The following is a 72089-nucleotide window of genomic DNA, read 5'->3' as shown; positions in this document are numbered from 1 at the left end:
TAAATTTCTGAGGGGGGATTCAAATCTTTGTTGTTTAAATCTCTATAAATCGAGGGTCAAGACTCAAGACACCTTGATAGACACCTCGACCATTTAGAATTAAAATGCCAGCTATTAACCAGTCTAAACTCTTCATTTTCCATCTCCCTCTTTCTGCCCCTCCATCTACCCTCGCTCAAGTGGATTTCATTTTTGCAAAGGAAGCTGATCAATTTCTATAATTTGAGCGTGGTTGTTTCACTCATCTCCTTACTTTGCTCATTGACATTGTCAGTAGTGGACTTCACACTCTCAACAAGTACTAACTCGGTAACTTTGGTTGTCTCTCTTTGAAACTCTCAGTGTTGTTCGTCAACCCTATGGTTTCTCCCCTATAACGGTGTTTTGTCGTTCGTCTAACCAAAGCGTGGTTTTAAACTGTGTTAATTGATTTTTCATTGAGTTTCTGTTCTGTTTCAAAAGTTTGTCATGGGAAGCATTCTTATTTTTCTCTTAGCAGTTTTTGGTGCCTTTAAATTCGCTTTGAGTTCAAACGGGCATGGTGATTGAGGCCAAGGTATGCGTTTAATTGTATGATCAGTAACCACATTCTTTATCCCTTCTTGAATTTTTAAAGGTTGTCATTCCATCTAACTGTGCAGAGAAAAGTTCGGTCTCATATGATCAAAGAAGTTGAGGTATGCACACTATTCTAATCTCAGAATTTGTGTTGTCCAATGCTACTTATCACCTTTACTGTCACCTTCACAAGTTCATCGATCCAACTTAAGGGATCTGTAAATTTTGAACAGTAAAGGAAGGTTTCTTTTTACGTGGTGGAAGGTTTCGTTTTTACCACGACAGCCAACTTTTCCAGCAATGGTGAGGGAGGATCTTCGCCCTCTAACTATTAGTGAAACAGCCATGGTGCATTTATCTTCTACCACATATATCTTCTTATTTATATAAGACTCCATGAGCATGTTGTTGTCATAGTATACATATATAGATAATTGTATTTTGCTAGCATCTATCTATAGTTTGCCAGCTACTTTCGCTCTCTCTTTTTGCTCAAGCCACTTCATTCCTGATAACAGTGATTTTACGTATTCTAACTATCTATGCGTAAACACAAATAATCAATTTACGTAAATACGTGTTTATATCAATATTCCTACTCTCAAACATCTTCATGCAATATAATGAGTAAGGATTTCGTTCCACTCTTAATTCTCAAGACTTAAACAAATTCAATTGATCCAACACAAGGAACAATGGTGAGAGTGATGTGTTTGGTGTGAAATTTCTATACTACCATTCTCAACACAAGAACAATAATAACAATAAGACATAATTAAATTAAACTGAATTTAAAACTAAGATTGTGAATAAAGATAATTAACTTTATTGATCTAATAAAACAATAAGAACAAGTCATGATTGAATGAATAACAACTATTTTATTTATCTAATGAATGATATTCAATGATTTAAATAACTAATCTAAAACAAAGAATGAAACTAATTAATGGAATGAATGTAAAAACTAGATCTAGATCTAAAAACTAATCTAGATCTATCTTTTTCTAACCCTAAACTCCATTAACATTAGCTTCCTAACCTAACTGCCATTAACAAAGAGTCAAGCTTTTGTTTTTATCCTTCCAGATCCAAAAATCGTGCATGGGCTTGGAGCCATGTTTTGGGCTGGAAAATCGGGCCCAAAACCCAATTTCTTTAGTCCAAAATGGGCTCCTCAGCTGCAGTTGGCTTCGACAGATGTTTCGTCCACTTCTGCTCCTCTGATTGGGTCAAGGCTTGGTCCATTGGAAAGCTCTTTCCGAGCCGGTCGTTTTGACATAAGGTAGGCCCAATTCCAAGGTCCGAGTCCAAAGATATGGTCTTCGGAAGTTCTCATTGTCTTTGTGCACTCAAGCCTCACTGCGTGGACTTTGACTTTTCATCTTTTGACCAGGGCTTTACAAAGGCTTTGTCTTCTTGAATCTTGGCCTTTAATCACCGAACTCCTTAGTAACCAACCATTGCTCCTTTATCTCGCTAAAGTGGCACATTTCTGCACATAATAGACTTTGAAGCCCTAAATGCATAAAAACACGAATCGTATTAACTCTTTAATTATTACTCACATAATTGGTCTAACAAGATGATGATTGTTAAGTGGTTAAAACTACAGTTTTGGGCTCTTATCAAACCACCCCAAACAGCATTTTGCTTGTCCTCAAGCAAAGATGAGAAATTAGAATAAGTGACCAAAAATGAGTTCTATCTACTCTCAAGTTACTGAGTCGCGATTGCATTGACCATATGCAACAAGGCCTTAAACCACTAGGAATTCCCTAGTGGACGAAGTTATAGCCTCGTGAGAGTTTTCCAAAGAAGGTACTCACAAACTTCATCTATACTACAACGACTAAGAAATAAAACTATTGTTTCCTCATTCATGTCTCAACTATCTATACATCTCACTAGCAATTGAATACGTAATAATCATGTCGAAACCTAAGCTAATATATGCATAATAATCAATCATCTACTAATAAACATATATATACAATGAGTAATGCTATGAAATGCTTAGCAGGTCCGTTTCAAAAACTTCGAATAAGCCCCTTAAGTAGGTCCTCACATAAAAGTCAAGACAAAAATCACTCTGATTTTTCCGCTCAAGTTTCGCTACTCCAGTGTGCAGTGGGCACACTTTACCTTACAATCTCAATGACAACAAGGAAGCCGGGGTCGATCAAACACATCTGCCACTTACTATCACACTAACCTATTCCTAATTGAGCTAGAGGTCTTTATTAGGTGTTGCGGGGATTAGGAGATGGTTTAAGAAGGAAGGAAATGGATATTCTAGAGGACAAGTCTGAGATAATAGAGTCTTCATATTATGTAACTAGAGAAAACCTTGTTATTTACTTTTGCTTCTACACTTTGTTTCCATCCTTAGCCATATTTTTCTTTTCTTTGGCCTTTGACTCCCTTTTATTCTATTTTTTTGGAGTTTTTATTTATTTCTATTTTTTTTTTTTCTTTTTTTTTTTTTTTTTTTTTCTCTTTGGATGGAAACTTCTTTTCTTTATTTTCCTCAAGCAACTAACTAATTTTTGTTTACACGTGTTTTCTCTTTCTTCTTTCTTCCTCATTCTATTCTCGGACTTATTCTAAATTGGGTAGGTTGATTTTTTATTTTGTTTTGTTTTTGTAACAGGGTAAAGGAATTGTGGTTTATGGAAGGCTAAAGAAAGGCTCGGAGGGGCTTAATTAGCGGAAAATAATTCATAGGTTTGAATTTCTGGCTATATCGATCCAAAGAGGGCCTAAATTCTCGCTTTTAGGATATGGTTTAGTGATCAAGCAAGTGGACGTGTGATTTCTCTATCCGGATTTTACTTCTCCCTTGTGTCATTTCTCAAATGTTTATCGCATATAAGGCTTTAGGCTATATTCTCACAGGATTTGTAGAATAAGTACTCTAGCCTAGATTTCAAAACTTCATCGCTAACAATCATAGATACTCATGTAATAAATTTATAGATAGATGCAAAGATTATTACCTACATATTAACCTAAGTTTCTAACAATTATTCCGATGCAAATGCTTCACGGAGACTTCTAGATTGTTAAGAGCATGGAGAAAGAAAACAATACCAATATTCCTAAGTGTATAACATACTTTTTATTTATATTTTTGAATTTTTGAAATTTTAACTAGAAAACAAGTGCATATTATACATATCTATATCCTAACAGATGTATTAATTACACGTGTTTCTATGCCCCCCAAACAAGAAGCATGCTTTGTCCTCAAAGCATTTAAATAAAGAGGGTAGAAAAATACCATGGAAATGCGTGAAATTCTGAACATCCGCAAAACAAGGTTAGAATATACTAATATAGGAAATAAAAAAGCTGACGCGAACTCTATAAGAGTTCCACCCATTATGGGGTTAATGTAATTAAATTGCTTGGGACATAAGCGCACACTAACCTGAAACTAAAAACTTACCTCCACTCCAAATAAGCATTACGCATCCTCCTCTTCTATAAAGAAGTGAGGTTCCTTCGCCCCGCCATGCCATTATAATTTGCCAAGCTTGCCGCCATTTATCATCTACGGATGCTAACCTCATAAAAGCCACTTGGTCGGATGGGGTGTAAGGTGCAACCCGATGAGGTTGTATCCTCCATCCTTGCCAAGTCATTGCACGGAAAGATCTGATAATATAATTGGTGGGTCTCACAATGTCGACCCCAACCCAAATTGCGGAAGCGGGCACAAAAAATGTGGAAGAAACATAGTATAATACGGCAAACTAATATAGGCATAAGAAGATACTTATGCCTCATGCTATGGGCTCGTGCTAAACTAGACATTAAGGTCTTAGGAAGGTCATATAGCAGGCGCCTCGCTAAAAGCAAGGAAAACATCGCAAAGTGGCATTATTCGCGAAGAAAAATGTCACTCCCCTAATATGTTTAGCATGATAAAGAACATTACCGTATCACATTAAGGGACAAGTTACCAAGGGCTACATTATATGTCCTTTGGTCCTCTACACGAAATTGTCGGACCCATAAGCCTCATGCAAAAAGTCATAAGTGTAGACATGAATATTATCTACCCAATAGCATCATGGGTTTTGTATTTCAGCCGGGCATGGCAAGTCCAAGAACAAATGCTTGCAAGAACCATAAGCAGTCCCAAAATTTCCACGTGTGTGATCACCTCAAAACCAAGCACCATAAGTAGTGCTTTGAAACAAATCTTCGAAAGATTGTTCCGTATCAATGTAGGAGATGTCATCTCAAAATTACGCCTGGAATAGCCGTGAATGATCCGAAACTACCCGAAAACTGGAATTTTTCTGGTCCACGGAAGTCGGCGCTGGCGCTGCCAGATAGAAGCGAAGTCGCCTCCGAATTTTTTAGAATTCCAGTGTTTGAGCTGGTCGCTTGCTTCTGCTGGCGGCCTCGAAATTTTAGAATTTCCAATGTTTGAGCTGGTCAACTCAACTAACTCTGGCGCTTTAGGTCCGATAGATGAGGGTCGCGGTCGCCTTGAAGCGTAGCGCTCTCACTAAATTTTCCAAAAATGTGAAGCAGCGCCATTCACGATGAAGCGCTTTCAAAGGCTGAAACCGAGTTTAGATGAAAAAGAAAGTAAAACTTGGAGTGGATGGCGGGATGATGGTGGAATGTATTGTGGTTTGTTAGTGTAGAAAGAAGGAAGTTTATATAGGTTTTGAATTGTTAAAACGAATCGGTAGGTTGCCAAAAAAAACTTTAAGGCAATTTCCTGAAACAATAAAATTTCCGAACCCGAAAACGGAAATAACTCATATTCTTGATTCTATAACAACCCTAATATCTTTCATCTTTGGATTTAGACTAGTAACTTCTAAACTCTCTTAGATTTCATCCTACCACCACATCTAATCATAGGTATGCCAATTACGACAATATTCTCAACCTTCACTCCAAAACAAACTCTAAAATGGAGGATCTTCTACAAATCATGATATAATAAATAATACCACCCCCAAACAATTCGGGAAGGTGAGATTAACAATAAAATCTATGCACAATTTGAAAAGAACCACATTATATTAAAATTGAAATTCAAACAACATTTAACTACCAAATTCAAAGTTAACTACGAATTTAACAACGTAACATCCTATCTACTAAAAATAATAAAAACAACATCAAAACAACAAACAAGAAGAAATCTAGCTACTCTTCAAGGGAGTGAGGTGGGGGTAAGAATAGGAATTTGAGTGATCAAGAATGGAAAAACCAAACACTTATCCCCCAAACAAATTTTTGAAAACAGTTTGTAAAAATTTGTTTTAAAAACGGGTCTTTTAAAGTCGATTCCTAGACTTAAAGTGATATATATGTATTTACATGCAGTTTCCCATATATCAATAATCTAAACAATTGTGGATCTTTCCATAAATAGTTAACATGGAATGCACCACCAAACAGAATCAAGCTCCAAAACTTTCTACTGACTTGACTTAGTTGAATAAGAAGGTGTCCAAATGAATGATCGTGGAGTAAATGAATGGTTTTGGAAAATACTTGGAATGTGGATAAGTGTGAGAAGGAAAAATGGGAAAAATGGAAAAAATGAAAAAGTGTCGGTGGCTTATCCTTGGGTGTTACTTCTTCACCGCTTGGTTTTAGATAGTTATGAAGCCTAGGAGAAACACCAAGGTCAAGTACAAACTCAATGGTTCTTTGAAAAGGTAGAGGGCTGAGGGACATGCGTGATGGAAGGTGAATGAGTGACATGAGGATGTGAGGTGGGTGAATGGTGTTCAACTAGTGTTCTTAGGTCTATATCATCGAGGCCTTGAGATATGCAAGACATTCCTCAATAGGTGGGTAAGAAGAATCACCGGGATAAAGGGCAAAAAATCTTCTTCCGTCCATGGCGTCAAGAGATGAATGGATGTCAATAGGAGAGAACTTCGCGAGGTGGCAAAGAAGGGTTGCAAAAGAGTCGAAGGAAATTCTCCTTGATGTTATCTACGCCTAGGGAGTAGAAATTGTGATCCTTGTCTTCTTCCATAAGAGGGGTATCTACTAGTGTGGGGACTAAAGTGTCGGCCGACTAATGTGAGGTACAAAAAAACTCTCAATGGACTTCACTTCTCCTTCTATAGGCAAACCTAGTTGTCCCTGTTTTTGTCTAAACATGTTAACCTCTACAGAAAGATTTCCAAAAGAAAGAGTCATTGAGCCATCCCGACAATTGATTTGGGCATTGGCGGTTGCCAAGAAAGGACGCCCTAAGATGATGGGAACGGAATCATGAGCAACTTCGTGTCAAGAATAACAAAGTCGGCCGGATAGTAAAAATCCTGAACTTTAACGAGAATATTTTCAACTACACCCTTGGGATACTTAATAGAACGATCGGCTAACCGCAAAAGTCATTTTGGTTGGTTGAAGTTTTGTTAGACCTAATTGTTTATATAAATAAAAAGGGAGTAAGTTAACACTCGCCCCGTGTCTAATAAAAAGCAAATTGTTATGAAGGTATCACCTAAGGTGCATTGTATAGTAGGACGACCGTGGTCCTTGTAGATTTAACAATTCCGTTATGTTCGGATAAAGAGGGATATTGTTCGGTTAAGAAGGCTTCGTGGGGTATGTTGGTTTTCCTCTTCTTGGTGCACAACTCTTTTAGAAACTTAAGCGTGTCCAGGTAGACTTTTTATAGCTTCTAGAAAAGGTAGGTTTATAGTCAAATTTTTAAACACTTCCCTAATCTCATCAAAATTCTCGGCCCTTTTAAACACAACTAGTCTTTGGGGATATGGTGCTTTATCGCTATTTTTTAGCGAGAAAGGATAAATGTTTTATTAGTCTTTGCTTTATCTCTAGCCGCTTTTCCAACTAGGTGTCCATATTGGAACCTCTACAGGTGTAGGGTCTTCACTTTCTATTATTGGGTCTTGTAATATTTTCCCTTTTGGTTGTGGTTTAACCGGTACTTCTACAAATTGTAGGGTCTTCATTTCTATTATAGTATTTGGTATGGTATCATTTTTAGTTTCGCGGGTAATCTTTAGGCATAGTCACTTGGTTATCAACTACTCTCCCTCGAACGAAGCGGTAGTGGATCACATGGTCCCCTTGGTTTATATTACCATTACAATCAATACTTTTTATTTCGGCGGTGTTTGTTGACTTAGGATTAGGCATTGCTTGACTTGGAAACACGCCCGGTTTGGTTATTATTTTGGTTAGAAGACATGTCAATAACCTTTTTGGCACAAAAGACTGCATCATTTGCATCGTTTGTTTCATCATATTAGAGTTTTGATCATCTTTGATCTTTCATCAAGTTGGAGTTTTGTTGCATAATTTGATTTTGTTTCTCCAACAAGGTCACTACTACTTTGTCCGTAGATGGTTGTATTGAATTAAAGCTTGTTGGCGTTCATGTCTTGATGTTGATAGTTCTCGGTTATAGGTACTAAACCTCTATTCCCCGTCACCTAAGTTCCCTTGTCCTTGATGTTGAGTTAACCGATTGAAGTGTGATGGTTGTGGTGGTGTTTGTGCATAGACAAGAGGACAATAGAAGTCGGAATGCTCAAGACTACAAATGCATTACAACGAAAGTAGAGTTAATGTTCATGACCGAGTGGATTGTTGTTGAACGAGATGGCATCTACCTTTTAGTGAGGGCATCGATAAGAGTTTTAAGCTCGGGATCATGTTTAACCTCACGAGAAGAAGGAGAGGAGCCGGGGAGGAATCGTTACCTCCCCAATTGTTGTTCCTCTTAGATTGATCTTCTAAGAATGTATAAGCCTCCGCTCCTTTACTAAGAAAAACTACCCCGCACATGATATCTAGAACCTCTTTATGACGATGTGAAAGCCCTTGAAGAAAGCACGAACAAACGTGTCTTTCGCAAGATTATGATCTGCGGGCATTCAATGAGAAGATCGCTGAAACGATTCCGTGCCTTTGAAAAGGATTCATGAGGATTCCGGGTCAAGAAATGAATCTTGTGAAGCATTTCATCCGGTCTTTAGTGGTGGGTAAAATTGTTCCATGAACAATTGAACAAGTTGAGCCCATGAGTCCACAGAGTTTGGCGCTTGGGCAGTTAACCAAGACGCTTGTCGGCTAGGGTGAAAGGAAACACCCTAAGTTTAACTTGATCCGGACTTACGCTAGGATGATGGAATGTAGTGAGAACTTGGTCTATCCTACGATATGTCTTTGGTAAGGCTTCTCGTGGTCTAAACCATGAAAAACCGGTAACAAGTTAAATATATTAGGGGATTCAAAATCCCCCACTAGGTTTGCAAGAACGATGCACCCACTTAGGGCCATCGTTTAGGGCTTTATAAAAATCGAGAGAGATGAGTCTCTTGTTCTTTAGCCATTGATGCAAGTGTAGTGTGTGAAATTCTAGATAGGCGTGTTGTATTTATTTCTATGAAAAACAAGCCCTGATTATACTAGAATTAAAACTCCTCCCTGTAAGAGGCGAGGAGTGGAAGAAGGAGTACTGAATGCCTCCTTGCTACGCTGCGTTTGAATAAGCGTCTTGTATCACGCAATTTAAGTGTATTTAACAAGTTAGAAACACTTAATAACTTTAAGGAATAAAAAAATATGCATTTACCTATGAAAATTGGGCTGTTCGGATGAATTTTCCTTGTTGGGCGCGGGTAGGGCGCGGGCGCGCTCAAGGTAAGTTGAAATTACAGTGTTTAAGGGCGGGTCGCGCTCAACATGGGCGCGGGCGCGCTCCAGGGTTTTCAAGTTTTAGGCCTTTTATCGTACTCCAAAAAATCTGAAATTTTTACAGTAATTTGCTAAGACGTCTATCAAGTTGCCTGTAAAATTTCAGATCGATCGGAGCAGTGAAAGTCCCTCTACAGCCCTCCAAAGTTTGCGAAACCGTTTTCGGACACAATACAAACAAACGAATGGTTAACCCATCAAAACAAATCCAAAAATTTCCAAATTTTTACTGGAGACTCCTGACAGATTCTAGTTGTTCCTGTAAAAAATTTAGAGCAATTGGATGTCCAAAACCTCTCCTTATTGGATGGTGTTCCAGATATTAAGTGTTTGCAACACTGCAGAAACACACTGGAAACACTCTACTATTTAGGAGGTCAAAACAAATCAAAAACTCATCAAAATTTTACTACAAACTCCTGGATTATGATAGATACTCCTGTAAAAATTATAGAATTTTTAGAACTCCCTAAGTAACCTTATTCGTCTGTTTTTCAAGAACATACGGTGTGAAAACTGAAATGCAGCACTGTAAAGATCGTATTTGTTTTACAAGGTAAACCAACTCTGAAAAATCTGAAAATATTCTAGTAAATCAACAACACAGTAAATATTATGTATGAATATTTTCAGAATTTTCGAAAATTTAGAAATACCTTCACCGCAGTGTTTTCTCTGTGAATCCAGCAGCCCCTATGCCCGAAAACAATTGAACGGTTCGAAAATTCAAGAAACAAGAATGAAAAATTAAAAGGGTGGGTGGGTAGAGAATGGGGGATTGCCCTTGATTCAAGCAATTGAATTCTTGTCTTGAACGAGATTAAGATGGCAGCGGGCCATTTGATAACAAAAAAGATTTACGTATTCTAACTATCTATCGTAAAACACAAATAATCAATTTATTAAATACGTGTTTATATCAATATTCCTACTCTCAAACATCTTCATGCAATATAATGAGTAAGGATTTCGTTCCACTCTTAATTCTCAAGACTTAAACAAATTCAATTGATCCAACACAAGGAACAATGGTGAGAGTGGTGTGTTTGGTGTGAAATTTCTATACTACCATTCTCAACACAAGAACAATAATAACAATAAGACATAATTAAATTAAACCAATTTAAAACTAAGATTGTGAATAAAGATAATTAACTTTATTGATCTAATAAAACAATAAGAACAAGTCATGATTGAATGAATAACAACTATTTTATTTATCTAATGAATGATATTCAATGATTTAAATAACTAATCTAAAACAAAGAATGAAACTAATTAATGGAATGAATGTAAAAACTAGATCTAGATCTAAAACTAATCTAGATCTATCTTTTTCTAACCCTAAACTCCATTAACATTAGCTTCCTAACCTAACTGCCATTAACAAAGAGTCAAGCTTTTGTTTTATCCTTCCAGATCCAAAAATCGTGCATGGGCTTGGAGCCATGTTTTTTCGGAAAATCGGGCCCAAACCCAATTTTTTTAGTCCAAAATGGGCTCCTCACCAAGCAGTTGGCTTCGACAGATGTTTCGTCCACTTCTGCTCCTCTGATTGGGTCAAGGCTTGGTCCATTGGAAAGCTCTTTCCGAGCGGTCGTTTTGACATAAGGTAGGCCCAATTCCAGGTCCGAGTCCAAAGATATGGTCTTCTAAGTTCTCACGCCTTTGTGCATTTGTTTTTTACGCGTGGACTTTGACTTTTCATCTTTTGACCAGGCTTTACAAAGGCTTTGTCTTCTTGAATCTTGGCCTTTAATCACCGAACTCCTTAGTAACCAACCATTGCTCCTTTATCTCGCTAAAGTGGCACATTTCTGCACATAATAGACTTTGAAGCCTGAAATGCATAAAAACACGTAATCAGTATTAACTCTTAATTATTACTCACATAATTGGTCTAAAAGTATGATTGTTAAGTGGTTAAAACTACAGTTTTGGGCTCTTATCAATTCCAATGATATATTTTTTTAGGGCCTAACAGTTGGATTCCCACATTGATAGAGTATTGCATCTGTTTAAACTTTGTAAGCTACTTTCGATTCTTACTTGCTAGACACACTTTGTGTTCTTTTCAAGTCTTATTCTAGTTATATCGTGCCCTTTTAACTGTTATTTTAAAAATTATGTTGCATGTTCATAGATCAGAGTACAACTTCAACGCCAACTTACTACAAGTTCTGCTCCTCCGCCGCTTTTCTCGCCGAACGATTGCACAAGGTGCTCGAAGGGATAACCGGGTGCTCACATCCATGTCATTTTATTGAAGAAATATTTTGAGGATTTTGGACATTTAGTTAAGGATGATGTGCTAAAATAAGGAAATATCTACGCTATGGAAAAATTCGATGTATGGTTTGCAAAAGATTATCGGCCAGTTGAGAATGATCACAAATTTTTTATTAATACTGGCATAGTGATCATATCAATTGATGGAGAAGGTATCCACATTGCAAGGCACAAATTCAACTTCTCCCAGTTCGGTACCCTTTTAAGTAGAGTACAAGACAAGACTCACCTTATACGTAATAGTTTGCTTAAAGTTTCACTTTCACCTCTGAATAGATTCTTAACGAATGTATTCTAACATTTATGTAAAAAAAATGAAGATGTTATTGGTCTGCTAAAGCGAATCGGTGAAATAACACACAAGTTTGGAACGATTTTCCGAGAGATTGTACTCATGGATAAGAGGTAATTTGCCAACAATACATCTCAGGTAAGCACTATGTATTTCGTTTCTAACATATAAGTGATCCTATAATCAGTGCCACAAAATTGACAATAGCTTTATGGGGTGCTTTAACCGAAAAGTTTCCAGATAATCTTTTGACACAAGAAAATGTGATTGTCATTGCAACTTCACTTGATGCAAAAGATTTCCAAGGTATATATTTATTCCACCTTTATCCAATTCGTATATTATTTTTTGCTTTGTGAAAACAAAATAATGCATATTTCATGTCTAAATACTATGTTGTAGGAAAATTTTCTCTGTCATCGCTTAGTGGAACAAAGGTTTACATAGATTTAGACACCCAGGATGTTATCGACTATAAAAACAGGTCAGTATATCATCTTATTATTCATTTTTATCATATTACCTCCTTATCATGTCATGCATCACAATATTTGTCGTCCTTAATTATATAGTTTGGGGGGTATCAAACTGCAAATAGAAAAGCAGCATTCATCTACACAAGAGGGCTTTTCTAAGGATGAACTGCTTACCAACCGTAGGGTTTCAATAGACAATTTAAAGGAAATGGGACTAGATGAAACCAATAAGGTAACATTCAATCCATTTAAGACAGTTGTGTTTCGTTGCTTTATTTTCTACTAATGGTCATTACTACCGTAAATAGGGAGCAACATACACTTGCAGATCAACCATAGGATATGTCTTCGACACAAATTGGTGTTATAATTCATGCACCAACAACAATTGTAACAAGAAGGTTGTTGACTGTGTGTGCCCGGACTATAACCTTGAAATCCGAAGCCGGAATGAGAGGTAAGTTATAAATCCCTTATCGATTTTTTTTTTTACAAAATTAACTTTTTAAGTATTTTATTTGGAGTGTACAGGTACAAGCTAAGAATGGATGTAGAAGATTCGTCAAAGGTTACTCAAGTTGTTGCATTTGATCGAGAAGGTGAATGCCTAATTCAAAAGCCAGTTAAAGAATTGGTGGACTCCTACAAAAAGGTAACAACCTATAACTTTTCATATCACAGTGTCTGCTTTTAAACAAAGAAAACATTCTTCTCGCCAATTTTTAAAAGTTTCTTAAAATTTCAGGAAAAAAGGCCCACATATTGTTCAGGATGCATTGCAACAAGTTGTTGGAAAAGTGTACATCTTCCAAGTGAAAATAGTTTTTTCAGTCGAAATAAGAAGGAAAACCAGTTGTTTCGGCAGTAACCTGCTTCAACACAACGAGAGCAATGGTAAAGAACACACTAAGAAACAGAGAAATTTGATATTGGGGGAGATAAAACTGAACCAAATAATGGCTGCCTACGTACCCAAGATCTATTCTCTAAGGATCAAGTTTCAACGTAGTTCACATTATTAGAATAAGTAGTTTTTATATGAATGAAGAGATTGAGTCCTACGAGGACTGTGTTTGTTTTTGTCTAAAGAATTCTTATCTCTTTGAACCTCTATCCTTATATTCTAGAATAATAAACCTGGACATATTCATAAATAGACCAGTTATTAGGTGTAGCTAGGATTAAGCCCTTGGCCTTAATTGAACTGGGCTGGATCCGTGGGCTTAATTGAACTGGGCTAGATCTGTGGGCTTAATGAGCCACAAAGTGGGGGTTTATACATCGCCCTCTTTTTGTAGATGGGCAAAGCCCATGTGACAAAAAAATTAATATTGAAAAAAGAATGGAAGAACATCTATTTAAAAGAAAAAAAAATAAAATAGAAAAAAAATGTGACCAAGTATTGGCGTGCGTAAAGTCATTGTCAAAGGCGATAACAGTAGGCGAAAATTATTAGCGACAAAAGACGAAAATAATTGACGGAAATAATTAGCAAAAATTACTGGCAGAAGAGCGAAAGTTAGTGGCGGAAATAATTGGCAAAAATTATTGGTGGAAGGGCGGAAGGTATTGGTGAAAATTATTAGCGAAAAGGCGAAAATAATTGGCAAAAGGGCGGAAGGGCGAAAGTTATTGGCAGAAATAATTGACAAAAATTATTGGCGGAAATAATGTCTTAACTTAAGAAATTGTGTGAGGTCGGCTAAAAAGCTAAATAATAGAGTTGTAAAAATAATAATATGGGTTTGGAACTTGTTTGGTTATAAGAAGAAACAAATGAAATAGGTAAAAGAGTAGTAAAACCGGCCTAGTTGATTTGTTCATGTACTCTTGTTTGACCGGCCTTGATAAGTAAAAGTGAGTAGAATAGGAATAGGACTATTGAAAAAGTTAAAGTGCTAAACTACTCATAAAACAAAAAGGAATTGGTATTGGTAAGATCGGCTTTATGACAAAATATTGGTATTGATAGGACCGGCTTTATGACAAAATATTTGTTGGAAGAGGACTTATATTAGGTATGACTGGCTTTATATTATGTATGTAAGAAGGGCTAAGGAAAAGATTGGCCATGTGAAAAGAGCATGACTGGGACCATGTGAAAAGAGAATGAAAAGAGCAATTGGACCCATGTGAAAGTGTAGGGCCGACTTATTAGGTGAATTTTTTACTGAAGTTGACGTAGAAGTTGGTGTTTTGCAAAATATTTGGATTGGCAATAAAAACAAAGAAGCTAATGTATGAGAGGGCGGGTTCCACGGTCAGGAGTCCTGATTCACAAAGGAATAGTACTAAGAATTGTTGTTTAATTAAACTATCAGAACCAACTATAAATACAACGCACCATATGGGGTTGTAGAAACAAATTAAATAGAAAGAAAGATAATAAATTGAGAACGAAACCGGTAAGAAAGATTATTATTATTATTTGTTTGTAGATTTGCTAACTCGAAGCGAAAATTTGAAACGGTAATGGTGAGAATTCAACTTCAACAAAGATGGACCAAGACAAAGGGTACTCTATACATACGAGGTTAACCAAAGAAGACTCCAATAACGGAGATAAAAAAACATTTTGCATTACAAGAATTCAATATGGACAGTGTGAAAAGTGTTTTACAAAAAACCAAAGAAGATGAAGTAGTAACAACATGACACCAATTATCATATGGGTTGAAATTTTCCTTGGATAATACCGTTGCAAGGATCTTAGAATGGTGGCATGTTACACCTGCACATATGTCAGTTCCGTTTTGGTTAATAGTTTCAAGGATGCGAAGATTACAACTACGATATACGGTACAAGCGAAGATTTGGGTGTCAAGAGCTTTACTCAATTGCAAGGCCTCGTGTCACTCTAAAAGACAATTTCATAATGCTCGGCGTGCACTTTTAAAAAAGAAGGGAGAGGTTTAGTGGTCTTCCTGATAGCTACAAGCATTGGGAAGATTATCCGTATTGCATACGAGGGAAGTGAAACACGACAGGAAGGAACGTTCCAAACAATTTTACTGGTAAGAAACTGTATTGTGTTTACGCATAGGTCGATACTATGTTTCTGTTAGGAAAGGAAGATTTTGTAATAACTTAATTACTAATTGTGTTTTTGCTGGTGGTTGTATTTGTAGATGAAATTTCGCCGATTGATATGGTAGACATGGATAGCAAAACACAGGATAACTTAAAATTTTACTTCCATGGGAAAATACCAGCTGAAGTATTTGACTTAAGTTTCCCATATGATATTGTGGACTTCCTATGTGAGGTGGAGGAAAAGGCGGAAAAAGAAGATGAGAGTGAAGGGCAAGAGAGTGAAGAAGAAAGTGATGAGGGAGAAGAAGAAGGAAGCGTTGAAAGAGAGGATGCAGATGAGAGTTGTAAAGTTATAGGAAAGAAAAATAATAAAAGAGGTGTGAAGAAAAAGCGAACTAAAGAATTTGAAGTTATGAGTGGACAATTAATTAGACAAAATAAGATCAAAGATCAAAACAATATTATAAGGAATAAGCGAATAATCGTAGAAGATGAAGATAGTAATAGTGATACAAAGGAAGAAGGGAATACTTCAAAAAAGAGGAGAACGTTAAGAAGAAAAGATTATGAGTTACCGTTGAAGGACGACGGTGAAACTTATAAATTTTTAGAAGATGGTTATGGGAGATAAGATAGCGTAAAAGAAAAGGAGAAAACTGCTGCTAAAAATTTAGAGAAGAAAGACGATACTGTACAGGTTGGATTTGGCATTGTAGCACTGAAGGAAAATCACAAAACGCAAGGTGAATCCAACAATCTAATCCATGTGACAACTAGCATGCAACGAGAGAAAAGGAACGAGATAAATTATGTTTCTATTTGTTTATTACTTATCTGTAACATGTGTTTTAAGGTTACGTTAATGTTTCAGGTAGTGAGAATAATGGAAGAATTAAATGAGATGGAAGAACAAGAGCGGAACGCCGCTGTAAGGACTAAAGAATTAGAAGATTTGAAATCCCGGGTGAAAACTCAGGAAGAAGAAAACGAAAAGATGACTACAAAAGTGTTGGGGTTAGAAAAAGAATTAAGTGTTGCTAAGAAAGAGAATGTGGAAAACAAGAAATTGTTAACACAAACTTCTCTAGAGATAGGAAATAAGGAGATGGAAAGGATGCAAGCAGTTATGCAAAAGGCAGATGTTCTGGAAGAGAATGAAGAGAGAAAGAAGACCTATAATTAATTATATCTAATGTATATGGAGATTGTTAAAGTTGCTCCGAAAGGTGTGTCTTTCCCAGAGGGAACTTAATAGACTGTTGATTTTGAAATAAATGTAGTAAAAATGCTACCAACCTTGAATGAACATGCATTGGCGACAATAATTTGATAATAATATACCATCTTGCTTTTGATCTTGTGTTCTTTGGTGCATGTCGATACGTAGTATGGATAGAAAAATATGATAGCAATATAACGAGGGGAAAGCGGACGCCCCCAATATAAAATCCATTGGAGAAAGTGTGATTGAAAGGCAAAAGGGCCATGATCGTCCTCAATGAACCTAGCTATGCAGGTGTCAAAATATTTGTACCGAACGTTAGGCAAGGCCTGACAACTGTTGGAGTTGTCACAGGTGCAAGGTCATCACCCGTGCACTGGGACCAAACTAAAACACAACGTCGTTGCCTTAGTAGTGGAATTTGCATGGATATTGTAATTTGAGAGTATTGCAATAATTGTACCGAGCAAGAATAACCATCTTATTGACTCGGATTTCTTTCAAGTAGGCATGAATGCGACTTACTCAGACCAAAGAAGGCATAATATGGATGACCTCTCTGGAATTAACGTTAATGAATAACATTGTTGAAAGGAAGAGTACAAAAGAATAGAGTAATGTAAAATGACAGCCAAACATATGAGAATGGAATTTGAATGCCTTTATTGATGGATAAAATAGAACGAACTACATAGATGGATAGATTTGTTATTGATGGAGTAATGTAAAAATGCAAAAGATTTCCTAACGGTAAAACTTGCGAAGGTGGTAAGCATTCCATGGTTTCTCTATCATTCTTCCAGAAACAATACGGAGGAAATATGACCCCTTAGATGCTGGACGATCTATAATGTAGGGTCCTTGCCAATTTTCTCCAAACTTTCCAGATTCTATAAGCTTTGGGTTTCTATAGAGAACCCAGTCCTCAGGAGCAAAAGACTTAGGACGGATCTTCTTGTCGTAGTTCCGTTTCATGTCAGCTTGATACTTAATAAGCTGTTGTAGTCCATCAGAGCGAACCTCATCAATAAGAGCTTTTAACTGAGCCAAAGTATTGTCATTGGAACCTATTTCAACAACAACTGACCGAGATGTATTGAAAATCAGCTCTGTAGGTAAGACTGCTTCAGCACCATATGCAAGGTTAAAAGGTGATAATGCAGTTGAAGATTTTGGCATTGTCCTATAAGCCCACAAGACAGCTGGTAACTCCTTGACCCAATTTCCTTTGGCGCCAGTCAAACGTCTCTTTAGGTTGGCCAAAATCACCTTATTGGTGGCTTCGGCCTGCCCATTGGCTTGAGGATGATAAAGTGCGGAGAAGTTATACTGTATCTTCAAATTAGCACGTAATCATTTAATTTCTTCAAAGATCAAATTGTTTACCATTATCTGATACAAGTGCCACAGGGATGCCAAAACGACAGACAATATCTCTTCATAAAAACATTTTGACGTTGGAAGCATGTATTTGGACCAAAGGCTTTGCTTCTACCCATTTGGTAAAGTAATCGGTTGCCACAAGTAGGAATCGTATACTACCTAGAGTTTTAGGTAAAGGGCCAATAATGTCTAAGCCCTATTTGGCAAATGGTCATAGGCTAAGCATGGGATGTAACTCAGTAACAGGGAGTTTACATATATTGTCGTGCTTTTGGCATGGCTCACACCTCTCAGATAGGTGTTTTGCATCCTTTTGCATCTCTGGCCACCCATAGCCTTGTGTCATAGCCTTATGAGCTAAACTTCGTCCCTTGGAGTGGCTTCCGCATAAGCCAGAGTGAATGTCTTCAAAAACTTGAACTCCTTCCTGTTTTGATAAGCATCGCAACATAGGGTTTAAGTCAGAGCCTTTGCAATAATTGCAAACCTCCGTCAGTAGCAGATATCACCAAAAATTTCCATGAATCGCGTTTGATTCTTTCAGCGAGTTTTGGTTCTGGCAGAAGTGAAGAAACTTGCAAGTATTAGATATAAGGGAGACGCTAATCATACTCATCGGAGATCATCACTGGCTCTGAAAGTATCATAACAGGAACTTCAGGACTATCATCTGCTTCATGTACCAACTCACTATCTATTTCTGGAGCGAACTCAGGAGGAACAAATGAATCTATGGACTCTGATGGAAGATCCAAAGTATGGTCATGTTGTGAGTTTTCCATCTCCCTTTTCCGCTTTGGAGTCATGATTGGTGTGATTATACGTGGGTCATATTTCGATATTGCGTACAAGCAAAAGAGGTAATTGCTTTCATGTACATACAAGTCATGCAACTCTTTTTCAATAAAGGCAATGCTTGGCTCTTTCTAGAACTCCACAGTGATGTGTCTTGACTCTTCGCTTCTAACTGCAGTAGAGAGATAAGCCAACAAATATGCATGACGTATGTCATTTCGGGGTCTTTGAGTGATAGAGATGCTATCAAATTGTTGGGCAAGGCTATGTATCAAACGAAGATAAGCCGCCATACGCTCATCTCTTGCTTCAAAAGACCCACCAAACTGATTGGCCACAAGGCGAGAATCCGTGTATATCTGGAGCTTTCGCGCCCCCAGGTTCAAAGCTGTTCTCAAGGCACAAATGGCAGCCTCATATTCGACTTCGTTATTGGAAGCGGCGAAGCCAAGCCGAACAGATTTCTCAATCTTCTCTCTGTCGGGTTTAACAAAAACGCATCCAATTCCAGACCCATATTTATTATGAGAGCCATCTGAGTAAACAATCCATAGGTCAATGGTATTAGGAATTGTGTTTTCAAGTTGGTCTTCGTCGCCCCCAATTATTGGCGGCAGAATGTCTTCCATAGATTCTTTCTGGAGCAAGAAATCATCAATAGGAGAATCATCAATCGGAAAATCAGCTATCAAAGAAGCCAGAGCATGTCCTTTTGCAGCAGTACGACCTTCAAAGACAATGCTATATGTACTAAGATAACTTTCCCATTCGGCTAATCTGCTTGATTCCTGTGCGTTACGAAAGATCTTGCGTAAGGGATACTCAGTATAAACTCTGACCAACCTCCCCTAGAAGTATGGTTTCAATCGGCGAGCGGCATGAACCAATGCAAGTGCAATTTTTTCCATCTTTGAATAATGAGACTCAGCTCCAGCTAAAGTCTTACTGATAAAAAAGACGGGTCTACCATCATCAACTAAAAGAACAGCACTAACAGCTTGAGTTGTAGCTGCTAGGTATATGCCAATAGGTTGACCCATTGAAGGACTTGCCAATATAGGAGGACTGACCAAGTATTTCTTCAGTTGTTGCAATGCCATCTCACAATCAACGTTCCAAGTTGCCACCCCCTTTAAAGTCTAAGAAGGGATGACAACGATCAGAATATTTAGAAATAAACCTATGAAGAGCTGCAAGCCGACCAGTAAGTTGTTGAATTTCCTTCTTATTTTTTGGTGATGGCATATCAATAATGGCGCGTATCTTATCAGGATTAGCCTCAATATCTCTACGAGTCATGAGGTATCCCAAAAAAATTCCAGAAGAGAGGCCAAAAGAACATTTGGCAGGATTGAGTCTCATGTTATACTTGTTAAGCCTATCAAATACAAGTTGAAGATCGGAAAGATGATCACCAGTAAGCTTCGATTTAACGACTATATCATCGATATAAGCCTCCATTATTTTTCCCAGTAGATCGGAAAAAATTGTATTGACAAGCTTTTGGTAAGTTGCACCAGCATTTTTCAGACCAAAAGGTATAACAGTGTAGCAGAAAATGCCTTGGTCGGTGATGAAGGTGGTGAACTCTTGGTCATCCACATTCAAAGATATCTAGTAGTACCCTGAAGAAGCATCATGAAAGATAGGCGTTGGAAGCCCGAAGTGGCGTCCACCAGTTCGGAAATTCGTGGCAATGAATACGGATGAATCGGACAAGCTTCATTAAGGTTTGTAAAGTCAATACAAATTCTGATTTGTTCATTCTTTTTCGGCACTGTGACGACATTAGCAAGCCATTTTGGGTAAGTAACTCGTCGGATAAAGTTAACCGCAAGTAGCTTATCAATCTCCTCCTTGATTTTGAGCTTCCGATCAGGTGCCATTTTTCTCGGTTTTTGGTGAACTGACCTGAAACTTGGATCAATGTCAAGTTTATGATAGGCAACAGAAAGGTCTATTCCCGGCATTTCTTTAATTTTCCAAGCGAAGATACGCTTATTTCGCTGTAAAAGGGAAACCAACTCTTTTTGCTCTACGCTCGAAAGTTCGGCGGAAATAAAAGTGGTTTCTTCTGTTGAATCTCCTACTTGCACTTCCAAAAGGCGATCCACTGTAGGCGGCCCTTTCACATGAGCCTCAATATTATAGATGGAGGGCACGCCACTTGGTAATTGCAACTTGGGTGGGACACTTGCAAGGATTATATTACCACGAACTTCAGATTTTTTATAGTCATCCATTGTTTTGTCATGATAGGCATGGGCAGATACTTGTTCACTACGAACCTTGCAAATATGCCTAGAGAATGGGAACTTGACACACTGATGAAATGTGGAGACTACAGCCCCCATGGAATGTATCCAATCTCTGCCCAAAATTGGGTTATAGTGGGAACGACAATCCATCAATAAGAAATCGAGCTCAACTTCTTTGTTCATTAATTTGATTGGTAAGGTAATTCTTCCAACCGCTGAAGATGTTGTCCCGTCAAAACCGATGATAGGATTGTCTTCGACAATGATCATACCCTCGCGAAGTTGCATCTGAGAATAACATCCACTGAAAATGACGCTAGAAGTGGCCCCTGTGTCGATCATTACCCATTGAACACAAGAAGCACCTATAGACACAGTAATTATGACTGCATCATAGTGAGGGTGATATACACCAAGGAGATCGTCATCAGTGAATCGGAGGGCTCTTCTTCAGAAGTTTCGGTTTGGATTCCTTTGACAAAATCGACTTTGTTGACATGGTTAAACTCACCACCATAATTCATTTTCAAACGCTTTTGATTCTTACTCTGACTTTTGGAAAAGGAGACTCAACATGAGAATGGGAAACATTAATGACATGCTCAAAAGTTGCAACAACTGTCTGTTGAGAGTTTTTAGTAAGATATTCCTTTAAAAGTCATTTCTCCACTAATTTCTGAATCCGACCCCAGAGAGAGCGACAAAGTTCTGTCTCATGGTCATAGTCATTATGGAATTTACACCGCAAGGATTTGTCCCTTGTACCTTTGGTATCTTCTGAAAGCGGATAAGGCAGGGAAAGAAGATTCCCACTTTTCAACTTCTCATATATAACAGAGTACTTGGCATTGAGCGGGGTCAGTTTTAGCTCAGGTAGAGTCTTTCCATCACGATTGAAATTGACTTGCTTCTGATTGTCATTCTTTCCATCGTTATGTTGTTGATCTGACTATCCTTGCTTCGGCTTAGAATTCTTGATGTTTAAAAAATCTTTACTTCGAATATCTTTATCTCTTGCTGCTTTCGCCGATAGGTTCTCCTCGATACGGATGTGTTGTTTAGCCCTAACATACATATCATACCGAGTTTTAGGGACATCTTTAATTAGAGAGTGGTAAAGATCCCTTACAATGAAATTCGAACTTCTGTCTCTTTCATAATATAATGCTTCTTTAAAGGTGAAAAGAAGCATTCCATCAGAAACTTCTGGAACATCTACTGCTACCTTTCGGAACCTAGTAACAAAAGTACGTAACTTTTCGTCTCGTTGTTGCTTGATGTTCAGAAGTGAGTCGACATCTTTTGGCGTCTTGCAATTGTGGTGGAAACGATTAACAAACTGAGTTTTTAGTTCATTGTATAGGTGAATTGATCTTGAATGCAACTCACTAAACCAGCGTAATGCTTCTCCCTTTAGAGTTGATGGAAAGAGCTTACACATGAGCGGATCATCTCCACCCCATAACACTAACTTATTTTTGAACAATAGAACATGCAAGCCAGGATCTCTTTCCGACTCATCATAAAGTTCAAAATCAGGTTGTTTGAAGTCGGGATGGTGGTAAGCTTCCTGAATGTCGAGCGAAAACTTATCAAGTACGCCATCATTGACTGTCAAGTTTTTCATTCTGACATCCCTTGACTCTCTATCGTTAAGTTCTTTTGCAATCAACTCTTTCAACTGTTGTTCTGTTAGAGTTAAAGTATTGGCTTAAACAACTGGGCGCCCCCGGTCATGCCCATGTGGAGAAGGATACCTTCCATTATCTCTTATTGGAGTTAGAGATCTTTGGAGGTACGCACGATCAACTCCGACCGGTGATTATCTTTGTCTATCCCTGTAACCAGCCTGTCTAGGCCGGTAGACACCCTTGCCAGGGTGGTCGGTATAATTATACCGCTTCTCCATGTTTTGTTGCTCTTGTCTGGGATGCTGATAAGTGCTCAAAAAGTGCTATTTAACCTTCGATTATGCCTCTTGTTTAGCCATCTTAGTGGACTAATAGTGTTTATAAGTTGTGTTTTAAGATTCTACAGGTGAAAAAGAGAGTTTTGTAGAATATTAGAGAAAATGGGGTAAAACGAAGCAATTCGGAGCATTAAGGATCACATGGGAGGCCCGTGGACAATCATGGAGAAGGCCAAGGAATTGGAGTTGTTAAAGATGCGACTTGGACCTATTTTAAAGTCTATTTGAAAGCCCAAGGCCAAAGGATTCGTTGTTTGGACCAAAGCCCGCAAAAGAGGATAGAAGGATAGAGCAGAAGAGAGAAAATCGGCTTATGCGTCTGGGACGCATGTATCGAGCATCCAGACGCATTGAGTGCGACTGGGACGCATAAATCGAGCGTCCAGATGCATTGATTAAGTCTGGGACGCATGAATAATGCGTCCAGACGCATGAATCGACATTGTAGCCAATTCCTTCTCAGTTTTGAAGACGAAGTCGGACTCTAGAAGAAGTCTATTTGTATTAGGAAACAAATGACGGTTTGGAATGCTTCTAGAGCTCATTGTAACCCCTATAAATAGAGGACCTAAGTGCCTCATGTAATTGGCCAATTCACTTATATTCTTGTCTCCAAAACTTGAGGCAGAGAGAGATTAATAATAAAAGATCGGTTTTAACTAGCTGAGTCTTAATAAATTAGTCTTTCTAGTCTTATGTTCTTCAACTCTTCTTCTTCTTGTTCTTCCTTCTTTATGGAAGGCTAATCTTCTCCTTCAAGGGAGAAGATGAAGCCCGATGTAAGGTTTAATGATTCTTCCGGTTCATGGTGTTCTTCAATCGGGTTAGTTATTTATGTTTGTAGTTATTAGTTACATTGCCCACACCGGGGGATGGAAGTATAGAATAGGGTTTATGTTTTGCAATATTAATATCATGCTAGTGTTCTTTACTTTTCTTCTAGTAGTATAGTTCTTTAGAGTTAGGAAGTATTCTTTGTGTTGCCTTAGAAGGGGTAGCTCGGGAGTGGCTGCCTAGGGAAGTATTCTTTGTGTTTGCCTTAAGTGGTGATTCATTGAATGGCCCTATTAGGAAGTACTCCTTGATGTTGCTCTTGGTAATACATTGAATGGCTGCCCGAGCTTACATAAAAGGAAAGAAGATATTAATAGCATAAACATAGGAACAACCTTAAGTAGAGTTAATTGTTAACGATGTTTCATCCAAGAGGGCATCGGCACTTCGCTCGATTGCCTAATTGTAGTCTATTTGTAAGAACAACCATGAAGCGTAGGTCATAGATCAAAAGTATTGGTGGATTCTAATCTCTTGAATTCCCTCTATAAATTCTCAACAGTTTAGTTAGTTTAGCTTAGTTTAGCATTAGAATCTACAATCTCTACAATATTAGTTTTAATCCCTCAAACCCCTTTCCAAATCCTCGTCCTTCACATAACATACACTTAAAAGTGGAACGATACCCTACTCATCCTTTACTTATTGAGGGATAATTAGGTTTTGATACGCTTCTATTTGTTCAACGATCATCATCTATCTACATCACCCATCATCTCATCTACACACACAAAAAGAGGAAGTGTCAGATGCCTGCCTTCCCAATCATGTTGGACATATCTCGGATGGCGGTCTTCCCTGAAATTGCTTCTCAGAGGTAAATCTTCCCTTTGAGATCGAACATGTCTAGGGTAGTAGTTATCCCTGCCAATCCGATTATCCCCATAAGTACGGGTAATAGGGTCATTACTCTTAGAGCGTGCACTTTTTGATTGTGCTTGAGAAGTAGCACATTGCTGAGGACAATGAAGTGGATCTTCGAGATGGTCCCATACACTAGAATGGCTTGCGTCCCTGCGTGGTCGCCTTGATGTAGTTGAATTGGCAACATCGTCCACCGACCTTTGCCTCTTTGCCAGCTTCCTTCTAAAGTTCCTATTTAAATTTTTAACTCATCTTAACTCACGCTCAACCGTATTAGGGGTGTATTGGCTGTTACTATCCCCTTTTTCATTAGTTGGTGTGAGTAATGTCCACGTCCATATCCATGTCAACTGAAGGATTGACACGGACGGACGGCGGACCACGTGAGGGATTACCGACTTGCAAGTTTTCTTGTTGCAAGACTGTTAGGGGTGGCGGCGGCGGCGTTTGTACTTCCGTTTGCGGTGGCGGTGGTGCTGCTGCAGTTGGATGTTGAGAATTGATCCTACCACTAGGAGCAACTCGATTGTTCAACGGTTTTTGCATTGACCGATTTGAATTTCGAGGGTTGCAATTCCTATTAGCAGGAGGAATATGTTGACTATTTGGTCTGCTTCTTGTGCTTACCATCTTGATTGTTTCACGTGATAATGGATTCTAAAATCCCCACAGACGGCGCCAATTATGTTTCGGCAGTAACCTGCTTCAACACAACGAGAGCAATGGTAAAGAACGCACTAAGAAATAGAGGAATTTGATGTTGGGGGAGATGAAACTGAACCAAATAATGGCTGCCTACGTACCCAAGATCTATTCTCTAGGGATCAAGTTTCAACGTAGTTCACATTATTAGAATAAGTAGTTTTTATATGAATGAAGAGATTGAGTCCTACGAGGGCTGTGTTTGATTTTGTCAAAAGAATTTTTATCTCTTTGAACCTCTATCCTTATATTCTAGAATAATGAACTTGGACATATTCATAAATAGACCAGTTATTAGGTGTAGCTAGGATTAAGCCCTTGGGCTTAATTGAATTGGGCTGGATCCGTGGGCTTAATGAGCCACAAAGTGGGGGTATATACACCAGTCATTTGTTATCTACAAAATTTTCCCAGCTACTATGGATGTTGATGACACACTGACGAAAGAAATTATTGATGAGGTATTCCTCTGTTCTCTTTGTTTAAATATCAGTATTACTTCAAGTTCATTAAACTTATTGTGGTTAAATACAGGTTAAAAAAGGTGGAACCACCAATTTAGATGCTGCAATTACTGGATAAGAGGTTTCAAGTCAAAATATAGAATCTGAACTCCACCGAGCAAAAAAATCAAGGGTTCAGTAGTGGGTGCCTTATTCAACCATTTGGTCCAATCCAGTTTTACAGATTTTATCGATTTGCCGTTTAAAAAAGAATCACCAAAATATCAAATGACTGTCTTCTCCCTGATACAAGACATGTGTGCTAGGCAACTACCCAATCATATCATTTCGTTCCTACTTCACGGTTTGGGATTTTGTGCTTCGAAGTTGGAACTCCTTTTGCTTGAGTCGTCTACTTTTTAGTTTTCTATTTGCTCGAGTCGTCTACATTTTCAGTTTACTGTGTGTTTAGAACTTTCTGATTATGACATGATAAAGCAGAATGTGGTGTTGGAGTTATTCATTTGACTTAAACACGGGGATGACTGATTGCTTAAATATTTATTTCTAGCGAAGGGTTCTCTATGTGTACTTTAATTTGATGTGCAAATGGGTCTTGCTAATTGATTCCACCCACCCCCACCCACTATATATATATATATATATATATATAGCTTATTTCATACCATAAACTATTTTATCCCATTATTGCAGGCAAGTATGGTTCCACCTGTGATTACAACTTAAAAAATTCGCAATGTCTTTTAAATTTTATCGTTGGCCCTTAAAGTTGCTGAAGTGTCTTTTACTCAAAAACGAAGCAAATAGTCACGTTTTACCAAAGGTATTGCAAACAAATTTAATCACGAAGTTAAATACATACGGATTTTTTCACTTCCAACCTACTGCGTAACTGTAACAAACGTACACTACTCCAACTTCAAAAAAAAAACTTCAAAGTTGTTAGAATTCTTCCATCCAAATTCTCCAACACCAAATATTCATTTGCACAAATGAAACTCATTTGTAATGATGGATAGTAACTCATTTAACATGGTTACACTCAGGCTCGGCTCATCCATGTAGCAAAATAAGCAACGACTTAGGGCCCCGCATCTCAAGGGGCCCCCAATATATTCCAGTCCAGTCCACTCCACTATTGGTAAGAGAGAAAAAAAAACGTTTTTACATTGAAAAAGAAAAAAAAAATGGTATACAGAGAACAGACCCTTCGTTTCTCTCGCCTTCAGCTTCTCCACCGTTTCCCACGCCTTCAATTCTCAAGCAAAATAATGCACGCCTCCATAACTAATCAACGTTCTTCTTCATCTCTTTATAAAACCAACAATACACTCTTACCTCTATCATCTTCTTTTTGCCTTTTTTGGTTTTATAATCCCTCATTCTCTCTGACTCTCTATATTCTTCTTCTTCTCTCTATTTTCAAGAAAGATAAAAGAAAAGAAAAGGTTGGTGTTTTTTTTTACTTTAATTGTTAAATTGTTATATTCTAAATTCTAATTTAATTCCACTTAAACTCATTCTTTTCTTTTTTGGATAGTGGATAGTGGTTTTAACAGGTATAATTAGACTAGTTGCTTACTTACTTAGCCAAAGTGATTGTCGTGGTCTCGTGGATTGTCTACTTTTTTACCCTATACTTCAAACGCGACTTCGCCTATCAATTAAGCTTCATCTCACGGTGATTGTTTCCATTTTATTTTATTTTTTGGTATGTTATGTGACTATGTGAGGACTTACTGCTTATTGCTTGCTGCTTGCATATTATTTTACTATTTTGACATGAACCCATAAATCCGGTAATCAAAAACGTCAAGAAAAGAGAAAAGTAGATGAGGCGATTGAATCTCAAAGAGGAGCTATTTTTAAATTTATAAAAAACTATAAACAAAGTGAATCGGTTAGTTCAAGTGATAATTTAGTAAATGAACAACCTGACCAACTAATAGAAGTGGATAATAATGAAAATATATAACACATTGATACTGATCCTAATGTAAATTTTGCTCCTAGTGTTTCTATTCAAGATAACATTGAAGAAAATCAAACAAATGAAAGAAATGATAACTCAACAGAAGATTTGCTTGTTAGTATTGATGAGAACCTCAATGAATAATCCAACTCTTTAGTTCAAGATATTTATGACCCTGGACGATGGGGTAAAATTGATACAAAACTAAGAGATTTGTTAGTTAAGAAGGGTCCAATTAGAGTTAGTGACGTAGAATTTCCTATTGATATGAAGACAAAAAGAAAATTTTCAGCTAAATTTTATACCCAAGTAGCACCAAATGGATAGAAGTTTGATAGAAATTGATTAGTATATTCAAAATATTGCAATAAGGTCTTTTGTTTCTATTGCAAGTTATTTAACTCAAGTTGCACCCAATTTCAATTAAACGGTGAAGGGACTGATGATTGGCAAAATATTGGTACCAAACTTAAAAAAACATGAACTTTCTACTGGTCACATTGATAATTTGACACTTTGGGATGAGTTAACCGAAAGATTAAATAGCAAAACAACAATTGATAAGCATATCCAAGAGCAAATTGATAGGGAAAAAGAACATTTGAGTAATGCACTACTAAGAATTATTGTTGTTGTTAAGACAATTTCTAAAAACAATATGGCATTTCGTGGAAAGAATGAGAAAATTTATGAAGCTAACAATGGTCTGTTTTTTAGCTTAATTGAAATGATTGCAGAGTTTGACCCAATTATGCAAGAACATCTTCGGCATATCAAACATGATAAATTAAAGGTTCATTATCTTAGTCACAATATACAAAATGAATTGATACAATTGTTGGCATCTGAAATAAAAAATAAAATTATTCTGAAAATTAAGGAAGCAAAATAATATTTTGTTATACTTGATTGCACTCCTGATATTAGTCACCAAGAACAAATGACTGTCATATTACATTGTGTAGATGTTTCCTCAAGTCTCATAAGAATCGAAGGGTATTTTCTAGACTTTATAATAGTAGAAGACACGTCGGGTAAAGGACTTTTTAATGAGCTATTACGTGTTTTAGAAGAATATAAATTAGATTTTAACGACATAAGAGGTCAAGGGTATGATAATGGATCAAATATGAAATGTAAAAAATCAAAGGCCCAAAAAAATATTGTTAGATATAAATCCTAGAGCATTTTACTCTCCATGTGGATGTCATAGTCTTAACTTAGTATTATGTGATATGGCGAATTCTTGTTCAAAGGCAATATCATTTTTTGGAATTTTGCAACGTATTTATTGTTTGTTTTCTTCCTCTACAAAACGATGGGATGTTTTATGTAAGTATTTAACTAAATATACGGTGAAGACTTTGTCACCAACACGTTGGGAAAGTCGAGTTGAGAGTGTTAAAGCATTGATTACTCAAGCGCCAGAAATTAGGGATGCTCTACTTGAGCTAGCAAAAATTAGTAAGGATCCAAAAACAAAGAGTGAAGCCGAAAGTCTAGCATTGCATGATTTAGAAAATTATGAGTTTTTGTTTGGAATGGTTATTTGGTATGATATATTAGCTACTGTGAATTTGGTTAGTAAGGATTTACAATCTAAAGATATGCCCATTGACATGGCTATAAATCAAATAAAAAGTCTAATCACATTTTTTTTAAAAGTACAAAGAAGAAGGATTTGAAAAGGCTAAAATAGCATCCATAGATATTGCACGTCAAATGGATATAGAACCGGTATTTCGTGAAAAACGTGTAATTCGGAGAAAGAGACAATTTGATGAGAATGTTGACAATGAAGTAACTCAAACACCTGAAGAATCATTTAGAACTAATTTTTTCTTATATATAATTGATCAAGCGATATCATCTTTTAATAATAGATTTGAACATTTAAAAAATTTTGAAGAAACGTTCGGATTTTTATTTGACGTGAAAAAATTGAAATCAATAGATGATGATAGGTTTAAAGAATATTGTCTTAATCTTGAAAGTTTTCTGAAACATGGAGAGAGTTGTGATATTGATGGTACAGATTTGTTTTTAGAATTAAGACTACTAAGAGAAATTTTAGATACCAAAAATGAATCCTCAATTAAAATATTGAACTATCTAAAAAGAATACAACCTTTTCCAAATGCTTATATAGCTTATAGAATATTGTTGACAGTACCTGCAACCGTTGCTTCAGCAGAAAGGAGTTTTTCAAAACTAAAGTTAATTAAACCTTACTTAAGATCAACCATGTCACAAGAAAGATTGAGTGGATTAGCTACATTATCTATAGAAAGAGATTTTCTAGAAGAACTTAAATACAAAGATTTAATTAGTGATTTTGCAGCTCAAAAAGGTAAGAAAAATGAAATTTAATTGAAGTTTGTAACATGTAAAAATTTCTTCGCAAAAAAAAAAAAAAAAAAAAAAAAAAACTTTTAAATCCGCCAAAGTATTTTTGATAATACATTGCCGGTCCCAAGCCAGGATAAAGGATGAGGGTTTGCACTCATATGATGAAATAACGTAAATAAAGCAATAAGTTGTAAACAATTTTTATTGGTATTTATTGTAGAAGGCCCCCTATTCAAACTTCACTTAGGGCCCTGAATAGCCTTGAGCCGCCCCTGGTTAAACTTTTAAATATAACGGTACATTTTGCCCACCTCTATAAATTGCATGGCCCACAAAACCCAAATGAATTGGTCTTAAAGGTATGGTTTTCTATTAAATTTCTTTTTCTACTACTGTAAAGCATCTTCCCTTCAATTTAGCTTTTCTTTTTTTATTTATGTACTGTTGTACAAAATTTAAATGCATTTCATTACAATTCCAACATAATCAATTCAAAAACTTCCTTCATCCTAACAAAGACATGGTTTCCCATTTTCTTATATATATTTTTTTCTTTATCATTCATGTGTTGCGCACAATTATAGATTCCTTATCAATTTAAAGAACATTACTCAATATTATTATTTTTTCTTTAATTCAAATAATTCATACCATATTTAATAACAATGTTCATGTTTGTACAACATTTACTTCATTTGCATATTGTATTAAATCCTTCCTTCTATCGGCATGACATTCATAATAACTACTACTCATGTGTAATTCTATTTTTTTTGGAATAATATCTACGTCATTTCTCTATGTAACTATGTTGCTTCTACTATAGTTAATATTGTTTATTTATTTATTTCTTCATTTAATTTTTTTTTTTTTTTTTTTGCATAAATGGATAATCTGTCAGACACCGCTGTCAACCGTATGGTATATGCTAACAGCGACAATAGCTCTCTTTCTATGCTGCTAGTAGATTTTCAGAATGCTTTTAACATGGTTGATCGGACTATCATGTTGAAAGAGGTTCGTATCCGATGCCCAGCTATTGCCCCTTGGGTCAAGTACTTGTATGGTCAGCCTGCGAGGTTATACGTGGGGGATGTCTACATATGGTCCACTCTTCATCGGGTCAAAGAAGGTGACCCTCTAGGTCCCTTCTATTTGCACCGTGTTGCATCCTCTTATTCTCTAATGGATCCATCCGGTTGTCGGGGATTATTGCTCTACAGCGTGGTACCTAGATGATGGGACTCTGGTCGGGGATGATACATAACAGGTGGCGACAGCTTTGGGTATGATTCAGAAAGAAGGACCTTCTTATGGGTTGGTTCTTAATGTGGCCAAAACTGAGATATTTTGGCCAACACTAGATCCACGTCGCTCTACTCCTGGTCTCTTTCCTTCAGATTTGTCCCATCCTCAGCAGGGGGTCAGGTTGCCTGGAGGTGCAGTTAGCATTGATGCATCTTTTGTCATGGGCCTTGCTCGCAAGCACATTGACAAGGCTATGACTCTGATGGACCATTTGGTTGTATTAGAAGATCCACAGTGTGAGTTAGCGCTCTTACGAGCTTGTGTTGGGCTCTCTAAGTTGGTCTTCGCGATTCGTACTTGTCCACCATCCTTTTTCGAGAGGCTCGGACTTTTGATCGCATCTCCGCAGTGTTCTCCAGGGTATTGTGGTTTCTGATGGTCCTGGCTTCGGTGATTTACAGTGACGTTTATCAACACTCCCATTACGTCTAGGCGGTTTAGGTATTTATTGTATCACTGATGTCTCTACATTTGCTTTTGTGGCTTCCCGCTCCGCTGTCAAACTTCTGAGCTTCAGAACCACATTCTTAGGAGTTGTGGCACAGTACCTTTGGATGAGATTCTTGATGTTGATAGCAGTGCATTGAGTCTCTGTCTACCCGATTTTGACCTCGCCTATGGTCGTGTAGTGCTACCATCCCCTTAAAACCACAAAAAGTTTTGGCGGAAGCACTCTATGGTAAGATTGTTGCTGGTCTTGAGAGGGAGTTTGTGTTATCTGCTCGTCAGAAAGCAATCATTGGATGCTTACAGTCAGAACATGCAAAGGATTTCCTACTTGCTATTCCGATGGAGGGACTTGGACAGCGTATGTCGCCGATAGAGTATCGTTCTATTCTCCGGTACCGTCTTATGATTCCTTTGTACTCTGATGGTGGTCTATGCCCTGTTTGCAAAAAGAGCATACTAGATGCTTTTGGGGACCATGCAAAGATATTGTAGATATTTCCTGTGTTTCAAATATCGACATGATCATGTCGAGATATTTTTATGTGATGCATTTTGGAGAGGGGTACAGTGAAGAAGGAGGCTCTTGTGAATTTTCTCACCGATCCGAATGAGGGAGATCGACACTTCGCCCGCGGATGTATTGATCTACATTGGTCCGAGGGGAGGCATCGTGTGTTGATGTAACCGGAGCCTCCATTGGTAGGGCTTGGGAATGGAGTCCTTGAGATTGGAGAAGCGACTAATAGAAGCGTGACGGGGAAAATTGAGAAACACGAGGAGGCTTGTAAAGCTAACCAAAGATTGTTTCATTCCTTTCGGTTTGACACTTTTGGTTTCTTGGCACAACAAATCATTTGAGCTCTCTTAAGAGATTGCGAAAGTTATGGATTGCAACGTAATGACAGTTGGTTCTAACGAGTTTGTTTTTAGGAGGATAGGATTTGCCATTCAGAAAGGACTTGCGGCGCAGCTTGTTGCACGCTTGTCCTAATTATTTGTAAAACTCGTTATCATTATTAATAAAATTTCCACTTAAAAAAAAAAAAAAAAAAAAAAAAAAAAAAAAAAAAACCCTGAAAAAAATGCGGATACTGAATTATATTCAAATTGTACGACGATATAGATTAAGTTGTTGTAAATAACGAGTTAAAATCCCCTTGATAGTCTCTTACCACAAGTCCTACAAGAATAATTTTGTAATTATTACATTTCTCAATAATTTTGTATCTTGCATTTCCTTATTCGAAATGTACCATGTTACTATCTTACTTCAAAATGTTTTCCATTACTTTGGCACAAAAATTATCAAAGTTAACTAATCTACATCATTGAATAATTTTTTTTAGCATATTAAATACACTTTTCATCCTAAGTCAGAGGATTCTTGTGTTCCTTACAAAATATTTCTGGACATAGTGATTCATAACATTGGTTCTCATCAGCCACAGGTTGGACAGTGTGTAGTGTGGCTCATGAGGTTTTAACGATTCTTAAAAATGAGGATCTTGGAGAAGAAGACGATGTTGAAGAGTTTCTTAGAAGAAGGATTTTAACTTTTTAGATAGCTTCCACGTGTTGATTTTATTTGAATTTAATGAAACGAAATTGTAATGAAATTTCAAATTGAAATGAAATGATAGAATATTTCATTACAATTTCACGTGCAAGTCACAAGAAGGGTAAAGTTGTCATTTGGAAGAAAACATACGGTGGAGTTAAAATTGATTGATTTAACTAACAGAACTGGGGACAAAAACGAATAAAGCAATCTAGGAGAGCCAAATGTTGATATCCATATATAAAATAGGGCCAAAAGTTAAATAACCCATTTTTTTTCCATCACAATAAATAGTAAATGCATGTAGAATTTTAAATCACATTATCAATGATGCTTCTTTATGGAATCCGCGCCAAAGGCACGAGTATTAACTAGTATTCTTAACAAATCAAATCAAGAAAGAAAAGTATCACCATCAAAAAAAGAAAGAAAAGTATATGCACAGTTTGTCAGAGCAGCCGTGGCATATACTTTTGTCCAACACGTGCAAAGCACGTTGTGTGTATATATATTGTATAGAGTCTGGCTCCTCTATAACCGGGTACAGAGATTAATCTCTGTAACCGTGTTATTTAACCGTTGGATTGACTCGAAATACACATATTTACTTCAAAATATAAATCTGGATCTCGAATTTCATGTGTTGTGTATCTCGACACAGCTTTAACGGTTAAATAACACGGTTACAGAGATTAATCTCTGTACGGGTTATAGAGGAACCGGACTCTATTGTATATATCTTTCACCTATAAAGAAAACTCCCCATGTAGCAGTTCCGTTTCCATCGACTGGATTTTTTCGTTTCCTAATTTGTCCCCGTTACTCTTATCTACTAACATCAACCGGACAAAATACAATACGTAAATTGTTATGTTTAATAGGGACATATATGTCATTCGATATGTTAGTAATTATTATTGGAGTGGGCCCAAGAAATTAGACTCAGAAACTCACAACTTTCGTACCCCACAACTTTCGTACCCGTGGACTATTGCTTTTTGTCTCTATCAAACTATCCTAATTCACTATCATAATTACCCATTGTGCCAAACCCTTTCCAGTTGCACAGTTTACTACACATGAGCCCAAAGTTTAAAAAAAAAGGCATGGGCTACCACAAGAATATCCTCATAGGATGAGGGTTCTGAGATCGTTGGATGTGTGATCTAACGGTTCGAAAATCAAAAACAAAAAGGAAGAGAGAGAATATGAGTTTGTTTTTTATTTTTGAACCGTTGGATCACACATCCAACGGTCTCGATCTCGTCCCTTTGAGGATATCCTCGGGATAGACGAACTCAAACAAAAAACACAAACACTATAGTTACAGCTAATAAAAATAGTACATGTGTACATCTATTAGGTTGCCACATTTTGCACGCCAAACTCCTCCATTTTATCTATCTCATTTTATTATTATTATTATTTTAATGAAATTTAAAAGAGAAAAGGCTTAATTTTTAATTTTTGTTAATGAAATTTAAAGGAAAAAGGGCTTAATTTGAATTATTTATATATATGTAAGATGTGTAATACTTTTATATATGCAAAGAAATAAAATAAAATAGAGAGAGAGAGAGAGAGAGAGAGAGAGAGAGAGAGAGATATATATGTGGGGGTTGAGTAAGACAATGATTTTTTCTTTTCCAATTTGTCCTTATTGATATTTGCTAATCACAACACCCAAACCAAATCTAATATGTGGATTGTTGTATGTAAGAGGAGTATATATGTCATTCAATATATAAAAAAATTCTTCCTTATAAAGTCGGCAAAACTGTGGGGCTTTATGGATTTGTTTTGTTTAGGAGGTGTAGGGGCTTTATTATTAATTGAATTGGAAACTTCTCATTACGTACTAAATTTGGACCGATAGACCCCACTACCAATTCCCAACTCTTCCACTGCCTATTTCCCATCTCTAATTACGTGAGACGTTTTGGCAGATAATAGTAAGAAAAGTCGATTTCTTCCCACCAACACCATGTAACCAAATAAGATAAAAGATATGTGTTGAGTACATTAAGCATACACAGAAATTTAAATGCAATTGTTTACTTAAAACACCCTATGTCTACCTCTACTATCTACTATCGTTTATATTCTCATGGTATTGATGTTGATTTGGGTCAAATATTTGAGTTTTTTTTTTGTTTAATTGAACTTTCATCTACGCATCAGTCTATTGAGGTGATTCTATATTTCAGTCGAGCTTTTAATTGAATTGAGCTCTTATTTTCGCATCATTCTACTGGGATAAGTCTATAGTTCGGCTTTTATATCTTCTTTACATATGTTCATGGTGAAATTTTATGGTAGATAATTATATGTCACAATTTTTGTACTTAAAAACATATAGCGTATGGTAAATTTCATACTCATCGAGTGTGCCCAAAATGATAGTAAGCTAAAAAACGCCAAAACATTTATTTTTTCTTGTTATTATTACAAGAAAGAAGAAAAAAAGTTAGTTCACTCTATGAGAAAATATTGTTCGATCCAATCGAATTAGTGAAGAATTTCAACCTAAATTTCAGGTATATATATATATATATATTGAGGTGATTCTATATTTCAGCCGAGCTTTTAATTGAATTGAGCTCTCATTTTCGCATCATTCTACTAGGATAAGTCTATAGTTCGGCCTTTCTATCTTCTTTACATATGTTTATATGTAAAATGGTGAAATTTTATGGTAGATAATTATATGTCACAATTTTTGTACTTATGAACATATAGCGTGTAGTAAATTTCATGTTCATCGAGTGTGCCCAAAATGATAGTAAGCTAAAAAACGCCAAAATATTTATTTTTTCTTGTTATTATTACAAGAAAGAAAAAAAAAAAGATAGTTCACTCTATGAGAAAATATTGTTCGATCCAATCGAATTAGTGAAGAATTTCAACCTAAATTTCAGGTATATATATACGGGCGGCTAGGGTAGACAGAATCATAGCCGATCAAAAAAGCAATAAATTTGGGTTCTATATTTGATACTTGAAGCCAAGGCCCAATTTTTCGGATATTAGGATATAGAGGCCAAAAAGATATATATCGGATATATCGATATGTCGAGAGATAAATCGTTTTTGCCCATTTTGGTGATAATATTCAAAAAAATCAAAAAATCGGAATATATCGAAAATATCACCGATATATAATGATATATATCGGATATCATATATCGGTCAACAAATCGACAAAATCGGTCAAAAGAAACCTGAAAAAACGATATATATCGAATACATTATATATCGCTGATATATATCTTTATATCGGTTATATCGGTTTAAAAATATTAAATTTTCGGAGCCGATATTTCTTTTTCAAGTTTTTGAAAAAAAGCTATATATCGGGATTTTTTCGATAAATCGACCGATATTTTCGGCCTTGCTTGAAGCGATATTACTTTCCTGCTTCTTGAATGGAATGCAGACTTGATACTTGAGAGTAATTGCACCTTAAGTAGCTCCTTCTGGCACATTTGTAACCTACCTTTTTCTTAGATGTCATATGTCTTCTTAAATAGAACCCTGAATGTTTCTTAGCATTATCATTGGAAAACCAATACGTGGAAGTCCATTCAGAACAATATTTTCCATTAAAGATCAACATCGTTTATTCCATGATTCTCTTCCATGTTCTGGTTATTGCTTACAGAATTGTTGCTTCAAATTCTGTTCTTTTTAGTTTATGCCCCATTCTATCGGTTTGTAGTATATTTGCTCGTTACTTTTAGTATAATATCTATTGTTTGAATGAACCAGTTGGTGGATTATTCAGATGGACACTTGCTTATCGACTTTAATTATTCAGTTATAGATGTTAGGAAGATGGCTGTTACGTGTATGGTCGTATATCTGAAAGGGTTTGTCCAACAATGTGTTGGTTTATTTATAACTTTGTTGATTGACTGATTAGTAAGGGTTGGAGATGAAATGGATTGATACATTTTAACATAGTTTCCTTTTAGTGTATAGAGTTTCCTGGTTGGTTAACCTGTGCTTGATTAAATGAGAGAAATAGCATCTGCTGGATGAACAAAGATGAAGAAGAAGATTAGAAGAAGTGGTTCCTTAAAAGAATCACTAAAAGTGAAGCCATGATATTTATGGTTTCTTACACTTTCAGTTCCATTAATGTGGCAAGAACTAACTGAAGCCGGGCAGCAGCTAAAGTTGAAAAATAAAATCATCATCATATCCCTAGTAGAATTAGAAATGGGTGTACTTTACTAAATGCACCCTTACATGTTCAAAAGAGACTACTTATATTGAAAGGCATATTAAGTTAAATACTTCATTAATGTTTGTTTCACTTATGAAATGACTACCAGAGTAATTAAATTTCTGATTATGACTACTTTTCACCTTATCATAATATGAATAAATCATAGACATAACAAAGGGAGTTCAATTTGAGAATCATCACTTACGATTCCAGGTGCCTTCAAAATTTCTGTACTAGTGTAATTATCTCTTTTTCACTGCTGCGTTTGAGTTTGAGTTTCTTTTCACTGCTGAGAGGTTTTGGCTTTAGGCTTCTGCAATATGTAAGTTTCCAATGTCGTTCTGTCAGAGAAAATTGCATATTGATTAGCTAAAACCGATATTAAGTATTGATTAGTTACTCAGGAAAAATTGATATTGCATATTGATTGATATTGGTTTAGTTCTCGAGTTTTATTTTGAACTCGATCATAACAAGTTAGAGCACCTTTAGTTTTGTTAAAAGCGCCTTAAGTTCCTTAAACCGATAACAAGTCACAAAGCAGACCTTTAGTTTAAAGAGTTTCAACTGCATATGAGAAGCTAGCCTTTAAGGATTTCTCGACGAGTTTCAGACTGGGCATATGAGAAGCAATTTACACGAGAGTTTCAACTGGGCCTTCAACAATTTATGTCGAGTTTGAACCGGGCATAAGGATTTAAGCTAGCCTTTAAAGAGCGGGTCAATTCCTTTTGGCCTAGCCAAGAAGATCGCCAAAAACTCATTTTGTACGCACCAAGCCAATTCCTTTTGTACGCACCGGCCCGGCCAAAAACTCATTTAAGCTAGCCTTTAAAGACCGTGGCCAATTCCTTTTGTATGCAGACCACTCATTTTTCTATGAAGCAACCAAAAACTAAGCTAAGGCCTAAAACAATCCCAATAACAAAAAAAAAAAATCACTTTACAATACAAAGAGCAAACAATACCACCATCTTTCTAACATATAACAAAATTAAAAATCTAAACTTCACCACAAACCAATCACAACAAGTAATAACTAATTGAACTAAACAAACAAACTTCTTAGTACAACATCTCTAAAGGAGTAGTCTTAAGCACCCATTTAGTACAGCCAATCACTAACTCTGCTTTTAGCCTTTCCATGCCAAGCACCTTTATCCAACCACTAAAAACAACACAGTTACCCCAGAGAAAGATGATGGTCACAAAAGGTTGAGTAATTCTCTCAACAGAGTTTCCAAAAGTACAAACTATTTAAGCGGCAATGGTTCTTTTCTCCATTTAGTACAGACCAAAGAGAAAGATTCCATTTATTTCTTTGCTAACAGCATCTTAGGAAGCATCTCTAAAGGAGTAGTCTTGAGCAGGAAGAGCATGGCAACGCGCTCTGGCAAAGTACCCCCCACATTTCAATCTCGCGTGCTTGCAACTCTGCTTTTAGCTTTTCCATGCCAAGCACCTTTATCACTAAAAACAACACAGTTACCCTAACAAAACTAAGCACCTTTACCCCAATTCATCATCATTCCTAACTGCCAACAACACATAAAATAGCAATAAGAATAATAATAATATCAATAATAACAAAAATAATAATAACGATAACGATAACGAAATCCATGTATAACATCATCATAAACACACTAAAAAGCTACATTAAATATGGACAGGGTGGACTGGTAACTTATAATTCCTCAAGTTGTTTAAGCTTGGATATCGAAAAGGGAATATCTCCATAGAGCAAATTCCCAGATAAATCCCTGATTAACCCCCACATATAGGGATCCCAAGTAATAGAAGACGTTAGACAAATGTAATGAATACAAAATTCTAATTTTCCTTTTTTATTGCGAATTTAAAATTTTCAAACCACCCAGGGTGTTGAGGGATTTCAGAGTTCTTAGATCACCACAGTTGCCTATTTCATCAAGAATTTGCCCAGTCAAGTGATTCCCCTTTAAATCACTGCACACCAAAAAACAACAATAATCAAACTTCACACTTTGATACAACTTTAAAATGATACAAGGTTAGGGGTTACATACATGGACTGTAAGTTCCTCAGATCACCAATGGAAGAAGAAATTTCGCCACCCAAATTCAAATTTGACAGATTCCTACACCAGAGAAAAAATAACCAACATTCTTCTTATACCAAGGGACAAAAAAAGACCCAAAGCCGTAAAACAAGTACGAAGTTAATAAGAATAGGTAAAACAAATCTTACGATTGAAACAACAGAAGTTGTGGTTATCACAAGAAACACCACGCCATGAACGGTGATATCCATTGTGCACATCATCCCAGTCAAGTAGGACGTTTACTACATTACTAAATGAAGCTTTTACAGACATCAGAGACTTCCCTGCACCAACAACAAAACTTGATCAAACACCAACATAGAAAGTGAACTACCACCAAAAAACCATTCATGGGTAGAAGAAAATAAAAAATTCCATATTTAGAAAAGGGTTGTAGTCTTCAACACAGTGTGTTTATGATGATGTTGGATCGCCCATGAAATTTGGATTTTTGGGTTTGATTTTGGGTGTTTTGGTGGTTTTGATTTTGTTGATGATTTGTTGTTTTTATGAATTTTCAAAACCTTCGTGATCGTAGTTTGTTGAATTTTGGGTTTTGGGTTTTGATTTTGGGTTTTTCGGTGGTTTGATTTTGTTGTTGATGATTTCGGTGGTTTTGATTTTGAATTTGTTGTTTGTTGATGATTGTAGTTTGTTATTTGCTGTTTAGAAATTTCGAAACCCAAATTCTGAAATATTGCTTTTTCATCTTGATCTGATCAATTATGATCCAACGGCCGATATTCTTGGATGCTGTTTATATATATATTATTGCTTAATCTAATTTAATTTAATTTTGCTTTAAATTTGATACGACCTAACTTTTGTGGGTAGACTGTGTGACATTTGTATGGAATTAGGATCAAAAGATACGTTTGGTGGGCCGAGAGCCCGAGACCTTGTTAGATGAGTGATTTTTATATTTCACTGTAATATAAGGGCACGGAATTTTGTTAGAATAATCATGGACACAAATAAGCTAGGTTAAAAGAAGAGTCCAAAACACGCACCTCAGATAGTCCCACATCGGCTGGTATACTGTACATTGAAAGCTTTATATAGTTTTGAAGTACATCATAAGCTTGTCCCTTCGGGGACATCCGTTAAAATTGGAACGATACAGAGAAGATTAGCATGGCCCCTGCGCAAGGATGACACGCACAAATCGAGAAATGGTCCAAATTTTTTTTCCTTCTTTCATCAAGTAAGTTTTCTCTAAATTAATGATTTTTAACATTTATTTGTAGTTTTCATCAAGGCCGAAAATATCGGTCGATTTATCGAAAAATTGCCGATATATATCGTTTTTTCAGTAATCCGACTTCGAAAAATCCGAAATATCGGCTCCGAAAATTTAATATTTTTTAAACCGATATATATCGGTAAAACCGATATAAAGATATATATCAGCGATATATTCCGATGTATTCGATATATATCGTTTGACTTGGTTGGACAGTTTGACTTTTGACCGATTTTGTTGACTGTTGACCGATATATAACGATATATCCCGATATATATCATTATATATCGGTGATATTTTCGATATATTCCGATTTTTTGATTTTTTTGAATATTATCACCAAAATGGGCAAAAACGATTTATCTCTCCGACATATCGATATATCCGATATATATCTTTTTTTGGCCTCTCCGATATATCCTAATATCCCGAAAAATTGGGCCTTGGTTTTCATAAGCTTTTGAGCAGGCAATAATCTGTAAGTGATGATGACTATTATATACTGATATACTTTTTTCTTGTTTTAACTTTTAAGTTAGCTCAAGTTATTACATATCAAATAAACATGGGTTTCTCTTCTAATTGGGATGGTACACTCTCGCCAAATGACTTTAACATCAGTGCAAGAGCACTCTGTGAGAAATGGAAAGTAACTTATCCTGTGTTTCCTCCATGGGCATGGGTTCCTTGTCCAAGGCCATTCGGGGTTACTTCACGTCAGGTGGAAGGTTATTTATCTTTGGAGGGTTTCTGTTGTCCTAAATCTATTGAGGTTAGTTATAATTCCTCTTTTTAAAATTCTACTTCTTCTCTTTTCTGCTGTTGCAACTGCGTCTTACAGGGTGAGATTGACAATGGAAGCTCTAGCAAAGAAGAGGCTACTTGTCCTACAGAGGAAGAAGCTGTTGATGATGCAACATTGGTATACCTTTCAGTTCCTTTATGATTATTTTGTTTGTAAGAAACCTGATAGTTTATATGCCATTATTGAAGGACGCAAAAGAAACTCTGTGCTCTACAAATGTTGTATAAACTAGAGAACAAGTACAGGATCATTTTTAGTTGAATTGTATGCCAATTCATCCTTTTTGTCCTCTTCTTAACTGATGGCATAACCAAGTTTTTTCTGTTTATAAGGTTCAAAGAAATGATCGAGAACTACATCTCTATGACTTGCACATAGTACGCAGCAGTTCTTACAGAGTACCTGCGCTTTATTTCCGAGGGTATAATTGTGGTACGTAGATATCCGTACTTTTTATCATGTGTAAGTAATTAAGCGCAAGGATTCATGATCTAATATACATTTCGTTTGACATGATATAGTTTTAATGGTTGTATGAGAAGTGTACTTCCCACATAAGATAGGGATTTTCTAACAGATCTTTGCTTAAAGTTTTCTCCAAAATGTAGCACAGTGAGGATATCATATCAAACAAAGTGATACCCTCTCTCCACTACTTTTATTGGTGCATATTCCTTTAGTTTTGTTAAAAACTCTCTTGTTTCGAGGCTACTGGTTTTATTATCCAAACATTCTTGGCCGTCTCATGTATGTGCACATATGTCTATGATTTATATATTAAAATCTTGTTCCACTACTTTATTGGTTGTTTCTCGTCACCCTTTGTTAGTTTGTAGTATATTTTTGCTTGCCAAGAGTTCATTTTTCCAAAAGATTCTTATGGACTCTTTCTACTTGTAGATGGACAACCTTTGGCTTTAGATGACATTAAGAAAGATCTTCCTTATCACTCGTCGAAGATACTAAAGGATTCTAGATGGACCTTCATGACCCAAGAGGTACTTTTTCCCCTTGCAATGAAGAACTTATCCTTTTCTTTTCTACTGGCATCAGTTGAAACTAGGAAAGACCTATCAAAAGTAGAACAGCCAGCATATCATTTGTTAGGCATAATGGTATATACAAAAACCTGACATCATGTAGATAATCATATATTTAGCGTATGTGCTTAGTAATAATTTTCACTATGAAAGGCTAAAGCTTCTTCAATTTTCTGATACATGGTAGGAACATCCATACTTGAACCGACCATGGTACGCATTGCATCCTTGTGGTACCAGCGACTGGATGAAACTTCTTTTTGATAATGAGGCGTCTGTGACTGAAAACGAGGAAATAGTTCAACAGTATCTATTGTCATGGTTATCTGTTGTGGGTCAGGTTGTCGGCTTAAGAACCCCCCTTGAAGTTTTTAGTAAAAAACACAATGCCATGTTCTGTTCTAGCGTCTGATTGTAGGTGAATTTCTGAAGTGCTACTGAAAGACTGAACCAGTCCCTGGTTCTTGTCAGAATGCAAATTTGTATCGCAATCTTTCCTTTGTACAGTATTTTCTGATATATAATATTGGTATGGAAGAAATATGGAAAAAAGTGACTTTTTGAGTATCTTTATGCATCCTTTTTTTTTAATATATATCTTTGAGCTAGATCCCATTTTCGAACAAAAACGTTGTAGCCTATATTTTGGCAACCCCTTTACTTTTGTTTGGATCGTTCCTCAGAGAGATCCTGGATCGAGTGTTGCATGTGTCCGTTCCTTGCCGGAGCCCATGCTGTTAGTGGGTAAGGGGTCCTCATTGCTTGTTGGAATGTGAAAGTTAAACTGTGTGGATATGCATACCATTGGACTGCATAAAAGCTGACATGATGAGTATTTTTCAGTGTTTGAGGTTTGATATAGAAGCTTAATGGCAAATGAAAAAAAAAAAAAAAAAACAATAATATAATTCTGCGGAAAATTTCAATATACGCATAACTTGCCAGGTTGACCGGTGTATGTTCAATATGTATCTCTGATTGGCATATTTGGCAATCTATCTACCTTATTCAAGAGTTATGAACTGCAAAGAAACGTTATAGCCAATTTCTCTCTTCCGAATTTTGAGTCTTTGATCACGGGTTACGATTTCTAGTGATCTATGTTTATTGACAACTGGACTATACAATGAAAAGAATTTTTCACCAGATTTGATATAACTTGAAAATCGTGACAGTTGATTGTTGATTTAAGTTTGTACTCTGAATTACGGAGCAAACAATGAGTTTAAGAAAAAATGGAGTTATATGTGTAAATCTGCTATAGCCAAACGAAGCATAATATCCCTGAGACAATATTGCGATTGAGTTGATGCTCAACTGTAGGTTTTGTGTGCACTAGAATGCCAAAAAGGTTTAATATTCAAAAGAAAATAATATAGATATGACAGAAATATTAAGAAACATGACTTGATCCACATACATTAGCATCTTCACTTTAGAATTCTATTTTATTTATTCACCTCGAGTTCAACTAAATAAGATCAGTTTATGCTACCCTTTAGGTGCACTTTAGTGCTACAATTTCTTTCAAGCTATAGTTTGATTTTGTTGATTCGGGTATATCTGCCTCGGCCATTCATACATCATATATAGATCTGCAACATCACCATAATAGTTTCCATATACACCATCAGGCCTTGCAAGACGAGTGCAGTTTTCCCAGCAAATATGTCGATCTTTTCTATTCTTGTATATGTCAAAGCTTCCTTGAATTCTAACTTTGGCGGTACTGTCCCACCAATTCGCCGAGCAAAAGAAGAGTGTTGTATCCCAAAAGTTAGCAATAAATTTAAATTCATATTCTTCACCGTAAGAGAGTGTATGGTACCCAAGATCATCGTCCCTTGATTGAACACGGAAGTTTAACCCTACACCGGGGAGAATCTCGTTTCTTAAGCGTACATGTACTTTTCCATAAACACTTGAACACTCACAGAGTGCAACGAGCACCAATAAACATTTGAAGACTCTAGCAAAACCGTTAGAGTAGGTCTGCATTGTTGTTTATGAAACTTGATGCCTTGATTTGTATATACTTTCGTAATTCATATGCGAAGTGTTGATAGTGTTCTCTTATATAAGTCTATTCTGTTGTATACACTAGGAAACCAATTTATTCAAATTGAAGGTACTATATTAGTTACATTCTCTCTATATATGGTTATCCAGCCTATTATTTCTTATATTTGTTGCATTTGAAACTTATTGAGGATGCTGTGTGTACTTAATACTGATGAAAATGAATAGAGCCAAATCAAAATCAAATCATAATAAAAATCCATTTATCTATATCTATATAATAAAGCAGTTTGGTTTTTTATGCTGTTATATCGAGCGGTCCGGGAGAAAGCAGTTTTGGGATGATCCTACGTTCATAAATCAATTTATTTTAAGAGTTATAAAGGATAAAAACAATTTTTATCTTTTATCTCTTAGTATATATATATATTATATATATATATATATATATATATATATATATATATATATATATTAAATTATATCTGATATCTATAAAAATCTAATCTAAGTTGATTCCAATTAGGAAACTACTACTCAAAGATACTGATTGATCCAATGCTATATAAATCTTTTATAATAGCTGCTACACACATCACACATCTCCACGCCATACCTATTTGTTTGACATCTCTTTAGCTATTGTGTGTTGGCTGGACTCATTGTTTGTTCATTATCTATTGCTCCCAAACCAAAAGACCTGACTTTTTCATTACAGATGTATGTCCTCTCTCTCTAGCTTAAACTTTTGACGTGCTCTATATACACTATCCATTCTCCCACTTATAAGCTGCAAGAAGTATTAACTTATCGAATCGCTCATATTGTAATAAACTTTGAACGTCAGCTGAGGAGGTTCATTTGTCCCATCGTAAAATCTTAATTTGTGTGCCTAAAGGCTAATGGGCGTCTTATTAGTCAGGGACGAATTTAGTTCATATTGCATTGTACATTTTATCATACTTTGTTGTCCCAGCATAATAATAACTGCATGAACCAAAAAGTTATGACCCGTCAGATTAGAAAGCCAATGTTGGAGATAATTGTACCGATCTAATACTAGAAAACTTCGATTTCCCTTGAAAAAGAAGCAATGTTTTTAGACTATGCTGTTTTTGTTTCTTTTGCGAGACGATTTTTTTTTTTTATAATTTATCATTTGGATTGCAATGTTAAAGTGTTCCATTGTGTATCTCTTGCGATCCATGTTCTGAAAAATGCTAGGTTGTAGTTGGGCAAAAGGGAAGCAATCTTTTTAAACTATATATGCTGTTTTTGTTTCTTTTGCGAGACGAACATTGCCATTATTCAATTCTTGTACTTTTTTTCTTTGCCTCTTTTATGCTTTTAGACCCTTTTGCTATGCACACTAAAGTATAGTACATGCGTGTAGCTTTGGTAGAAGTTCCAGTGGATCGGAACTCTTTATATTTTAATTATACAAAAGTCGATAACTCTAATTGGAGGTATTGGTGACATGGTTGCATTTTGCACGACTCCGGACCTCCCTTAATAGTTGTTTCTGATCATAGTTGTATATCATTTTCAATTATTTGCTGCAATTTCCTTATCAATGTTTGATTATCAGCCATGGATAAGGCACCATCTGCAAGTGCATTTAATGTTTCTGTTGTCAACGCACCACCTAAATCTACCAATGAACCTACTACATCTGTTCAGGTATTTGAAGTTCATTTTTTACAGTTTGGTTATGTTTGATTCTTACATGATTTCAAACTTTTAAATTTTGTAACAAAGAAAAACTCTTTTGTTAATTTGACAATGTTCTCATTTAATTTTTTTATGCGGCTTTTCATGTACTTGCATCATGCAGCAAAGAGAATTGGATTATATAACTCGAGTACGTGAGCATAAACAACGGATCATTGACCATGTGCTTGCTACCCTTGCTAAGGTATGTAACATATATACGTTCATTATATGCGGTGGTTGTTTACTGCCTTCTGATGGTTATGTTTTATCAAATATAAAATGAAGGTTTTGGAAAAACAAAGAAATGAAGGCCATTAAGTCCAATCACCTCCTGTGCAAAATGAGGTTGTACGTAGTTACTCCTCCATAATCCACTCTTAATGTTAGTCCGACCAATGCTTTTACACCCTCTCAGCCTTCTCTGCGCAAGTTGGCCCAACGCAATAGAAGAGAAAGAGAGCTCATAAGTGGTAGAAGCAACAAGCAAATAAGAAGGAACTTAGAAGCAGGCCATCAAAATATACATGTGTCCATGTCTTCCCATACGTAAGTTTCATTTCTTTGTGTGTTTTCTATAGCATTGTTTTCAGTAAAAAATATTTCCATTCCTAGCCCATTATGAACTGGAAAAGAAATATATATATACCTGACTTTTTCATTACAGATATATGTCCTCTCTCTCTAGCTTAAAATTTTGACATGCTCTGTATACACTATCCATTCTCACACCTATAAGCTGCAAGTAGTATTAACTTATCGAATAGCTCATACTGTAATAAACTTTGAACGTCAGCTGAGGAAGTTTATTTGTCCTAGCGTAAAATCTTAATTTGTGTGCCTAAAGGCTAATGGGAGTCTTATTAGTCAGGGACGAATTTAGTTCATACTGCATTGTACATTTTATCATACTCTGTTGTCCCAGCATAATAATAACTGCATGAACCAAAAAGTTATGACCCGTCAGATTAGAAAGCCAATGTTGGAGATAATTGTACCGATCTAATACTAGAAAACTCGATTTCCCGCGAAGAAAGGAAGCAATGTTTTTAGACTAGACTGTTTTTGTTTCTTTTGCGAGACAAACTTTTTCTATAATTTATCATTTGGATTGCAATGTTGAAGTGTTCCATTGTGTACCTCTTGCAATCCGTGTTCTGAAAAATGCTAAGTTGTATATGGGCAAAAGGGAAGCAATTTTTTTAGACTATATATGCTGTTTTTGTTTCTTTTGCGAGACGAACATTGCCATTATTCAATTCTTGCACTTTCTTTTTTTGCCTCTTTTATGCTTTTAGACCCTTTTGCTATGCACACTATATTATAGTACATGCGTGTAGCTTTGGTAGAAGTTCCAGTGGATCGGAACTCTTTATATTTTAATTATACAAAAGTCGATAACTCTAATTGGAGGTACTGGTGACATGGTTACATTTTGCACGACTCTGAACTTCCCTTAATAGTTGTTCCTGATCATAGTTGTATACCACTTTCATTTATTTGCTGTAATTTCCTTATCAATGTTTGATTATCAGCAATAGATAAGGCACCACCTGCAAATGCATTTGATGTTTCTGTTGTCGATGCACCACCTAAATCTACCAATGAACCTACAACATCTGTTCAGGTATTTGAAGTTCCCTTTTCACAGTTTGGTTATGTTTGATTCTTACATGATTTCAAACTTTTAAATTTTGTAACAAAGAAAAACTCTTTTGTTAATTTGACAACGTTCTCATTTAATTTTTTATGCGGCTTTTCATGTATTTGCATCATGCAGCAAAGAGAATTGGATTATATAAATTAAGTACGTGAGCATAAACAACGGATCATTAACCATGTGCTTGCTACCCTTGCTAAGGTATGTAACATATATACGTTCATTATATGCGGTGGTTGTTTACTGCCTTCTGATGGTTATGTTTTATCAAATATAAAATGCAGGTTTTGGAAAAATAAGGAAATGAAGGCCATCAACTCCAATCACCTCCTGTGCAAAATGAGGTTGTAGTTACTCCTCCACAATCCACTCTTAATGTTAGTCCGACCAATGCTTTTACACCCTCTCAGCCTTCTCGGCGCAAGTTGGCCCAACGCAATAGAAGAGAAAGAGAGCTCATAAGTGGTAGAAGCAGCAAGCGAACAAGAAGGAACTTAGAAGCAGGCTTTCAAAATATACTTGTGTCTATGTCTTCCCATATGCAAGGTTCATTTCTTTGTGTGTTTTCTATAACATTGTTTTTAGTCAAAAATATTTCCATTCCTAGCCATTGTTAGTGACACCCAAAGCGAAATGGATGTGGATGATTATTTTCAGCCTCTTACTGCTAGTGTCAATATGGCAAAACCTGCTAATATGCACAACAATGTCCGCCATTATCTTGGAAAGATGGATGTGGAATGCTCCTTTTGTAAAGCTTTGCATTGTAAATATGAAAGGCTAGCAAATACATCAATGAAAAGACCCTTTTTCAGGATGTGTTGCGAACAAGGAAAAGTCAGTCTTCCTCTACTTAGTCCATTGCCTCCTGCGATTCAAGATCTATATGATGGTAGTGATGCCAAAGCCAAGTCATTTAGACAACATCTTCGTCAATATAATTTGGCTAATGCATTTACCAGTCTCGGTTGTCAACCGGATGACCGAATATTCAGCGGTAGCGGTCCTATTCCATTCACCGTTCATGGTGAATTACGCCATCAAATTAGATCGTTACTACCAGAACCTGAGAAAGATCCGACTTATGCTCAGCTCTATGTTTATGACCCAGCCAGTGCCCTTGATGTGTGTCATCACTGAAATCCAGAATTGAGACGTGATGTTTTAGATGTCATTCAGAGTACACTGTCAGATTGTAATAGATTTGCTGAAAAATTTCGTCAAGCATATGATATATTGAGTGCTCACGCAGCTGAGGAAAATGACGTGGCAGCTTATCTCCATTATAACACATCGACTAACCGACGGCGATACAATCTTCCTTCAACCAATGAAATTGCAGTTGTTATACCGGGGATTGGAACTGAAATCAGAAGCACAAGAGATATCATTTTTCATTATAGATTGATGAATGTGATCCCGCTTATCTACCCCTACATTATTCTTTGTTTTTCCCTCGGGGTGAGCTTGGTTGGTCAACCGAAATGAAACTTTATGATGGCAATGACGACGATTCGAGGCGATTGACTCAGATGGTGTTCTATGCATATCGTTTGTTTGAATGTCATACTGAATATTTAGCAATACTCTATGGTGGAAAATTATTTCAGGAGTTTTTGTGTGATGTTTGGGCTTTGATTGAGCAAAATTGGATATACTATCATTATACCAACCAAAACGTTATAGCCGATTTCTCTCTTCTGAATTTTGAGTCTTTGATCACGGGTTACGATTTCTAGTGATCTATGTTTATTGACAACTGGACTATACAATGAAAAGAACTTTTCACCAGATTTGATATAACTTGAAAATCGTGACAGTTGATTGTTGATTTAAGTTTGTACTCTGAATTACGGAGCAAACAATGAGTTTAAGAAAAAATGGAGTTATATGTGTAAATCTGCTATAGCCAAACGAAGCATAATATCCCTGAGACAATATTGCGATTGAGTTGATGCTCAACTGTAGGTTTTGTGTGCACTAGAATGCCAAAAAGGTTTAATATTCAAAAGAAAATAATATAGATATGACAGAAATATTAAGAAACATGACTTGATCCAACTAAATAAGATCAGTTTATGCTACCCTTTAGTGCTACAAATTTCTTTGAAGCTATAGTTTGATTTTGTTGATTCGGGTATATCTGCCTTGGCCATTCATACATCATATATAGATCTGCGACATCACCATAATAGTTTCCATATACACCATCAGGCCTTGCAAGACGAGTGCAGTTTTCCCAGCAAATATGTCGATCTTTACTATTCTTGTATATGTCAAAGCTTCCTTGAATTCTAACTTTGGCACTACTGTCCCACCAATTCGCCGAGCAAAAGAAGAGTGTTGTACCCAAAAGGTTGGCAGTAAATTTAAATTCATATTCTTCACCGTAAGAGATTGTATGGTAACCAAGATCATCGTCCCCTGATTGAACACGGAAGTTTAACCCTACACCGGGGCGAATCTCGTTTCTTAAGCGTACATGTACTTTTCCATAAACACTTGAACACTCACAGAGTGCAACGAGCACCAATAAACATTTGAAGACTCTAGCAAAACCGTTAGAGTAGGCCTGCATTGTTGTTTATGAAACTTGATGCCTTGATTTGTATATACTTTCGTAATTCATATGCGTAGTGTTGATAGTGTTCTCTTATATAAGTCTATTTTCTCTTGTATACAAATTAAAGTCTGAATGCACGCACTACACATATTAGTACATTCTCTCTATATATGGTTATCTAACCTTTGTTGCATTTGATGTGTACTTAATACTGATGAAAATGAATAGTACCAAATCAAAATCAAATAACTAAGAAACCAATATCATAATAAAATTCCATTTATTAATTACTAAAATATAGTATTCTTAACAAATCAAGAATCCAGCACGTGCAAATCACGTTGTGTGTATATAAGCTAAAAGCGCCAAAACATTTATTTCTTCTTGTTATTATTACAAGAACGAAAAAAAAAAAAAAAGTTAGTTCACTCTATTATGAGGAAATATTGTTCGATCCAATCGAATTAGTGAAGAATTTCAACCTAAATTTCAGGTATTATATATATATATATTTATATTATATTAATATAATTTATATTTGAATCTGATTTAATTTGAATCAATAGTAATATTGAGTTTTAGGTTAATATTGAAATAGGCAATGGTGGATTACAGGATTAGGAATCAAAATAATTCTTAATTATAATGACTTGTTTTAAGATTACAAAATGAGAGAATGCTTGTAGCGAGTGGCATGGGAGAATTCTCCTGTGAAATGTTAGTTCTAATAGGACATGTACTACTTTTTGAAAAAAAAAATTGATGCAAAATGAGATTTACTTTACGTATGAAAACTACCCAATGCAATTTAATACGACCTAACTTTTGTGGGTAGGATCATTATGATGCAATCGCTGTGTGACATTTGTATGGAATTAGGATCAAAAGATCAATTCTTCTTTGTTTTTATTATCCTTGGAATATATGAGCCTGAAAGTATGTGACTTGCCTACAGAATGGAGAATATGGTGTATGCAGAGGAGCTTGTAAGAGAGTTTCTTGTTTTTAGAGGCTTTACAAACACTCTGCAAGCGTATCAGACAGAGCTGTCTACTGATATTGGTAAAGGATTTGATGTGGATAAGATATTAGACTTAGTGTTCTTGGTATACGTGCCCAAATTTCAAGCAGACAGATTAGTTGCTCTACTGAGTTTTTTCAAGCAGTACGTTTCTGCAAGCACTGAAGCAGTACTTGTTTCTTCAATGTCAAAATTGGAGGCTTCTATTTTGCGGTACTATATTATTCAAGCAATACAATCAGGAAGGAAAGATAAAGTTGTGGAGTTTTTGGGAACAAGTGGCAATGATTTGCTGCAAAGAGGCCAGGATTGGGTTCCATGGTTCGGTCTGTATGTCCCTTTTTTTCGCGCTCATTGTTATTCTTTTTGTTTCATGAAACACTTTTCTAATGAAAGTTATACCTTCACAATGCAGCCATTCCGTATCTGAAGAATCCAAGTCTAGATCCTCAGTTCCGTATTTTCTTTTCTAAGGAGTGGTTTGACGGCTTACGTCTTTCGTTCAGAAATTTTTTGAGTGAAATTTTCAATGGTACTCATATCCTTAAATATGTTACTGCTTTTAGCGCTTTCTTTTGAGTTTAAATTAGATATGTTTGTTCAATCCATTTAGTTTGTTGTAGGAATGATAGTACCTTTTAACGTGAGTGAATCACTAAATCTTAGATTAAATTATAGTATTATAGTTTGCTGGAGGGTAGGGTTAAAAGTTAATTTATCGAGGTTCAAGGTGCACTCCATTCAAAAATCAAGAAAAAATTAATGGTTTCTAGTGGTTGAACAATGTACTTGTAACAATTAGTGGTATGTAGATACTACTTGTTACGGATTGGACTTTTATGTCCCCAAATATGCTTCAGTATGCTCTTTGTAGAAAGAATGGAGCTCCAATAATATCCCATTTCTTATGAATTACCATAAACTTAGATAAAGTGGGCGTGTTTTAACTGCAATTTATATTCTGCACCGTTTATGACAATTGAGTTCTAGAAGCAGTCCCGTAACCATTCTATGCACTGTTGCTTATTCAAGACTGGCAATGAGAAGTAAGAAAAACAATTTAAGCATCTCAAGAAAGACATTAAGCATATTTCAAGTAGATAATTTTCAAAAATAAAGAAATAAAATTGCACTAGTCCTCACTCTTGAGTCTCAATGAATTTCCTTTACCAATCCCACGCATCCCTTCCCTGTTGAAGATCGGTACTGAGAAGAATACTGTTAAGCGTCTCAAGAAAGACGTTAAGCAACTCAATATTAGGCTGTCACAACTCCAAGCTTTATTAGAGAAAAAGGAGGCTCAGATACGTCAGTTGAGGAGGCAAGTATATCCAGATTTAGTTATAGGAGATTGTAGGTTTTTACATATAATTAATGCATGGTTATATTTAATATTTTTACATTCCTTTCATGCAGCAATAATCCAGCAATAGAAGCAAATATGCTCCTAAAAAGCAGCTCTACAGATAGTCTAAGAGGTACTCCAGGGAAGAGCATCTGTGGAGGTGGTCTTTCTCATCTCACTTCAAGTTTGGCAGAAGGACGACAGACTCAGGAAGACAATGTAAATGTAAATGGTTCTGCTAAGCCTTCAACTGGATCAACTCTGTCCCAGTCAGAAGACGATTCAACTTCTTCGGCAAAGCTTTCTGCTGTAGGCAGTGGAAGTACGGATAACTATCAAATGTTTCGAGATGACTATTATTCAGGTTAACAGCTGTTTATTTAATTTGTTCATTTGTGCTGCTTTGGCCTATGTAATATCAGCATGGCATAAAAAGAAATCATGTGTAACGTGTCAGATACCAACACTCATGTTGCACAGAATGACCAATTGTAAGTACGTCTGCTATTTGAAACTTTAAGTTGGGTGTGGAAATTGATTTTTAAAAGATGAGGTGTACTGAAGATTGGAGTTCTTCAAATCCTATAAAATATGAAGAAAAATATTTATGAACAAAATAAGTATAGTAATAAAATCAAACTTATTTAATATTTTGAACAATAATGCACAGCGATGTAAAGTTTTCGTGTTGGACATCTTATATTGATGTCGAACATTGAAAATTGTCCCGTGTCATTGGTATTTAGGTTTGGAGTGTATGCAATTTCTTCTATTATAATGCTTAGCAGCTATATTTTTGCTGCCGAGTCCTAGAGGTACTTTTCTGCATATTTGGTGGTGTTTGAATTGTTGTCTCTATGCCATGCCCACTGGTGAAGATGTGCTTTCTCTTTATTATATTATTGATTTACATGGTTCCCCAAAACACACACATGCACGCCCCACCATAGAGTAAAAAAAGAACAGAAGAAAAGAGAGACTGTATAAACTTGATATCTTTGTGCTATACAATGCATACTAGCTTTATGTATAAACCTGCTACATTTACTTTTTCTAATTGATGGTTTAATGCAGTCGAAGACAGTGAAGTGCGAAGAGAAGAAGAATTTCCAGAAGTTAAAGTCGATTTCCAGGTATTGCTTATCAAGGAATACTTTATTATATTACTGAATTCAACTCCAGTTCTTCTGCGTTTTAGCCTCACTATTTAGCTCTACCAATGTTGCCATCTACTGCTATGTTTATTCCTAAGTTACATTGACACGGATACGTGTGTCCGTTTTTGACACGGATACAAAGTGTCTGACATGGAGACATATCAAAAGTCGAGGTATATCACAAGCAATATGTGTTTGAGACGTGTCCGACACGGATTATTTTTTAACAATATGGCGTGTCTGTGTAGCATTAGGTTTATTCAAATCCAGATGTGCTATTTCATAAGTTCCTTCTCTTTCAGGAAACATTTCTAGGCCACACCAGTCCAATTAGTCGGTGCCGCTTTTCTGCATCTGGAAGCAATATTGCAAGTGCTTCTATGGACGGGACAGTCAGGTATACATAAAAGTAAGAATTTCTTTAAATAGCATTAAAGAACTTAATTGACTTCCTTGAACATTAATGTAGTGATATTGGTTTCTGGCATTTGCATGTGTTCATTGATCTGGACAGTTTGAAGAAAGGCTAAATTACCAGTATCAACTTGACTAGAAAATTACCATTACTGTTACCTACTTTACTAAATTATTCTGCTCATTGGATTCTGTGGGACCAATAGTTATGTTGGTCGTTTGTGAGAAATCCATGTTCATCTAGTGAGGGAGAGAAACTCTGTTGTTATTGAATACTCCAAGCGCCCACACATTGTTCCTCAATACAGAAACTGTATGTTTACTTTGTAGATTATTACATTGCGGTTAAGAACTCATTTGTTAACTGAATTTGTTCATGAAGGATATGGACGTATGACTCATCAACACCAACCTCTAGAAATGCAGCAATTTATTGTGGGGCTGAGATTTTGTCACTTGACTGGGAGTGTAAATCCGATCGATTGGTAGGTTAACGTAACTATTTGATGTTGTGATGCTTCGAACTTTGATGCTTGAACAGTTGGGGCAGCAAGTGCTCTATATCAACTTTCCTCACTGCTCTTGACAATAGCTTCTCATAGGCACAGCTAATGGTGGCATTAAAGCATGGAATGTTGATGCAAAGAGAGTTGTTTGTGATCTTAACACAACTCAAGCATTTCTAAGGTCCTTGTCCAAAACCCGTTGTTCATGGTCCGCTGTATTAGTATATTCCATTTGACCCTCTCCTGAGTCCTGACACATGTTTTTTTATATAGTGTCTTGGATCTTAAGTGCAGCCCTGTAGAACCGATTTTTGTCTCTGCTGCTGCTTCTAGAGGGTAACTGCTTGGCATCTTATTTCTTATTCTTGAGAACACTATACTTGTTTAATTAGTAGCCTTTTCTTTTTTATTGAATTCATTCATTCCTGTAAGATGGATCAAATGTAACAGTAATTTAAAAATGGAAAAGAAAATGTAACAGTCTGTGAGCTGTTGTGTACTTTCGTAAGTCCCACTCTTGTTGGTAATTCTGAGGGATGGCAAGATTGTTCAGCTGATATGCTGATTGGGAGTATCCACAACCCTTTGATGGGTACAACCTATGATCTCTATATATTAAAGAATCAACATGATCAGATCACAGCATAGGGATTTAATGGGTAAAGTTGTAGCTATCCAAATAGAACCACTGGCTGTAAGCAAAAACTCGAACACTTCTGAAGGTATTTTCATTAGAGATGCATCTAGAAAGCCTACCTTTGAAGAGCTTTTCATCAACTTCACGAACATACACCTGTGAGAAAGTGTTCTATATTGCCTCGAATGAATTAGTAATCATTATACTGCATTTACTCATCCAGTCTTCTTTATTTCATTAGTGTCATATGTGCTTGCTACATAAAAAGAGCTTGTTTCTTGTTCAAGGGATTAGAACTTCGATGTTAAGTAAGTTGTTTAAGTTCTTTTTGAAAATATGTAGTGTCGATATATTTATGTTTGAGACAAGGCGAGGCGTTAGGATTCTTTACTAACACCATAGGCTGCCTTAGGAATGCCTTTGACAACAACCTGCAACTATTTTGGTTCGAGATATTAGAAATTTAATGAAAAATTTTGTGTTGTGTTCAGCATATTAGTGGGGAGAAATTTAACTTCCGTTGTAATTGATTGGTAATACTATTGTTGAGACGTTTAGGTTGTCCCACATGGGATGTTTAAAGCCTTGTAGTGCAATATATAAGTTTCTGGGCCTCTTCACTCATTGCCAATTGGTTTTGAGTTGGATGCCAATGTTTAAGATGGTATCAGAGCAGGATATTGTATATGGCCCAAACATCATGTTTCTTCCACGTCAGACAACTATGTTGTCCACGTCTTAGGCTCAAATAACACCACACCAAGGGGCGTCTTGAGACATTTAGTAGAGTCCCATGTGAGATGTTTAATGCCTTGCAGTATAGTATATATAAGCTCCTGGGGCTCTCCACTTTCGCCTTTTGGTTTTGAGTTGGATGCTCTAAAAATTAAGAAATGTGACATGCAGGAAGGGAATTCTGATTTTTCCCATTAACCCTCTTGCAGGCCAAGGAATTTTCAAGCAATATTGCTCATACTGACGTATAGGATACATATCCATATTTGCATCCTCTGATCCTCATGACATACAAAATTACATTGTCTGTACTATAGTGAACTACTGACCAAAAACGAAGATGCAGTGAATAATTACGTTTAGTACTCCTTTATCTTTCCTCCTTGCTTTGAACAAACTTTTCAGATGTAATTACTCTTGTAGGAATGGCTCGAGCAATCTTGATAACTTGAAATATGCTTCATTAACTGTTTGGAACATGAAGACATGGAAACCTATGGTACGTTTTTTATTGCCTAAGAACTTCTTTCCTCCTATGTTTCTTTCATTTTTTTTTCTTGCATAATTGAAACTTTTTTTCAGTTTTTTGAATATCTAGATTAGACAATTTTGAATTAGAACACTCAAATAATAATGAAGTTTAATCTGTTTTTTTGAAGACAGTCCTTCCTCTTGGTGAAGATCCACCAGCTATTACTTCACTCAGTTTCAATCACAATGGGAAGATATTGGCAGCTGCTGCAACTGACGGAATGATTCACATTTTTGGTATCCTTGTATAAGTGTATAACTAGGTTATTGTTAATTTGGTGGCTTAAAAATAATCGAAGTTCTAGTTACGCATGTATACATATCTACAAAATTTTCTTAACTAGCCGAAGACATGTCTGCGGGCCTACAAATTACAGGTTGGCCAGCCCATGATTCTGCTATAAGTTCTGTTCTTTTCGGTCATGATGAGACGAGCATTTTCAGTTTAGGTTCTGATGGAAAGGCAAGTACTTCTCATATTCTAATACTCAATTTAATCTGAACTCCGAAATTTTTCTACTAACTGGGACTAATTCTATTCTTATATTAAGTTTCTTTTATGTATCCATGGGTTATTATGTCATAGAAGTTCAGCTTAAGATGAAGAGTGTTTGTGCTTGCAGATTTTCGAGTGGAGCCTACAGAATCAAGGTCAAATTATTTGGTCAAGAGATTGCAGCAGGTTATGTGCATATCCCTCTCCATGTATCTTCTAATGCGCACAGTATATAGCACTAATAATATCCAAGTGGCCTCTGCTATTTTTTCTTTTAAAGGGTGTATGTGCTATGGAAAATGTAAAAGAAATGATGGGGGATCTAAGATCTTGTTAGTGGGACTCATGTGTGAATAGTACCATTTATATGAAGGTTTGCAAATAATGGGGTATAGCACACCAGGTTATCCAACACGATTATTAGGGAAATTTTGTAGGAAAGGAGACGACCTGCCAAATTCACATCAGAAATCGCAAACATGAACACAAACGAAATCCAGATGGCTTTGCTTACTTATCAAGGGTAAACGGCAAACCCAGTGTACGTGCCCTTACTTGATAATCAGTGGGGTCAGTGTATTACGGGTGTACAGTGAGATGTGCATGTAGGTTCCATTTTCTGGAAGGGAGTTCTTCTAGTATACGCTTTACACCACATATTATAGCATAATAAACTGTATGCTAACTTAAGAGTGGTTGGGACATACCAACACTGTTTGATTCATATACCATCCAATACAGCCATCAAAATTGCAAGAGACCTAACCCCAGCATTTGTTTCATTTTATAGGTTTTGTAACTATGAGAATGCAAGATGTTGCAGACATGAAATGGCATTTGATTCAACTGGGAGGAGACTACTTGTATCATCTGGTTCTGTTAGATCACCCATATATCAGGTAAACTGTGGTTTCGATTGTTTTTTATGCTTAGTTTGGAATATTTGGGATGGATTTCTGTCATCCAATTAAGTGGACCAAACATTAAGAGTTGGGGAATCTATCTTTTTCATCCAATTAAGTGGACCACGTATATTTCTCCTAATTCATGCATCCAATATATTCAATTCTGGTCAGGTTCGTGATCATTCAAAGGGCTGGAAAACCCTTCCACATAGTGCAGCCATAACAACAGTAGATTGGCATCCAACTCTACCTATCTTCTTGACTGGATCTGCTGACAATTCTGTCCGAGTAACATCCATGTCTTGAAGTTTTTCTTCTTACTTTTGTTATATTTATGTTGGTTGGATGGTTGATTTAAGCAAGAAATCAGGAATGGAGGTCAGTTCAGTGGTCTTCTTGTCGGCTGGGTATCTGTTTGTAATTAAAGGCTGTGTAAAATTTTGTTTATTAGCTTTATTGATTCGAGCGGTGATATTTTTCTCCAAATGCTGCTCCAAAGTGAGTTAAACCTGGTCCTGTAACAGTAGAAAACAGAAACCGCCATGTTAAATTATCTTAGAGAACTTGCTTGAATGGCATGCACTGGCTTTCCAGATTTGAATGATGATTCTTACTTGTGCAGTAATTAGGTGATATGCATTTGAACATGAAAACAATGAATTGTAAAGACAGAAGCTAGAATGAGGTACTGTTACAGCCTTACAGGGTTGGCTTGAAGATGCTCCTCTCACCGTGTTTATAGGCGGATGGATAACTTAATTAGCGACAGTGAGAACCATAATCATTTGCTCCGGCAAGATTCTTCAGGAAGACGGTATGGCATTGAAGAATTGGTAAACCATATCACCCAATTCTGATTCTAAGCAGTTGATATCGGATTAAATCGCTGATTAATCGGGGTTAGAGCGATAAGTTTTTTTCCGATTTCTCAGTTGTCGACGATTTTTTCGGTCATATCGACCGAGAACTCAGATTTCTCGGCCGATATTATCTGAACCAACAAGTTCTGGCATGGTTTGATTTTTCTCTGGGTCTTGAAGAACCACAGAGTTGCGCACGTGGTGAGTTTTAGGAACAGAGAAACAAAGGTTCGATGACGACCTAATCAATGCTTGTGAAACCAACATCCTAGACAAACGACCCAAAGATGATTTCGCCATTCGAAACCGTTTGAGAGAAATAAGTGGTGGGCAAATAGTAGATAAGAGAGTGAGTTGCGACTTGCGAGACTGAAGATTTTTTTTTATTGATAATCTTATTTGGCATCTTATAAAACCCTAACCTCTTTGGAATGGTGTAGAAAGGGTTTAATAATGAATCAGATGGTAAGAGAGTTTTTAACACGTGTCTTGATTGGGCAGAGAATCAATGGGTGATATTTCTTTTTTCTTTCTAATTGTATGAAAATCCTCGGGACCTTCTGAACAAATTCCAAAACCAATGTTTGGGTCGAAATGCATGGGCTATTATCAAGCCGGCCGAAGGCCTTTGTTTTTTTTTTTTTAAATTATGGACCTACTTGACATTTTAACATTTTATTTTTTCAAGGTATAATTTTGAATGTATATATATATATATATAACTAATCAAACCGATTAAATCGGCAATTAATCACCGATTCAATGATTAATTGCATATCGCTCTTCGACCGATTACTTTCAAAAACCAATTTTAACTGCTTAAGATGCGAGGAGTCGAACCTCAAATACGTTCACGGCCACGGCAACTCCGTCGGACTTAATACTAGAGCACTAACTCCAATGATTTTAGACTTAATGCTAGAGCACTAACTCCAATGATTTTAGCTACATCCCCGTCAGATTCTTACAAATTAAACTTTATATATTGTATTAAGATTTTGATAAGGTTTGCTAAAACTAAACTACTATCAGATTCTTACAAATTAAACTTTATATATTGTATTAAGATTTTGATAAGGTTTGCTAAAACTAAACTACTAATTAGGTATTGTTAACATATTTCTACTTCCCAAGGTAACTTAAATGGAAAAATTATCTCTCACAAATCTCACAATTGAACTTGTGTCGAACTTCTAGCTTGAAATACAATACATGGACATGTGGCCGGCAATAGTTTCTAAAACCAATACCAGCTTCTAAGCCGTAATGGGTATTAAATTGGAAATAGCTTTCTAAACCATATGGTAAATTTGGAGATATCTAAATCCAAAACTCCATGGGGATGTACCATGTACTAACAGTACACTGAACTAGTTAAAAATTGAACTGCAGTACGTGTACAGATCAAGTTTAACTTTAGTTCAAATCAATAAAAAAAAACACACACACAATCAATCAGGAATTTATGGACAATATTACATGTTTTTGAATTCTAATTTCCAAGTAATGAACTCGAGACATAACCCGAGATTAGCAGCAGACACTTAACAATAGGAAGGCGCGACACCTTTAGAGAGAAGTTTAAACCGATCAATGGTGGTGGTCCAGACTTCGTTACTTGCATTGTTACTAAAAGTCTAAAACTGACACCCAAATATTAACCGAGATACTTAACATGGAACTATGGATTTTGGAAGCGTACATACCCTGCAATCGTTTAGATTAGAATGGACATTAAAAAAAATCGGCATTATACCCCACGTACTCTATTTAAAAACTTTGTCATTTTTGCATTTATTATGTATAGTTTGTATTGCAAATGGATTATGGATAAGCTCAAGTCAACTCAAATTCATAGGAGCAACGGAGCAAAGACGGGCCTTGATTGTTTCTTTGTTTAACACTCAATCAGGCATCAGCTAGCCAAATTCAACTAGATGAAAAGTTCAAAGTCGGTGAATGGAATTTCATGGAAAACTGACCTTGACGTGTTTCAATAAATAAAAGAAGACAATTAAGCTTATATATATACCTAACTGGCTATGGCCAGACATCGTTAACCAAAGTACAGATGGCTAGGATTCTTCATGTAATTAGTATTAGAGGTGGTGAGAATTCTTTGTCTCAAGTTCTAGGGGCATTGCTTTTGCTTTGCATGATTGTTGCATCTATCTCAATAATATCAATGGTTATCTTGGCATGTGGCCGTGAAGCTCATGTTCCAGATAAGCATCACAAACGTCGTCGTCGTGGGGGTGGTGGGGGTGGCTACGGAGGCGGATGTGGTGGTGGCGGCTGCGGAGGCGGATGTGGTGGTGGCTGCGGAGGCTGATGAGGTGGATATATGACATGTTGGTTGGAATAAACTAGAAAATAAGTGTGTATGCCCGTGCTAAAGTGTGTATGGCATATTCCATCTGATCATTTGTTAATAGTTGCTATTGTTGGCGAGTTGTTGGCAACAGTAACAACTTCATTTGTTGGTAGCAACTTCTTTATCCAGTGCAAAGTCTTCCCTCCATTAGTCTATATATCTAGCTTCTTCGTTGTCATTTAAAAAAAAAAGCTCTTATTCATCAAATCTATAATATAGCTTGTTAATCATTATTCTAAAGATGGGTGTTTATCCGTAGTTGTCAACTCGATCACTCATACATGTATCCGTTATAATTACCAAGTGGAACAAAAAAATAGTGAAATGAACAATAAACACGAATTACACACAATGCAATAAACATTTTTTTTTGTGTGCATGCTAAAGTTGCATCTGTACAAAATAATGATGTTTGAGGTGGTGAAATGAAAAGTAAAAGTATCTATATGGATGTAGATATCCATAGTGGGATCATATGAAGATATATATATATATATTTTTTATCTAACTGATTCGATGAATTACTCCTAATGGTTCACATGATAATAATAGTGTTAGTTGATGAGAGTTATTTTGGGAATAAAAAAAAATAAAGAAAGTCAAATTAATTTGGGTTATTCTCTCAATTCCAATAAAATGAAACAACTGGATCTAGTATGAACTGGCGATCAGAACCTATATGGATAAAACTTATAACGGGGTCTCAAAAAATAAGTAATTTCTGCTGGGGGTCCTGTTAAATACACGCTCCAGTTCCTAAGAGGGCACTCTCCAACCCGAAAACTGGTTTTAGTTAGGAATAACTCAGCCGGTTCACTAAAAAATTAGAGGGGCATGCTCTTGAAATCGGGTGACTTTGTATTCTGGTTTATTAGTACTATTTTCATAGGTTACTAACAGTAACAGTGTAAACCTTTGAGACTTTATCTTCTCTCCTCCTCCCAGCTACCCCTGCCGCCTCCTCTCATTTCTTTAGGGGATGTAAAGCGATTTACGCTTCGGGTGGGACTAGTATTGTTTTGTTGAAAGATGGAATAACTAGAGCACCTATTGTTAGATTTGGAACTGCTAAAAGAGTTGTTGACCTTAAATTCTTTGTGGAGAATCCGGCTAATTTCGATACCTTATCTGTTATTTTTAACAAGTTTGATTCTTACACATCTCCAAAACGTTAGGAATTTTGTGTATTTTGTTTAGTGCTTGAGATTTGGTTCCAATAGGCGGAATTGTTGAAGTTTAATTTGTCTGTATTGATGACGAAATGGGGTTATTTTGATTTTCCGTTGCTGATGTTTTTTGAAGTTGATTGGTCACTTTATGTTAAAATTTTGAAGTTGATTGCAATAGCATAGATTTAGTAGAAAATTAATAGGATCTCTGAATCATTTTATAGTATTTTGACAAACCAAAAATGGAATTCTAATTGCGATTAAGTACTTATATAGGTCTTTACCTTTTTTGTGAACAAACTTTCGATGTTAAAGTCGAGTCTAGGATTAACAGTAGCAAGCTTCATTGACAGGAACTGCATTTCAAAGTGAATAAACCCAATTGCTCAACTACTTCACAAGAAGAAATGCAATTATACGTACTTGAATATGACATAACAAGTTAATTAGATGATCTTCTACCTCTACTTGTCTTTGAAAAGATTGAACATAATTGATGATTTCATCCAGCATTCTGGCCGCCTTACCAATAAACTTGTTGCACCCTGGAACTAAGTCTTGAAGATATTTCATCCTCTCACTTATCTTTTCCCTTCTCACTCTTTCAAAGAAGACTATGGTCAAGCAAGGTGGCCTACCCACCTACACTCGAACATGAATGTAATCTGACTTGTCTCCGTAAGCCTTTAATTTCTCCTTTACCTGAATCTCAGTTTCTTTGTTGTTGGTTTTATTATTATTGTTACTAATGCTACCTTATTCTTTGTTGTTTTGTTTTGTTATTTTTGACTCCTCTTCAATCCCCTTTCATCCTCTTGTTTCTAATCTCTTCTGCTGCAACCTATAAACATCACATTAAAACAAAAAAATTAAAGATAGATTTGATTGTGTTGGAATCTTAGTATTGAAAACAGAAAAAATAGGAGAACCATATTAAAGATATGATAGAACATCACATTAGAAGATACTCACTATTTTGGATACCCTTCAGTATCATTGTTAAATACGTCAGTGAAGAAAAAGATTCAAGTTAGAATTTTTAATGTAATATGGATTATATTCATTATGGTCATGTGTGTAAGTTGTTGGGGATTGTAATTGAATTAGATCTCCTGATTAAAATAGGTTGTGGTCATGCTTTGGGTGTTTCTTGTTCTTATGAATTGAACAAAATTGCACGTGGGGGCTCATATGTGGATTGATGAAATTTTCCAGTTATTACTTGTATGTGAGCGGTGGTAGCATTATCGATGTAAAGATTATTTGTGGTGGTAGTGCTTATCCTAGACATTGGGATTATGCTAACTCTATATCCCATTAGCCAAAGGAACTTTTTTGCATTTTCACTTGTGTTTTAGACTGACAATGACGTAGCAAACTACCCGATGCTGTTTTTTTGTATGGCAACTTACTTGTACCTATGTTTGTTTGTTTTCAGGTAATCACCAGAAAATCTCTTATAGCAGCTCAGGTGAAGCTTTTACCATTGTATCCATTTCTGTTATGTTTTTAATAGTTTTAATGGTTATAACTCAAATATGAGAATATATGTGTGCAGAGAGAAGATTTTCAGAAGTTGTTAGCAGATCTTGTGGAGAAGGAAAAAAGATAGACTTTTTGCTGAAGCAGGTGTGACTGTGCTCGAGTCTAGAAGTCATTTTACATCCCAGTCTCGGTCATAAGAAACATACGATACCATACATGCCCATTTTCAAAATGTCATCTTTACTATACTTTTAATGGATATGAACTTAATGGTCTTGGTGTGATAAGGGTTTTACCTTTTTCTGCATAAAGTTTGGACTATCTATTGATGTTTTGGAGTAAGCTATGTCCCATGGTTTATGCTTATTTGGTCTTACATGAGTTTGTAAGTTACTACGTCTTGATCTTGTGATGTATGGCTCTAGTTGAAAATGTAGATTTTAGCATTTCCATAATTTAACGTCAGTTTTCTTCCTTATAACTTTAACATTTATTTTATGCACTCTAGCCATAAAATACAACCATTAAGTGGTGTGCGCTCATTTCTTGGATTGTTTGTCATAGGGAAAGACAAAGGTACCACCACACCATATGGGATTCTAAATTGAAGACATTGCATTTACTGTTCAAAGCATAGTAAAGTGGTATCTAGTTGCTGACAATTGCTCAAAATGTTGGTGTTTAGTTGCCGAAAAATGTTGGTATCTAGTTGCTGAAAATTGTAATAGTAAAACGGTAACTAGTTACCGAAATTAAAACTCAATTTCGGTATCCAGTTGCTAATTTGATAAATAGTATCTAGTTGCTGAAAATTGCTCAAAATTTTGGTGTTCAGTTGTTGAAAATTGTATTTGTAAAGCGGTAACCAGTTACTAGAACTCAATTTCGGTATCTCTAATTTAAGAAAATTGCTCAAAAGTTTGGTATTCAATTGCTGAAAATTGTAATAGTAAAGCGGTAACTAGTTACCGAAATTAAAACTCAATTTCGGTATCCAGTTGCTAATTTGATAAATGGTATCTAGTTGCTGAAAATTTTGGTGTTCAGTTGCTGAAAATTGTATTTGTAAAGCAGTAACCAGTTACTATAACTCAATTTCGGTATCCCTAATTTTAGAAAATTGTTCAAAAGTTTGGTGTTCAGTTGCTGAAAATTGTAATAGTAAAGCGGTAACCGCCATCAAATTAAAACTCAATTTCGCATCCAGGTTGCTAATTTGATAAATGGTATCTAGTTGCTGAAAATTTTGGTGTTCAGTTGCTAAAAATTGTATTTGTAAAACAAGAACTAACCGCCACTATAACTCAATTTCGTATCCCTAATTTTAGAAAATTGCTCAAAAATTTGGTGTTCGGGTTGCTGAAAATTGTAATAGTAAAGCGGTAACCGCCATCAAATTAAAACTCAATTTCGCATCTAGTTGCTAATTTGATAAATGGTATCTAGTTGCTCAAAATTTCGGTGTTTTAGTGGCTGAAAATTGTATTTGTAAAACTCAATTTCAGTATCTTAATTTCATAAATGGTATCTAGTTGCTGAAACTTGCTCACAATGATGGTGTTCAGGTTGTTGAAAATTGTATCTATATCATGTAACCGGCCACCCGATATTAAAACCCAATTTCGCATCCAATTACTAATTTAATAAATGGTATCTAGTTGCTTTGAAAATTGCTCAAACTTTTTGGTGTTAGATTCTTTGAAAATTGTATTTGTAAAGTACTAACCAAGCATCAAATTAACATAAGATTGAGAAGATTACAACATTCTACATTCTATGATTCCTCTTTTTTCTCCTTCCCTTTCACAATAACTTTTGTCCCAAACCCATGACATATGTTGTCAACTTCCACTTCCAATTCCAATGTAAGCTTTCAATGTGCTGAAATTAGACTTAAATTCAACAAAAATAAAATAGTTGGACATATACCCAACTTAAAGAAAACAATTGAAGTAGAGAAGATAAGTCAAACAAATTACCTTGCTAGTGTGTGGATTGGGTGAATTTTCATGCTCACCACCTCCCATAGTTTTGAGTTTTTGTAAGTTTCTATATTAGGAATGGAGAATAAATGTTTAAAGAGAAGTAGGTTTGAGGGTGGGGAAAGAAAGAGAGTATAAAAAGGGCTAAAATTTGGGTTTGAATTTCAGTTTGAATTTGAGGGGGAAGCAAAAAAGTTGAAAATGAGTTTTGAGTTTGATTTTGAGAGGGAAATTCAAATCAACCTAAAAAGAGAATAAATTGATTTCGAAATTTCATAAAAACAATTGGGCAAAATATTGAAATAGTATTAAATTATTGAATAATTGGTCGAAATATCAAAATTGTGTTGAAATATTGAAATAATTGGTTGAAATGAAAACTCAATTTCGAATGTCGAGATATCAAAATAATTGAAATATTGAAATATCGATATGTCTAACCCTAAACCCTAAATTGGGAATATCGAGGAATCTCACATTTTGATACCATTACAAATTAAAAAAATAATAGATGTTATATACTAGATATTCCCAATTATTTTAGGGTTAGACATCCAAATGTAATACCATTACCTAAATTTACCTAAATTACCATTACCTAAATAGATGTTAATACCATTACCTAAATTTAATGAATATTAACTTCCAAATGTACTAGATGTTATATACTAGATTCAAAATATCCGAATCCAATGGATATTAAAAAAATTATCCGAATCGGATATCGGATAATATTCGATCTGAAAATTAATATTAATTAAAATTTTATTTGCTTTGAATAATTCATTTTACCACTGTAAAAACTATTATATATATATATATATATATATCGGTTTGTCTAGAGTGCCACTCTTATAGTGACACTCTTATCTCACTCTTCATTTGAGCCGTCGGATCTCGCCCTCAAGATCTGAAGATCTCAATGAGGGTAAAAACGTATTTTCCTCATCATCTTCTCAAAAAAGAAAAAAAAAAAAAACCGATCTAACAAAAAAAAAGAGGGATCGACTTTATCGTAACCCAATTCCATCGCCATTAACAACCACCTAAAAACAGATCTAGCAAAAAAAAAAAGAGGGATCGACTATAGTAATTACATATTTCCATCGCCATTAATCCACCACCGAGCTCTCTAAACTTCACTCTCGAAGTTCCAATTAAGGTATGCTTCCATTAACACATTTTATTCTCTACTTTGGCCTGAAATCGTATTTGTATAAATTGGTTAGTTACTTGATGTACATTGTATCAATTGGTTCGTAAAAAGTGTGTTGTATCTTTGTAGTATTTTAGTCCTTGTAAACTTGTAAGCACGACTCGGACTTGTCTGTTTTTGAGGAGCCGGAGTAACCATTTTTTTCCCCGCTGAGTATACTAAGCCGGATAGATGATTTTTTGACGAGTATTTGTCCATCAAATTGCAATAGTGAAAACCGTGAGTAGTAAGTAATAACTAAGATTTTGAGGAACATTAGCAGCCGATGAGGAAAAAAGAAAAGCTGCAGCCAATCTACCTATATGCTTTATATGGTAGCAAATGTGGCACATTTGATTGGTGCCTAAGCAAAGAAGCATACAACATGGTAGAGGTACCCTTGGAGTTGATTCCTCTTCTAGACTTCTCTCGTATGCAAACCGGGGTTCTAAAGAAGTAGAACCATATATACAATTCAGAGTCGGAGTGTCGGACCATTGGATCCACTATGTTCAAGAGAGACATACGCTTGCTTTGGGCAACCACCAAAGTTAATAGAACGACAACCAACATAAGCATGATAACTTTCATTCATCATATATCTATGCTGGGAAAACCTTTTCTGATATGCAATCAAAATCCTAAATTGCCGAAAAAAATATTCTTCATGCCGTATCTGTCAGAGTTTTGAACTCTGTTAGAGTTCGGTGAAGTAGCATATTCGGTGAACTCTGTCAGAGTTCGGTGAACTCTATCAGAGTTTTGAACTCTTTCAGAGTTTTGAACTTTGTCAGAGTTCGGTGAACTAGCATATTCGGTGAACTCTGTCAGAGTTTTGAACTCTGTCGAGTTCGGTGAACTAGCATATTCGTGAACTCGGCCGAGTTTTGAATTCTATCGTGTTTTGAACTCGGCCGAGAGTTCGGGTGAACTCTATCGAGTTTTGAACTCTTTTCGAGTTTTGAACTCTGTCGAGTTCGGTGAACTAGCATATTCGTGAACTCTCACGCCGAAGTTTTGAATTTATCGAGTTTTTGAACTTCGTCGGAAGTTCGTGAACTAGCATATTCGGTGAACTCTGTCTGAGTTTTGAAGTCTATCAAAGTTTTGAACTCTGTCAGAGTTCACCGAACTCTATCAGAGTTTTGAACTCTGTTAGAGTTCGGTGAACTCTATAGAGTTCGGTGAAGTAGCATATTCGGTGAACTCTGCCGAGTTCGTGAAGTAGCATATTCGGTGAACTCACCGAAGTTTTGATGTTTAAGTTATTTACACCGCTTATGTACATTGGGATTTTTGACTGTTTAAGTTATTTATATTTTTAATTTTTTTGATTTATAGAAATGGAGACAGAGACATCAATGTTATGTTTATCCAAGTTCAAAATAAATAAATCATTAAATCAAACAATGAAGTTATGAACTTATTGTCTCTCCCCGCTGATATCACTAGATTTTTATTTGAGGCCATATCGACCGGAGTACCGCTTTGTTTGATTCAAAATAAATATATAGCCTCGCTTTTTGTAACTGTTCTATCTTTCTATCTTCTTTTTATATATATATATGTTATATGTTTGATTCAATTCTTTTGAATTCTAGACACCCATTTTGTACTTTCCCTGTTGATATCACCCATTCTGTTGATATCACTCATTCTTAAAATGAAGTTAAGAATGCATGAAAACCAAAATAAAGCTGAACCTAGCTAGCTAGTGGTCATCCATCTAACACAAGTTTCACAAGATTTCGAGTATAACAAAATTTATATTTTCGCAAGTATAGCGGATATATATAGATACGTTCCGTAAGATCCACATCCATCCCCATAATCCCTTTACAGGGTGCTCATAGTCTCCATTAAGTTATAGGGCTTTCATGTTGCACTTTCCCTTGGGAACTTTGTTAGTAGTGTTCCAGTCACACTTCACAAGAAAGGATGTAATGTGGACGGAGGCCAGTTTGTCACAACCCAAGTAACATCTAATTTCTTATTATTAAGAAAAATATAATAAACAATGATATGCGGAGCTTCAATTGACTCTTACTTTTGCTCTCACTTATCTGAAGTTCTGAACTAGTTATGTTATCGGGTGGTTGAACTCTATGAAAGTCGTTAATGATTGAATATGGAAGATGCCAAGATGGTATCTTTTATTATAGAATCCATGTCATCCAATCTGTTCTTTTATTACAAGAAAAATATATAATATAAGTACAAATAATTCTTATAGAATTCATGTTAATAGTATCGACACCTTTCAGTCAAAACAAGGTAAGTAATAAGTTTTTTTACGACGATCTCCACGAGACCAATGATGTGTAGATCATCCTCGCCAAAAGTCATGACTAACTCTATGCCATTGAGCTTCATATAAGTGTTCCTTTGATTTATTAGCTTACACATCCTTTGAACAACATCAATAGCAAAACAAGACATACTCATGTATACCGAATTATCGATAAAATTTACCCAAAAAATAATGTATACCGATAAATCAATTTAGTTTTGAGTTAGAGACTTAAGATCGAGTATCGACAGTTGTTCCCCTTTGATTAGGGTGGTCATCGAAATGAGCGAGCCGAAGTATTGGCATGCTCAAATTCGCTCGTGAGTTTCGAAGTCGAAGTTCGAGCCGAGGTCAAACTCAATGTCGAAGCTCCACTTTGTGCTCAAACTCGACTCGATTTGAATTATAATTAGCTCGAGCTCGACTTCGACTCGACTCGTTTTACAAAACGAAGCTCGAGTGAAGCTCGAGCTCGAGACTCAAAGGGTCATGAGCTTGCATCCGGAAACAAAGGGCATATATACTCAAAATTGTTGAATAAACCCATTTTTGTATGATTTAAGTACAAAAATTCCAAAAATGTAACCAAGGTCCGATTCTAAGTCACAGCTTAGAACTGGTGCTTAATCGGGCGCTTGTCGTTGCCTTTAAAGTTACTTAACTACAAGTAAAGAGAGAGTCCCCAGGGAACTTGATGAGGATTATATTCGCTTTAGTGGGTCTTGCAGACATACCAAAGATGGGGATGAAAACAAAGAGGGAAAGAGTCGCCTTACTCGGTCGGCGCCAAGCCTTAGTAAAACAAGATGTGATTTGATCTCAACCTCGATCTCTATAGTTACTCATCACACTACAAAAGACCAATCTCTTGTTACTAATATTCGTGAACCGGGGACCACATCATTTATGTACACTCTCGCCAAGAAGGGGTACTACCTCTCACAACATCCCCGCTTGTGGGTAGGTGGTAGTTTGGCTTAACCTTACCCCCAACCCGCATTGAACTTATATCTAATTTAGGCAGGGCTGGGTAGGTGCAGAAAGTCGCCTTCGGGGGATGCTTTGTTGAAGACATCTCTATACCCATTCAGGAGTGAAGGGCCTAGTAGGCTCCTCCTTGGAGAGATAAGTACCGATTGAGATAGGGGCGCAGGTCCTTGTAGAATTGGTTGGGTTTCGCAAGAGCTAGCTTAAGGTATATTACTTAGTAAATGCAAGTGGCATTCTCCCTTCTTTCATATAGCCTACTTGGACTAGATAAACCTATGCCTCTCTCGACCTAGGCCCGGCATTTGTCCTTAAGTCCTTCAGTGGAGGCCAAGCTCGTGTGTTGAGAGAGCTTCGACCGTCGCCATGCTTCTTAGATCGAGTCAACGCACCTATTTACCGCGGCGCTTATGTTATCTAGGAATCTCCAGATTCCGCTTTAACATTTATCACTTTCGCTTCGAAATGGGTAGACAAATGTTCCATCCATCTCGATTTTGTACCCAAGCAATGACCAAGTATAGTCCCATTCAATTAAGAGGAATGACGATGTTGGCCGAATTCTATTTCTTATCTTGTCTTGGAAGGTCATTTTGCTACGGCAGATGGAAGTTGCCAAGAGTTACGCTCACCATGGCGGAGTGATCCTCTTCCTATTGATCAAAAGCCACGCCGGTTTAGAATTCTATTCTAAAGGCACCCCCAAAGATCTCAAGTGATTAGGCAGTTTTTCAAAGAAATAATCAACTTCGCGCAGCTTTCAAAGTTGGTTTATTGATGCTTGATGACATACCTTGATTGCTAGCAGCAGATATTCCACAAAGCTTTAAAGGCTTTGAAAAAGTCCCACCCCTTAATAAAAGCTTATGGCCTAAGAAATTCTTTTAAGTTTAGATGTTGTAAAACTTCAACTCACACGCGCACAAACTAAAAAAGAGGTTACCTGACTTGCTAGTTTTCCTCCGATCACGATGTCTTATATTGTCTTTCTCTTTATGCCGCCGACTATTTTCGCTTTTATAAATGTGCTTCTTTTTTTCGATGTTCATTATCTCCATGGCGGCTTTAAAGTTTTACATGAGTCGCTCTCTAAAGTTTTCCTAGTCGATTTCGCATGCTTGAATTAGATTGGGTTTTTTTGTTA

At 36.1% G+C, this 72089-nt stretch overlaps 4 protein-coding genes, 1 long non-coding RNA gene and 1 other non-coding gene across 8 annotated transcripts in view; 5 read left to right on the top strand and 1 right to left on the bottom strand.

The window, feature by feature from the left end:
- Positions 1–556, top strand: part of LOC147495183 (uncharacterized) — a 910-nt gene extending 354 nt beyond the window's left edge. Inside the window, exon 2 of the long non-coding RNA XR_015199684.1 lies at positions 500–556. This is a non-coding gene — a long non-coding RNA (uncharacterized LOC147495183). The remainder of the gene's footprint in view (positions 1–499) is intronic.
- Positions 557–40642: 40086 nt separating this feature from the next.
- LOC147495181 (ubiquitin-like-conjugating enzyme ATG10) lies at positions 40643–43471 on the top strand. The gene is made up of 6 exons (XM_086563794.1): positions 40643–41019; positions 41595–41831; positions 41901–41981; positions 42197–42296; positions 42765–42862; positions 43092–43471. Exons 2-6 carry the CDS (start codon positions 41625–41627, stop codon positions 43314–43316), a joined length of 711 nt encoding a protein of 236 aa, XP_086419920.1. The 5' UTR covers positions 40643–41019; positions 41595–41624; the 3' UTR covers positions 43317–43471.
- Positions 40900–41002, top strand: LOC147495182 (U6 spliceosomal RNA). The gene has a single exon (XR_015200558.1). It is a non-coding gene; the product is annotated as a U6 spliceosomal RNA (small nuclear RNA).
- A 5455-nt stretch (positions 43472–48926) lies between the features above and the next one.
- On the top strand, positions 48927–49433 carry LOC147495180 (uncharacterized). Its single transcript, XM_086568326.1, has one exon. It carries the CDS (start codon positions 48927–48929, stop codon positions 49431–49433), a length of 507 nt encoding a protein of 168 aa, XP_086424452.1.
- A 931-nt stretch (positions 49434–50364) lies between these two features.
- Positions 50365–50871, bottom strand: LOC147495179 (S-protein homolog 24-like). Its single transcript, XM_086568325.1, has one exon. The coding sequence runs from the start codon at positions 50869–50871 to the stop codon at positions 50365–50367; it is 507 nt and encodes a 168-aa protein (XP_086424451.1).
- Positions 50872–51220: 349 nt separating this feature from the next.
- Positions 51221–59225, top strand: LOC147495178 (uncharacterized). 3 transcript variants are annotated; one of them, XM_086563791.1, is made up of 16 exons: positions 51221–51349; positions 51812–52203; positions 52293–52415; positions 53057–53198; positions 53294–53586; positions 54297–54355; positions 54682–54776; positions 55176–55278; positions 55386–55480; positions 55573–55635; positions 57095–57170; positions 57331–57439; positions 57553–57665; positions 57826–57884; positions 58489–58597; positions 58775–59225. In XM_086563791.1, the coding sequence occupies exons 2-16, from the start codon at positions 51813–51815 to the stop codon at positions 58907–58909; spliced, it is 1965 nt and encodes a 654-aa protein (XP_086419917.1). In that variant the 5' UTR covers positions 51221–51349; position 51812; the 3' UTR covers positions 58910–59225. The 3 variants fall into 3 exon arrangements, with proteins under 3 accessions (XP_086419917.1, XP_086419918.1, XP_086419919.1); XM_086563793.1 differs by lacking the exon at positions 51221–51349 and having other exon boundaries at positions 52027–52207; XM_086563792.1 differs by lacking the exons at positions 55176–55278; positions 55386–55480; positions 55573–55635.
- The last annotated feature ends 12864 nt before the right edge of the window (positions 59226–72089 follow it).

The sequence above is a fragment of the Coptis chinensis genome, chromosome 6 (assembly GCF_015680905.1).
Source record: "Coptis chinensis isolate HL-2020 chromosome 6, ASM1568090v1, whole genome shotgun sequence".
In the NCBI taxonomy this organism is placed as follows: Eukaryota; Viridiplantae; Streptophyta; class Magnoliopsida; order Ranunculales; family Ranunculaceae; genus Coptis; species Coptis chinensis.
This window is presented reverse-complemented; position numbering and strand designations above follow the sequence as displayed.

Bases quoted from the DNA above. Each gene is read 5' to 3' on its own strand.
- LOC147495181 (XM_086563794.1), top strand. From the start codon at position 41,625: ATGGGTTTCTCTTCTAATTGGGATGGTACACTCTCGCCAAATGACTTT. The intron at 41,982-42,196 runs GTATACCTTTCA...TCTGTTTATAAG, and splicing joins CTGTTGATGATGCAACATTG to GTTCAAAGAAATGATCGAGA. The intron at 42,297-42,764 runs GTACGTAGATAT...TTCTACTTGTAG, and splicing joins TTTCCGAGGGTATAATTGTG to ATGGACAACCTTTGGCTTTA.
- LOC147495180 (XM_086568326.1), top strand. From the start codon at position 48,927: ATGGATGTGGATGATTATTTTCAGCCTCTTACTGCTAGTGTCAATATG.
- LOC147495179 (XM_086568325.1), bottom strand. From the start codon at position 50,871: ATGCAGGCCTACTCTAACGGTTTTGCTAGAGTCTTCAAATGTTTATTG.
- LOC147495178 (XM_086563791.1), top strand. From the start codon at position 51,813: ATGGAGAATATGGTGTATGCAGAGGAGCTTGTAAGAGAGTTTCTTGTT. The intron at 54,356-54,681 runs GTATTGCTTATC...CTTCTCTTTCAG, and splicing joins AAGTTAAAGTCGATTTCCAG to GAAACATTTCTAGGCCACAC. The intron at 58,598-58,774 runs GTAAACTGTGGT...AATTCTGGTCAG, and splicing joins TTAGATCACCCATATATCAG to GTTCGTGATCATTCAAAGGG.